The sequence below is a fragment of the Equus quagga genome, chromosome 8 (assembly GCF_021613505.1).
Source record: "Equus quagga isolate Etosha38 chromosome 8, UCLA_HA_Equagga_1.0, whole genome shotgun sequence".
Taxonomy (NCBI): domain Eukaryota; kingdom Metazoa; phylum Chordata; class Mammalia; order Perissodactyla; family Equidae; genus Equus; species Equus quagga.
Window position 1 is genome coordinate 102,640,775 of NC_060274.1, and position 72,089 is coordinate 102,712,863.

The 72,089-nt window shown below is 37.4% G+C and overlaps 1 long non-coding RNA gene across 3 annotated transcripts; it reads right to left on the reverse strand.

Annotated features, from left to right (window-relative positions):
• Nucleotides 1–5,076: 5,076 nt before the first annotated feature.
• Nucleotides 5,077–43,016, reverse strand: LOC124244122 (uncharacterized). 3 transcript variants are annotated; one of them, XR_006889888.1, is made up of 4 exons: nt 42,947–43,016; nt 35,985–36,103; nt 23,041–23,091; nt 22,876–22,938 (listed from the first exon to the last, which is right to left on the reverse strand). It is a non-coding gene; the product is annotated as an uncharacterized LOC124244122 (long non-coding RNA). The 3 variants fall into 3 exon arrangements; XR_006889889.1 differs by lacking the exon at nt 42,947–43,016 and adding an exon at nt 36,191–36,220; XR_006889890.1 differs by lacking the exons at nt 22,876–22,938; nt 23,041–23,091 and adding an exon at nt 5,077–5,159.
• Between the last annotated feature and the right edge of the window lie 29,073 nt (nt 43,017–72,089).

The window sequence follows — 72,089 nt, forward strand, 5'->3', positions numbered from 1 at the left end:
AACAAGGGGCAAGAAGCAGAGATCTCTTAATAACAGAGCTGCTCGTATCTCACCTCTCATTTTCTCTCATTTCTCTCTCAGTTCTGAGCATAGTCTCTGTTTTCAGGGACCTTGTTTGGAGATTCCGGTGGGGAAAATAGTTACCCCTTTACACCCTGTAGAAGAACTCTTTCCCTTTTAGCTCTCACAAAGATTCTCTTCAACTGAGCAAGAGCTTTAAGAGAAATGCGAGATGGAATAAAGGGCAGGTCAGCCAAATCAACTCTACTGAAACAAAAAACAGCACATCTGTCATTGTCAGATCACCCTTACATGATTTTTCTTAGGGCCATGAATACAGGATGGAGAAAGAATTGATAGTGCTGTTTCTCTCCTTTCTCTGGTAGGTCAAGGAAATGAAGTGAAATAACTTGCTCTTCTTCATTAGGGTAGAATGAAGGCCCAAAGTAGACACTAAGTGGAGAGGGAGTACAGATTATATGTAGAGACTTCCTCTCCCTCTGCCCCAGATCTTACTGCATTCACTGTTCTCTACCTTCCTCATTCAGTCATGCATTCAAGAACTGGGAAAACTCATTTATGATCAATGAATCCTAGATTTTCTCCTCTGCTCTAGGCAAGCATCAGCTCCCTGTTGGGCATTTTCCCTTATGTACCTGAGACTCCAGATGAGTCTCCACTTAGCCCCTCCATTCAAGGGTCCACCAGGAGTTGTCTACCCTACTTCCTAAGTATCCTCTCTACTTTTCTTGATTTATAGGCTCCAACTGCTACTGTTCTAGTTTAGGATATCTCTGTCTTTCTAGCTTTTTGTGTAAACGTATTTGACTAAATAACAAAATAATTTTACTTTTTAATACTGTGTTATTTATTTTGTTTGGGGGTGGCCATCAAGGGCTGAGGAGCATGCTGGGAACAAAGTGGGTCTAAGCCAGGGGGAGAGGACTGATGAAGAGGGTATTAGGAATATTGAAAAAATTGGAGGTGGCATTAAGAACCCCAGAGAGGAGATCAGTCATCAGAGATCAAGTACTGGAACTGTATTTCTTATTTATCACTATATCCTTCGTCCTTAGTATAGGACCTGTCATATGGTGGGTGGTCAATAAATATTTCTTGGTTGAGTTAATAAATTAATGAATAAATAGTCAAGAAATTAGGAAAGTCATTTCTAGGAGGCCCTTTAATAAAACTAAATTCCAACAGTCCAGGCTTGGTTATTGTACCAGTTATCAATTTATTGCCTCTGAGCTCCAAGTCCACCCTTCTTTGCCCTGCTTTGTGATACTGAAACTGAATCTTATCAACATTTCTTTGCCAGCAAGCACAGTATTAGTATTGTAAATACAGGGCATTGGAGGGACCCTGCAGGAAGAAGGAGACTTCTTGTCCTGGATACGGTGTTTTTTCCTTCTAGATTATTCACTGTGACCCTCCGGTGAATCTTGCCACCACCCCAACCAGAGGCTGTCCCAGTGAGTCAGGAAGGTACCCCAGTGATTGGCTTTTTAATGAGCTTCATGGGTACCCCAGAGGGTGGCTTCTTTGCAAATTTCATCATCACCCCAGTAAGTGGCTTCCCAGTGAGTTTTCAGTCTTCTTTGGCACCTCTGCTAACTTTCCAGTGAGTCTTATTAATGCTCCAGTGGCAGCTTCTTAGTGAGTCTTGCCAGCACCCCAGCTGCCAGGCCAACCCTGGGGCACCTCAACAAACTTCCCTGCCAGGTAGTGGGCCATATCTACGCACTCTCCAGTGAGACTTGAATCTCAGTGATGGCTAGGGTCCTCTTCCCAATTTGTTCCTTCCTGGGTGTTCTGCCTCCACCCTAGAGTGGTAGCTGCTCCCTATATCTGCTATTCCTGTAATATTTAGAGTTCTCCTTGTCCCTCTAGGAAGTTAATATCCTGTTACTAGTTCACAATTCTCTATATTAAAATTTTTCTATTCAGATGAATAGTCTAGTTTCTCTTTCCTGACTGGATGCCAATGGATATAGCTGTGGAGGGAGAATCTGTCATTGAGGAAGGCCACCTACACCCCACAGTCCTGGCTCTTGTGAACCCTGCAATGTATCTTCCATGTGGAGTCTCTTCCTATCATTGCAGTCACCATCATACCAGCCTCAAGGAGACAGAGATCCACCATTAAAGATTAATTTCAAATTTTGCTGATAGGAGGGGTAATTGTCATGGATATACTACCTGGCTGATCCTTCAATGATTGCATAAGAGAGGCAGAGTAACCTATAGATGAATAGCTGGAGCCCCACCCCCCCAAAACGGGGAGGGAGCTAGAATGGAGAGGCATCATCATCTTTCAAATAAAGTCATTTTCCCCATTGATAGACTACTTAAACACATAGAAAAGGAGCATGTCATTGCAGAAACAAAGTAACAGTGCAGTTTAAGGAAACAGAAAACAGTCACACTACCACAAATCTGGCTGCAGGGACTAAGTATAGTTTAGTTGATAACATCCATTTAATTTAGAAAGTGCTTACAGGAGACTAACTTTTAATACTAAAATAATACAAGTGGACCTTGCTATGCCCTCTGAATAATCTGAAATAATAATAAGGTCATGCTAATGAGCTAAAACTCAGGATGGTACCAAAGCAATCAGTAGGACAATGTACGCTCAATTAGTTTATTAATAGTCTAACAGAATTTGTTTCCCGTGCAGACAAAATTCAGAAGGACCATATTTTGTGTAACATTTTCTTGATGGCTTTCAAATTAAGCTTTATAGTGTGTCACAGCTGTCAGCATCCTCACCATTATCATTATCAGCAAACATTTAGTGCACGCCCGCTGTGTACACAGCACTGTGGGATTCATTAAGGGGAAAGAGCAATAATTTCCTGCCCTTGAGATAGTAGAGGGGTAATTATTTATTCTGAGTACTCTAGTTCATTTAGCAGTGAATGAGCAGGCGGTCTTGGAACTCAATGCCCTGACATTTTTATACAATTTCATCATCATTAGAGCAATAATATCCAAATTTCTGGATTTGGCCTTCTTTATTTTAGATTATAAAGTAATACATTGATAGATGGTACAAGAGTTAAATAAAACCAAAGTTACAGAGTAAGAACTAAAATTCTCACTTAATAATACTGATGAACATTTGCTTCGTGCTTACTAATTTATAGAGAGTTTATTATGTGTCAGGTCTGTTCTAAGCAATACTCACAGGCGTACACACACTTTACAGATGAGGGAACTGAAGGAACTAAAGAGGTCACACCGTTAGTGGCCAGGATTCAAACTTAGGAGGTCTATACCCTTAACCACCACTCTACATAGCTTCTCGAAGCCCTCACCCTTTCCATATACGCTTCCAGAGGTAATCACTACCAACAAGGGGTGTGTGTTCTTCTAGGTCCCACTCTATGCACTGAAATTCATATGTGTACGTACGTGCATATCTTTTAAAAATATAAATAGGATCACAATAAAATATTTAAAAATTGTTTCCATTAAAAAAGTTTGGATATTATCATATGTATGATCAAGAGTGTGTGTGTGTGAGTATATATATGTACATATATATACATATGTATGTACTTATATATTTAAATGGATTTTTAATATTCCACAATTTGGATGTGTCACTAGGAAATTCTAAAATTAATGGAAATTTTAGATATTTCCTTTTTTTCTCATATATCATACTGCAGTGTACATCCTTATGTATATATCTTTGTACATGTGTGGAATTTGGGAGGAAGGATTCCTGGTAGTGAACTTGTGGGCTCAAAATGTATGTATACCAATTTTTTTTTTTAAAGATTTTATTTTTTCCTTTTTCTCCCCAAAGCCCCCCGGTACATAGTTGTGTATTCTTCGTTGTGGGTTCTTCTAGTTGTGGCATGTGGGACGCTGCCTCAGCGTGGTCTGATGAGCAGTGCCATGTCCGCGCCCAGGATTCGAACTAACGAAACACTGGGCCGCCTGCAGCGGAGCGCGCGAACTTAACCACTCTGCCACGGGGCCAGCCCCTGTATGCCAATGTTTTTAACGCTTATTTCGACCCCCGTAAGTGCTGTATTCTGGTCACATACAAGATAAATATGACGCTATCAATAATATGTGTTGTTCATTGTTAACCTGAGATGCCGTTTCAGTCTCTCACTCATGTAACTGTGTCAGATTACAAATGAGAGAGAAGAGTGACTTTTTCTTTTTTTAACATATAGATCAGTGTATTGCAAGTTCAAGTTCTTAATAAAGTATTCTCGTTACCTATAATGACTTTTTACATAAGGCCACAGTCCTACCTGCCCTTAATTATTTTCCAGCGCCCTGAACAAGATCCCCACTGATACAGAATTTTAGTATTTTAGTCTACTTGGGTTGCTAATTACAAAATACCATGAACTGGGTGGCTTGTCAATAACGGAAATTTATTTCTCATAGTTCTGGAGGCTGGAAGTCCAAGATCGGGGTGCCAGCATGGGTGGGTGAGGGCCCTCTTCCAGGTAGCAGACTTCTCATTGTATTTTCACCTGAGGAAAGAGGGTAGGGGTTCTGTGTGTTCTCTTCTGTAAGGGCTCCACCTTATGACCTAACCACCACCTGAAGGCCCACCTCCTAATGCCATCACTTTGGGTGTTAGGATTACAACTCGTGAATTTCAGGGAGACAAACCTTCAGACCATAGCACTCAGTGCATATGTTGTAAGAAATCTGGATCTTTGACTTTTTTTTATCTAAACTTATTACCACACCTTGGGCATAAATTGATTGGTTTTGTGACATATACTTGTGTCTGCCATAGGTGAGGATTTTTTGCAGCTTGATTTCAGGCTAAATGAATGATTCTGAATTCAAATAAAACTTTTCATTTGTAGGACAAATGTTTCATAAGATCAGTGACAATAAATAGCGAAGTTATAATGGGTCTTTGTTGGGTTCCTAGTGAATGTTTAGGTCAGTTGCTCTCATTCCTTCTCTCATTATCTTCTCCTGCCATATAGTTCCCTATTCCCCCCACTTCCAGATGGCTTCCAGAATAAAAAGATTAAAAAAGGTGGAGTTTTGGTATTAAAGCATCATTACCACTAGATATTTGTATAGTTGGTTTGTGATCTTCAGCAGCTCTTGGGGACATCGAAGTCTTGGTACTCTTTTCTTCTGTAGCTTGTTAGATCTGTCACCTGAAATTTTAGAAATGAATTTTAAATCCCTGCTATAGCCAGCATCATGCTTCAAGTTCCTAAAATTCAATAATTCCTTTGAAGTAGTTAATAATGGTGAAGAAGGAAAATTAATAGGCTTTTTCTCTTATTAGAAAGAATAGGCTATGTCAAGAATCAAACAAATGACAAATGAACAGCATGGTTATTGCAGAGCTTCTATTTTGTTCTTTGTTAAATCATGATTTTTGTCATAGTTAGACATTTACATAGGTTAAAGGCTGCGTAACTTGCAAATTTTATAAGAAAAAACTGTAACAACAGAATACTCCCTGACCCAAACACACATTTCTCTCTTTCACTAATTTTGGTAATTATTTTGGTATTTACCTCCATGTCCGTAAATAACATGCTGGATTTGTCATTTCATGGCATTTCAGTTTTAGGCTGTGCTTGTTGATTTCTGTTTTGGAAAAATGTTTTAACTCTCTTTGCTTTCTTTATCCATACTTCCTAATGATATCCTTTTTATTCCTATTCCCCAATATAATTTCATTTAATTTTGGATAGACAAATATTTTGTGTTTATGTTAGGATAATTGTGCAAATATAACTTATGGTAAAGCAACGTAGTAAACTATGCTAATTTTTTCTTTCTACATAACTTTTGTTCCCTGGTATTTATTGTTTTGTTGTTGTTTTTTGCTGCTGCTGTCTTGGTGCTTGGTTTTCTGTGTACTTCTTACTAACCCAACCCCAGTCTCATTGGCGAGCGTCTCACTCTGCTCTAAATATGTCATGATGTATCAGGTTTTCCGTCAATTTTATCTTCCTGAAGAAGTCTCTTCAGGAATCTTCTGACGAGCTGCAAAGCAGACTGGTTGCCCCTGTGCTCAGCGCACATTTCTTGTCCTGACGCCCCGGTCACCTCTCGTGGGTTGGCCTTCATGTCCTCTGCGCTGCATTCCTTCCTCTGCATTGGTTTACTTTCCCATTTTAGGGGAGCATGTCTTTCAGTAGCTTCCAGAGAAAGAATGCATGGAAAGTAAATTTTTTGAAACTTGTTTTCCTGAAAACATCTTTATTCTGCCCTCACATTTGATTGATAGAAGGCCATGCTTTGGTGCCTTCTAGCTTCTGATGTTGATGCTGAGAAGTTTAATAATATTCTGATTCCCAGTCCTTTACATGTAATTATTTTCCACTTCAAAAGCTTAGCTCTTCTCTTTGTCTGAAGTTCTCTGAAATTTCCAAACTATGTGCCTTGGTGTGGGCCTGTTTTCATCCACATAGCTAGCTCTACCAGTGGGCCCTATCAGGCTGGAAAGTTACATATTCTGTATTTCTAGTAAAATTTTTGAATTATTTCGTTGATAATTTATTTCCTTTCAATCTCGTTCTTTCTTTTGGGTCCTCTTATTATTTGGATGTTTGATTTTCTGAATTGGTCCTTAGATTTTCTTATCTCTTCTCATGCATTTCCTATTTATGTTTTCTAGCACTATTCTCTAGGAGATTTTCTAAATTTTTATATCCCAACATTCTATTGAGTTTTTAGTTACTACAAAAGAAAATATATATATATATATATATTTAAAATGCCTCTTTATCTGAATATTACTTTTTAAAATAGTATTATTGTCTCATGATTAAAATATCTCCTGTTACCTACTGGTGGATAGGTAATAGACAGGTACTGGGAATTACTTTGTCTCCTTACGTCTGCAAGATCTTTATTTTCTCCTAATTGATTTTTTAACGTGTTTTAAAAATGTTTGTTTATTTTGTTTTCGAACTTTTATTTTAGCAGTTTTCCTCAGATGCCTGGTAATCCTCATCAGTTCTTTAAAATTTATTTATTTTATTAACCAGTGGGGTCCTACGGGGTTGATCGGAGACCCCGAGCTCATGGCGGGAGACTGTGGGTTTTAGTGAAGGTGATTGGCCGGGCCATGCAGTTGGGAAAACTCTGACATCAGTAACTCTAAGTCTTTCCTCCTGGGTCTATCATGATCCCGAGAAAAGAGTCTTTCCATCTCCTGCCTGGAAGGTGAAGGCTTGGCTGCAGTATTATGGAGTCTTAGAGAAGAGAGAGGGTTGGGTTGGGAAGGTGCAGTTGTCTCAACATCCAGTATGTTGACAGTCACCTCTTACTCCTCTTTTTGGTTCATCTGTTGGCATCAGTAATTGGGGGATAATTACGTATGTGCCTCAGAGGGCTAGGGTAAGGATGAAGTGAGTCATTAAATGTAAATGCTTAGAGAATACCTGGCACAAAGTACGCGCAAAGTGTAGCTTTTGTTATTTTCTCATGTTTGGCAGCCTAAAGAGCCCATATTTGAAAATAAAATTTAATTATTTATATTTGCTTGTTTATTTTGCGGGAGATGATGGATATGGAGACCTATTTATTACTCAAAATAGACTTTCAAGCAGTTTTCCACTTTCAGAGGATGGTGCCACCAATTCCTAACACTTTAGAGGATTTAAAGCTTGTTCCTGGCTTTCCCTACGGCCAGTTGAGACTTCATTTTTGGAGAGTATCCTAAATCTACTTATTCATTTTCTTTAGGGCTGCCACAATTTTATGGCTATTCTCTTTTCTCCTGTTCTTCACATTCTTGTGAATGTGTATCTTTTAAAGTCTCTTTATTATCGTTTTAATGGGATTGAGGAAGAAATAAAAGTAGATGCTTGTATTTAATCACTTTTTATCCAATATTCCCTTAATATTTCTCCTAATGAAAGAACTGACACCAATCTGAGTGGTTTGGGCCCAGCCATTCTCTTTCAGATATTTTCAGATTACAGAACCTGAGGATATACAGGTACTACGTACTATATATATGTGCGGTGTCCTATACTATGTACTATAAGATCTCTCTCTGTCTCTCTCTCTACTGTGAAGTAAACATAAATAAATAACACAAGTAAGTGTTAATTTTTGTTTGAGTTATCATTAAAAAAATGATCTATCTTAGATAGATAGAGATAGATATAAAATGAGGATATATAGCTGCTACTGCCATAAACAGCATCCTGCTGGGTACATTTGTAATAATCTTTTCCTTCTCTTCTCTTCAGTTCCTAAAGAATCATGAAATAAATTTGGGTCGAGCTTGTAGCATTGAGGAGGAGCAGTAGAAGAAATGAAGAAAACATATTCCATCATCTCTGAACTATTCCAACATTTTGTTTATATCACATTATGTTCTGATCACACTGTAGAGAAAATTATCTCTCACCACGTCTGTTTCTAGTTGAACAAGAGTTTCTCCAAGGCTGGAAACTTTCTCTTCCAATTTTGCATCTCCTGAACCTTGTGCACTTGGCAGAAGGTTGGAGCACATTGAACAACGCTGAATAAAAAAGCCTGAGTGTCTAGCAGCCCCACATTTATCACTTGCAGGGCTGGACAGCTGTAATTTTTTAAGTAGCTGTTTGTTGGCAATAGATTTTGGCAGTGCCAACATATGCTGAAGTACGCCAACTTCATTTTAGCCAATTCATTTGCTTCAAGTTATTTAAAAATTGATGTAACTCACCACACGGCTGATTCAGATGTGACAATCATGATTTATTTTATGAGTAGTAAAAAATGAATGGGTTAAATGATTCAGTTTGGACTCTAGGTAAAAGAGATTTATTTGAGGAAGTAGTGAATGGGGAAAAATTCTACAAATATGACCTTAAATGCCTGATCATATGATAATTTTCCTTTCAAAGAGAGGAGTGATTATTAGAAGAGAAAAGCTGGAAGAGGAACAATAGAGAGGGAAAAACTCAAATGATATGAAGTGAAAAACTTTAAAGAAATTCTAAGAATGTGTATGTACTTTCCGAGAAACAGAGGAACAGAATTATTGATGCAAAAAAAGTACAGACCTTCCTCCTCCTACTCTTTCCTTGTGTGCTCACAGAGGCTTGAAAATAGAACAAAATCTAAAACTTAGTATGACACCAACGGTTAACCAGGAGAAAACTCATGAGAAAGGACAGTTCCCCAGGTAGGTAGAGCAGATGCTGGTGTTTGAGCTGAGAGCGTAGTTCTCTCAGTGACTCAGCAAATGTGTTCCAGACATACGGAGGATTCTTGGAGAGGGGATAGATGGTAGTATGGATTCAATGTTAACTATTGGTTTTGTTCTAAAGAAATTTCTCATTTTCTAGTAAGATGAGAAAAACAATTGGAATATAAGTATAAGAATAAATGTAGTAAATTTGAGCCAGCATTAAGAAGGTTAAGATGGTTTAAGGACTTCCTCACACAATCTTTTCTGGATAGAAGAGCTCCTTAGGAAATTTTGGAGGGAAAACTTGGCTACCTATTTTTATGTTTCTTCACTTTTTTTTTTTCACTTTTAACAGACCTATGGAGGGATTTATATACCAAAGAGTTCACTCACTATAAATGTACAGTGTGAAGGGTTTTAGTAAGATTATATACTTGTATGACAATCATCACAATGCAGTTTTAGAATACTTCCATCACCACTTCAAAAAGCCTTTGTATTTGTTTACAATCAATTGCAGCTCCCATTCCCAAGCAAACACCAGTTGGTTTTCTTTCTGTAGTTTAGATCTGATTTTCTAAAAATTTCCTGTAAATGGAATCACGCAATATACAAACTTTTATGTCAGCCTTCTTTCACTTAACATGATTTTTGAGATTCATTCTTGTAGTTGTCTAGTCAATTTATTCTTTTCACTGGTATTATTTCATTGTATAATGGTCATACTGCAATGGTTATACTGCACTGTATTTATCCATTCACAAATTGATGGACATTTGAATTTTCCCCCTGGTTTTTGCTATTATGAATAATTCAGTTATGAACATTTGTGCACAAGACTTTGTGGGGACATATGCTATTGTTGCTCTTGGGTAGATACCTAGGAGTGGAATTGCTGGGTTGTAACCATTAAACTCCTTTTTCAAAATGGTTGTACCATTTTCTGTTCCTATTAGAAATGTATGAGGGTTCTAGTTTTTCCACATCTGTATTAGTTTCCTATTACTGCTGTAACAAAACTTAAAGACTGACAGCAATACAGCTATATTATCTTATAGTTCTGGAAGTCAGAAGTTGTAATGAGTCTTATGGGGCTAAAATCAAGTTGTCAGCAAAGCTACCTTCCTTCTACAGACTCTAGGGAAAAACGTGTTCCTTGCCTTTTGTAACTTCTAGAGGCTGCCGGCATTCCTTAGCAATTGGTCTCACCTCATTCCAACCTCTGCTTCTGTCATCACATCTTTTCTGACTCCTACCCTCCTGCCTCTCTCTTATAAAGCCCTTTTAACTATATTGGGCCCACCAGGAAAACCCAGGATAATCTTCCCATTTTAAGATCTTTAACTTAATCATATTTGCAAAGTCCCTTTTGCCGTGCAAGGTAACATACACACAGGTTCTGTGGATTTAGACATAGAAATCTCTGGGTGGGGGGAGGTCATTATTCTGCCTCCCACAACATCCTTACTAACATTTGCTATCATCAGTCTTTTTGAATAGCAGCAGAATCATTCTCTGACTTCATTGTCATTTCTCTAATGACTAATAATGTTGAACATGTTTTCATGTGCTTATTAACCACAGGTATATCTTTTTTGTAAAATGTCTATTCAAATATCTTGTCGATTTTTATTGATTGGTTTGTTATTATTAACTAATAATGAGTTCTTTATATATCTCAGATACAAATCCTTTATCAAATAGATGATTTTCAAATAATTTCTCCCAATCTCTGACTTGTCTTTTTATTTCCCTAATAGAGTCTTTAGAATAGCAAACATTTTTAATTTTAATGAAGTCTAATTCATCAATTTTGTCTTCCGTGGAACATGATTTTGGTGTCCTATCTAAAAAAGGTCTTTAACCTAAGGTCAAAAATTTTTCTCCAATGTTTCTTTCTAGATGTTTCATAGTTTTAACTCATGTCTATGATCCATTTTGAGTACATTTTTTGGTATGGTGCTTGAAAATGTATTAAGTTCACTTTTCAAAATGGATATCTAATAGTTCCAGCACCTTTTCTTGAAAAAATAATCCTTTCCCCATTAAATTTCCTTGGCACCTGTGTCAAAATTCAATTGACCATAAATATATGGGCTTGTTTCTAGATTCCCTATTCTGTTACTGTGATCTGTATGCCTATTCTGTAGCTTTATAGTAAGTTTTTAAATTAGGTAGTATAAGTTCGTTAGCTATGCTCTGCTTTTCAAAATCATTTTGTCTAATTTAGGTCCTTTGAGTGTTCACAAAAATTTTAATATTAGCTTATTGATTTATCAAAAACAATCGCATCAGACTTTGATAAAGGCTTAATTGAATCTTTACATCCCTTTGAAAAGAATTGCCATCTTACCATTATTGAGACTTCCAATCCATGAGTATAGTATATTTCTGCATTTATTTAGCTATTCTTTAAATTCACTCGACAATATTTTGTACTTTCAATATACGGGTCTTATAATTCTTTTGTTAAATTTGTTCATAACTATTTTATTACTTTTGATGCTATCATAAATGGAATTGTTTTCTTAATTTCATGTTTAGGTTATTTATTGATAATAAGTATATGTAATCGATTAATGCATATTGACCTTGTATCCTGTGACCTTGCTAAAACTCACATCTTGGTTCTAATAATTTTTCTTTGTAGATCTGTTAGGTTTTCTTTGGTTTTTTTTAGTGAGGAAGATGGCCCTGAGCTAACATCTTTTGCCAATCTTCGTCTTTTTCTTGAGGAAGATTGTCATTGAACTAACATCCATGCCAATCTTCCTCAATTTTGTATGTGGGATGCCGCCACAACAAAGTTTGATGAGCTGTGTGTAGGTCTGTCCTCGGCATCCACACCCATGAATCCCGGGCCACCAAAGCAGAACACAGGAACTTAACCACTGTGCCACTGGGCCAGTTCCTCCTTAAAATTTTTTTTAAAAGATCATGTCTTCTGTGAATAAAGACAATTTGAATTTTTTTCTTGCCTTAGTTCATTGACTAGAATCTCATGTACAATGTTGAATAAAAATGGTAAGAGCATATATCTTGTATTATTCCTGAAATAGTCAGTCTTTCACAATTAAGCATGAAGTTATTTACAGATCCCCTTTGTCAGGTTAAGGAAGTTCTATTCTTAATTTGTTGAGAGTTTTTATCGTTAATGGGTGTTGGATTTTGTCAAATGCTTTTTCTGTATCTATAGTGATGGCCATGTGTTTTTGTCCTTTATTCTCTTAATACTGTGTTTTATATTAATTGACTTTTGGATGTTAAATCAACTTTGAATATCTGGAAGAAATACCACTTGCTCATGGTATGTAATCCTTTTTTATGTTCCTGCATTCAGTTGGCTAATATTTTTTAAAGAATTTTAACATCTTTTCATGAAGGATGTCAGGCTGTAGTCTTTCTTCCTAAGATATCTTTGGTATCATGTTACTATTGGCCTCATTAAATGAGATGGTGGTGTTCCCTCCCCTCTGTTTCTGAAAGAGTCTTTATAGCATTAATAGTATTTCTTCCTTAACGGTAAAGTCTTCTGGCCTGTGCTACTTTTTGTTTCATTGGAAGATTTTAGATTACAGTTCTATGTCTTTACTTGACATATATTTATTCAGATTTTTTCCTATTTCTCTTTGAGAAATTTTTGTATATATAATCTGTGTCTTTCTAGGATTTTTTCCATTTTATCTAATTTTTTCAATTTGTGGCATACAGTTCATGATATTTCCTTAATATTTCTGCAAGGTCTATAGTGATGTTCCCTCTTTCATTCCAGATTTTGATCATTTGTGTCTTCGTGTTTTTCTTGATCAGTCTAACTAAAGGTTTATCAATTTTGTTGATGTTTTTTAAAAAAGAATCATCTTTTGGTTTTATTGACTTTTCTCCATTGTTTTTATCCTTAATATTTCATTGATTTCCACTCTGAACTTGATTATACAATTCCTTCCACTTACTTTGGATCTATTTACTCTTTTTTAAGCTTCTCATGGTGAAAGTTAAATTATTAATTTTTAATCTTTCTTTTCTAATATGAGATTTAAAGATAAATACTAATTATTCAAGTCAAAAAGCTAAATACTGCTTTTGTTGAATGCATATACTTTGATACATTGTATTTTCTTATTGTATAGTTCAATATATATATTTTTAATTTCTCTAGTGATTTGTTCTTTGATCAAGCAGTTATTTTGAAGTATGTTGCTTATTTTCCAAATATTTGGGAATTTTCTCAATTTCTCTCCCTTATTGATGTCTAATTTAAATCTGTTGTGCTTGGAATGCATACTTTGTAGGATTTCAACCATTTAAAATTTGTTAATAAATTATTTTAAATTTGTTGTAAACTTGTTGTTTTATGGCCTAACGTATAGTCTACCCTGGAAAGTGTTCCATGTGCACTGGAAAAGAATATATATTTTAATACTGGTGAACTGAGTGTTCTATAAGTTACATAGATTATATTTATTGATAGTGTTTGTCAATTCTTTTATATTCTTAGTGATTTTCTGCTTAACTATTTTATCAATTACTGAGGGAAAGTATTAAAGTATCCAAGTATAATTGCTGAATTTTCTCTTTCTCCTTTCAGTTCTATCAACCTTTGTTTTTTTACATTTTGGGCTTTGTGGTTAAGTGCACATATATTTATAATTTTTATATCTTTTAGATGCTGCTGACCCTTTTAAGAGATGTCCCTCTTTATCTCTAGTAATATTTCCTGTCTTAAACTCAATTTTGTCTGATAGTAATATAGATACATCAACTCCACTCTTATCGGTTTTTTTTGTGTAGAATGTCTCTTTCCATCCTTTTACTTTCAACTCATTTGTGGTGTTTTTTTTTTAAAGATTTTATTTTTCCTTTTTCTCCCCAAAGCCCCCTGGTACATAGTTGTATATTTTTAGTTGTGAGTCCTTCTAGTTGTGGCATGTGGGATGCTGCCTCAGCATGGCTTGATGAGCAGTACCATGTCCGTGCCCAGGATCCCAACCGGCAAAACCCTGGGCCGCTGAAGCAGAGCGTGTGAACCCAACCACTCAGCCACGGGGCTGGCCCCCAACTTATTTGTGTTTTTGAATATAACGTGTCTCTTGTAGACAACATATCTTTGGACCTTGCTTTGTATCCAGTCTAAAAACCTCTGCCTTTTCACTGAAGTATTTAGTCAATTCGCATTTAATGCAATTACTAGTATGTTTGGATTTACATCTGCTATCTTGCTATTTATTTTTCTATATCTCATGTATTTTTTTCTCTGTTCCTCTTTTAAGTCCTTCTTTTGTATAAGAATTTTAATTTACCATTTTAATTCCACGGTTGTTTTTTTTCACAGTTGATTTTTTCATCTGCCTGTCTGTTTTCCTATCCATCTACCTATCTATTTGTGATTGTTCTTGGCATTACAATGTACTTCTTTAATTTATCTCAATCTACATGAGTTTAGTGCTGACTTAACATTTGTAAAATATAGCAGATTTGCTTTAATATAATACCATTTTTTCCTCCATTCTTTGCTATAATTCTCACTCACTCAACACACATACTACCCATACCAATAATAGAGTTTTATAGTTATTGCTTTAAACAATCTTATATTTAAAAGAAAATAAGAGAAGAAAAAAATATGCATATATAGCCCTTTATATTTACCTACCCATTTACCATTTCTAGTGCTTCTTATTCCCTATTGTGGACTCAGGTTAACATCTGTTGTCATTTCCTTTCAACTAAAGAAATTAGTATTGTTGTAGGCCAGGTCTGCAGGCAACAGATTCTTTCAGTTTTTATCTGTGAATGTCCATATTTCACCTTCATTTTTGAAGAAAAGTTTAGCTAATTCTAGAGGTCTTGGGTGACAGGTTTGTCCTCGTTGAACACTTCATCTATGTTATTTTACTGCCTTCTGATTTCCATTGTTTCTGATGAGAAGTCAGCTGTTAATGATACTGTCATTCATTCTCTTGTACATGTTGAGTTATTTTATTCTTACTGCCTTCAAGATTTTCGTTTCATGTTCAGTTCTCAGTAGTTTGATTATGAGGTGTGGATCTCTTTGTATTTGTCTAACTTGGAGTTTGATGAATTTCTTGGATGTATACATTACTGTTTTTCATCAAATTAGGGATGTTTTCAGCCATTATTTCTCCAAATATTTATTGTGCTCTATTTTTATTCTTCTCTCTTCCTGGAGCTGCCATTACAGATATGTTTATGTGCTTCATGGAATCCAACAGGTTTCTGAGACTGTGTTCATTTTGTCTTCAATATTTTCTCACCGTTCTTTAAATTGGGTAATTTCTGTTGATCTACTCTCTAGTTCTCTGTTTTTATCTTCTCTCTCAAATCTGCTGTTGAGCCCATCTTGTGAATCTTTTATTTCAGATATTATACTTTTAAATCTAAATTTTGGTATCGTTTTTTCTTTCATACTTTTAATTTCTCTATTGAAATTCCTTATATATTGAGTCATTGTTATCATATTTTCATTTTTTGAATGCAATTTCCTCTAATTCTCTGAACATATTTAAAATGGCTCCTTTGAAATCTTGTGTTATTCTTACCTGAAGCTCTAGTAGTTCTTCAAGAATAACTGTGTCTCAATTTCCCTGCTTTTGGTTGATTTCAAGACTTCTGGTTATTTTTGCCAGTTTTTTTCCCATTTTATTCTTATTTTTTTCTGGACAGGATTTGCTGACCTCCTCATGCTACAATAACAGAATTTCTCATCTGTTTCTTCTTGATTAATGGAACCCATGACTTACCCCTTCTATAATCGATTTGATTTTTTTTCTGGTCCAGCTTGGCACTTCAGTTTACCTTATAAGCCTAAGTGGGGAAAAGAAATAATGTCCTTCCCTATGGTCCTGCTTTACCAAGCAGTCATTGACTAGGGAATGGTAAGCGCTAGCCATAAAATAGTCCTCTAATGTCTCTGTAACACTTACTAAGTCTTTTCCTTTGCACTTAAGGACCACATTTATATAATAAAGATTATTGTTTTTAATCATATACCTTAAAATCTGAAACCACCAACTGAGGAGATAAACTTTCTGGAAACATGAGAATGAGGGAAGAGAAACATAGTGAGGGTAACGATTAGCAGCAAGGCAGATTTAGGAACCCATCGCAAAGCTTTATTTCATTACTGGGCTATGGATCACTGTCCTCATAAAAACATTGATAGATACATTTAATAAATTCCTTGAAATAGGAGGATACTGAATCATCATCCATCATCTCCAGTGGGCCCTACTGAAGCCCTTGGACTATAACTATAACAAATTACTTCCCTCAAATAATGTAGAATCTTATCTTAAAATATGTATGCCTGTATCTCCTTTTTATATCACAAAATAATTTCCTCAAGGATAGGAGCCACTACTGTCAAATTTACTTTTTTAAAGCATCTAACAGTGCCATGTACAACTGAGTGCTTTATTCTTTTCTGATGATGATAAATTTAACAATACCTTTTAATAGAAACTCAAGCATATACAGAGATGAGGTACTTTATCAGCAACAGGGCCATTATGGAGCATGCAAAGAATTCTGGGAAAGAGAAAAATTAAACATTATTTCTACTTGGTAATCAAGGGGTTATTACTGGGATTCAGTTTAGGGGATGTTAAATCAAAGATTTGGGTAATAGCTTAGGAGTATAAATGTAGGAACAAAAGCTGAGATCTTTGAGTGAAGTATGAGGGTGAGATGGGGACACAGGCAAACAGAATGAAACTGGGATACAATCCATGAAAGAAAAGATGGGTGACACACAAGGCAAAACTGAGTCTAGGATTCAGTCTACTCATGTGAGTCAAGAGTGGAGCAGCAGCAAGAAAAAGGATCTAAGTGGAGACTGAGGCAGGGGGTGGTCTGGGGGATCTGAACACGTGCCAGAGTCACTGGGAACTGAGATTTAGGGCCAGAAAAATCAGTCACTGGGAATATTCTTCCACTAGGGGAACTGGAATTAGCCAGGGGCCTTATTAATTGAAGAATTGTGGAACAAGAGGAGTGAGGTTTGTGACAGGAGTAAGTTGATGCTGAGCTGAATATCACAGGAATACTTTTAAGTAGGTTCTGTCTAAGCAGCTGTGAAGACGGATGTTGGCCCAGTCAGCCAGACAGGTTATAATCACTATAATTCAACTTTTTCTACATTTCCTAAGTTTTGTCCAGTCCACAGTATCAAGTCGATCTTTCTAACTAGTATTATATATGTTGTATTTCAAAAGTATTTTTGGCACAACTCAATCTCATCATTTCAGGACCTCCCTAAAAAAGAGCTTAGATCATTTATCCCCATAAGTACCCCATATTTTTCTGTGTTAATGGTAATAGGATATCCAGTCATTTCATGAGGGGTAAAAGGGACCATGGGAAAATTTATTTGAGGCTAAATTTTGTTACCTAACAGTGCTATAAAAATTTTGAGTTGATTTGTCTTATTTAAATATAGCATTGCATTTCTTTAGAAAGTATTTTTCCACTCTTCCTTGTTTTGGCTTAAAAATTGATACATTTTTAAAGTCATCCTGTATCTTACTTCAAAATTTAAAAGACTGCAGTAAGATTATTTAAAATATTCTGTTTAATTTCCAGCTTCTAAGATGTTAGAATGTATTTTAAGGTTCTAGTTTAACTACTAGTTTAACATTTTGAGACAAATGAAAGAAAATTGGAACTAAAACTTCAATAATCATCATCTATTCTGGGTTACCTACTTTACCAATTTGTGTGCCAATGTTTGGGCTTTTCTTTATGCTTTAAGAAGTTGTTTGAGGCTTCTAAAGAACATGGCCCCTTCATCAAGCTCAATAAATGTGGCTTTTACCAGGGGATCAGTGGTTTACTTGGCACCATTAACAGGGTTAAGATTTACTCATTTAATCTGTTCACAGAATTGGTACAGATTTAGCAGAACTATAAACCCTTATGAAGAGGATCACAAAATGAATATGAGAATGGAACAGTTTCCTCACAAAGGCACAATAAAAAGACCACATTTTTCAACATGGGAAGGTAAAACTCAGGGGTCCTGTTACCAAGATTCTGGTTCTTGATTGAACTTCTTTCCCTGACTAAGAAAAATTATCGTCTACGGCTAGAGAGGAAAGGTCCCCCATCCCTCCTCCCCACCATCCTGTTAGACTCTCTAAGAATGAAGCATTCTTCTGGTGTCCTAATCAGGCCAGAAATTGTGGGCTTCTGGGAATAGTGAGAAAGGGATGGTTCCCAACTCCACAAGAAGAAAGATAAGAGTAGAACGAAGAGAGTTTTACCCAAATGAGGTTCTGTCTCAGAGGAGAAAAGGCCTCAGACCATTCTCAGCATCTCTTGGGGCCCTCAACAAGCTCTCCCTGGGCTTCCATTGCCCTTTTCTCTGCAGTAACAGAGTGGCTTTCCTCTGTCTTACATAGGACAGTTGCCAGTCTTGGACGGATTTCAGTTGCTCCTGGCAGCAGTCACCTCACCAGTTCGTGTTCTGCCCAGTGTTGCGTAACCTCTAAACAAGCCTCCTGACTTGAGCAGTTTCTGACCATTTTTCACCACCACCTACACCTTCCACCCACCCTGAGCGTCAGCTACGAAGTTTGGTAATGCCCAGCTAGTTCATACAGGATAAGAACAAGGTATACAAATTTATAAATAGTGTGGATTGTACTTTTATATTAAAACCCAGAACACAGGCATTCTCGAAGCCCAAAGGAAAAAACGCCCACAAGGATAACACCACCACTAACAATGATTCCATTACAAAGTAATCACTACTTTATACAATGGATAGTAAATAGATAAAGTTATGGTCAATAATTTGTCCAAGAGGAGATTTATATATACATTCAAGAAGAGTTTTTACTCAGTTTGTGGATAAAAGACATATAAATGACTAATAAAGGGAAATGAAAGATTTCAAAAATATCCCTGACATCTGAAAGTTGAATTCGTGAGGGGGACGTGCCATGATCTCTGTAAAGCTTCACTTAGCCTCGTGTGAAATGGAATGCTGACACAAATTCAACACTACTCTTGCCCACATGGAATGTTTCATGTCTCATGAGTTCATATATCAAACACTGCTGGGACTAACAACTTTGGCATCTGATAGAACAGATAGTCATACAGAACAGACACCCTTACCAGCATGGTATTGCTGAGGTCTAGGCCCTGGGTGTGTTCATGCCACAGGTTCCTAAGAGGAGTCATCGGAGACTAGGATAAAATGTCTGTTATTCATCTGGCCTCTTAAAACATGATAAGAGCTGGACACATTCATCTCTGTAAACAGGTGAATTGTCCCAATTATTTTGAGCCTTGGTTCAATTACTTTCCCTGAGAAGAATCAACAATGCCATTGTACAATGATAAGGCATTTGATTCAGCAGGAAATACAAGAAGAGAGAAAATAGAAAGTTTGAGTTCTGAGCTTTGAGTCGAGGTACCAGTCTCTGGATGACCTCAAAATCTTACGTGGTATATAGAGATATAATCTATACCATATATTATGTAAGAACATTAGAGAGAATGACAATTCTCATCATTATTACAACAATGGATAAATAGATTGTGATCCTCCTTTTAAACTACTAGCATAGGCATTTAAGAATAACATCAGTTTACTTTTTCCAAAGTTCACCATGTTCATATATATTGAATAGAAACCTTTTATTAAGAATATTAGAATATTTTTGTTTATTTGGATTACTTTTATTAAATGTAAACTATGTTGAGGAATTCACTTTTGACTTTATACAACTATGAATGTTAAAACAATTATGTGACTTTTATTATCAGCAAAACAGATTTCCATTTTGAAAGGAATAACCAGTATATTCCTAAAAACCAAATAAAGGAGATTTTGACATGTTTCTGTCAGGAAGCATGTCTAATCTAAATTAGACGGATGTGAGAAACAGAAGGACAAAATGTAACAGTCAAAATATCTCAGTTTGTGAGTGTCCAAATATGTCAAAAAGCTGTCTGCTCTTTCTGATGGTTGATTAATTTCTTTTCCTTATGACATCATGCCTGAGCTTGCAGAAGATAATGACTCGTGCAGAAATGACTCTGTTAGTCAAAATTGAAAAATCACTGGGTTGTGGCTCTAAGAGATGAGATGAAAAGATGACCATGGGCCTAAGTATAAATAACCATGCTTTTTTCACCAATCACAACTTTTGTAATTAAGTTGTAAAATTCAGGGTAACATGAGAAGGGAATGTCACATGGCTATATATACTTAAATCATTGAACATGTTTCTTAAGATTTAAAAGGATTTGAATTAAAAGGAAAATTAGATTGTGAAGGCTATGCAAGTTATTAAATTCCTTTTCAAAACATGCTTCTTTATACAAGGTACATGTGAAATATTTGCCTTCTTAGAATTTAAAAAATCAATTAATTCCTTTGGGATTAGTCAAATGGCTAATATAGAGGACTAATGATAATTTTTGATTGTATGTATAAATCTGTGTATTCATAAACATACATATCATTTTAGGGAAATTCAAAAGGAATTAAATTATCAACACAGTTTTAAATAGTACTTAAAACCCCAAATCAAATTCCAGAAAGTAGAGAAAAGAATCAATCAGAAGATGCCTTGGAGGCATCTTGGCTTTAAGAAATTTGTTTTGATGTTTTATAATGGCATCAAGATCAGGTTCCGGTAAGGAAGGACGTTTTTGACTTTGTTGTGTTGTGTTTTTGTATTTGTTTGCTTAACCCATGTCAGTGCTGTTGGCGGGGGGGAAAAAATGTAACGAGCTCTATGCATTTGAGGAAGGACACAAAATATAGCATTTCTTATTCAGTTGGGTGTGCTTAAGTGAGATTGCTCAGGTTTTTAAACATATGTCTGAAAAAATGCAGTGGAAGTAAAGTTTAATTCACCAATGTTAGTATTTTCTATGTTGATTATTTTTTCATATTCTTTCCCACGTATTAAGCTGCTTCACAAAATAGTGTTTACCAATAACTTTTCTGAGAATAATATTCACTCTTTTGGAAATTTTTTTCCTATAAATGGTATAAAACATTTAGTTTATAAGTTATAATACACGTGTACATCCTTATAACATCCATTAAAGGAAAAAAAAACTTTTTAAGTGGTATTAAAAAGCTTTAAGAAGAAACTGAGGGGCTGCCCTGGGGCCCAGTTGTTAAGTTTGTGTGCTCTGCTTCGGTGGCCCAGGGTTTCCTCAGTTCGAATCCTGGGCGTGGACGTGGCACTGCTCATCAAGCCACACTGAGGTGGCGTCCCACATGCCACAACCAGAAGGACCCATAACTAAAAATACACAACTATGTACCGGGGGGCTTTGGGAGAAAACGGAAAAATAAAATTTTTTTAAAAAAAAGAAGAAGAAGAAACTGAGTTTCGGTATTTAAAAACAATATTTGAACAAATATATTTTTAGTGATTCCAAACATTTTTGTGGATGTTACTTCAATTCTAAAATATTTTTGTAGATGCTATCGGTGGTTGGCTATTACTTTGTTCACATATTACCCAATAGAAAACAAGAACCCTCCATACTAAGGAGAACATACCCAAGTTGAGAAAGAGATGAACTTCCCAAAGAGTTTAATCAGAAACGCATAATTGGGAGCTTTCCTAACCACTTCTGGTTTGGCGCTGCCTGATTCAAATAGATTTTTGCTCAAATAAACTCTTAAAATTTTTAATATGCCTCAGTTAATCCTTTAACAGTTCTATCAGAAGAGAGAAACAAAGGCGACCCCCCCCCCCCCCCCACTCCCCCGCAGCCGCGAGGAGACTGAGCACCCAGGTACCTGATGAGCCCCTGGGCTGGCTGCTTTCTCAAAGCTGCCTCTGGAGCTGCTAAGTCCCTCCTCGGATCCTGGGTCCTAGTTCTGCAAGCTTTTGCATTACGAGCTTTCAGATTTTATTTGAGCCTTTTTTTTTTTTTTTTTTTTACTTACTGGGTCTAGCTTAAAAACTAGACTGGGTGTTGGGACGGACTGGGTTCCGAGATGGACGGGGTCTGACTTAAACTGGTCCACTGCGAAGCCGCCAGCGCGAAGCCTCAGGTGAATAAAATTTTGTTTGAAGCGTGAATGAGTAGGTTTAACTTTTGAAAGTGAATCTTGAATTACAGTGGCCAGAGTGAAGAACTTCTAACCTTCTTAGATAAACGTATCCATTTACGAAGTCCCCTGGAGAAAAAGGAGTCTCAGCTAGGGATGCACTATAAAGGGTAGAGGGAAAATTATTCCTCCTCTACAGTTTCTGGTGGCCAGGATGAGACCCACTGGGATGCCCACTCACTCCACAGAGCCTGCATACAGCATCCGGGGAAAGCTGGCAGAAACCAGCAAAGGGTCAGAATTTTACCAGTCAGCTCTCTATCTGTGGTATCTGGCAGACAGAGGAGGGTAAAATTTCACATTGTCCCTTCATTTCCAAATTCAGATTGGCAGAAAAAGCATTGGTTATGGATCCTTTCTCTCTCAGGGACAGCTATTGCCTTTTTGTTGGCTTCATTTTGTGTCCTGAGAACTTGGCTTGGCAATCGTCAGATTGGGGGCCCCCAAAATATGGCTGGACAGAAATGTAGGTTGCACTGCGTTTGCAGCTAGGATCCTACCAACATTTCCAGCTCTCGGGGGGCTTAGGTCTACGTCTTCTTTCTTTTGGTTATCTTTGGGAGTGGCTCTGGATCTTGGGAGGGTAGTATCTTTTGCACCCTCTTTGGGGACCCTTTTGTGTCCGTGATGTTGTTCACTACTGCCAGGAATATTTCCTGTTTGTTCCAGCTGAGACCTGACAAGACATTAAAAAGGATTTTTTTTCCAGTTTATTGAAATATAATTGACATACATCACTGTATAAGTTGAGGGTAAACAGCATAATGATTTGACTTACATGTATTGTGAAATGATTACCTCAATAAGTTCACTTAGCATCCATCATCTCCTATGGATACAATAAAAACAGAAAACAATGAAAGAAAAAAATTTTTTCCTTTGTGATGAGAGCTCTTAGAATTTACTCTCTTAACAATTTTCCTGTATATCATACAGCAGTGTTAACTATAGTCATCATGCTGTACGATACATCCCTAGTACTTATTTATTTTATAACTAGAAGTTTGTGCCTTTTGACCATCTTTCTCCATTTCCCCACTCCCCATCCCCCACCTCTTAGTATTATTCTCCTAATAGTTATCATTGTAGACTCCATGGTGTACCATGCTCTTTCAAAGGCTTAAATGGCCATCAGCAGTACATCAGATGGTCTCATTGCGCTTGGAAAAACAAACAAAATGAACAGCAAAACGAACACTTCCAGGGATCTGACATCATAACTTACGAGTTTCACAATGAAACAAGAGCCATTTAACTCTGATGTGACTTCAAGTGGAGCTATAACCAAATTTTTGGTCAGTCTCTCATGTGTGAAAGGATGACCAAAAGGGGGGAGTTGTTAATTAAACAAGGAGGCTGTTAACTGAGGTGGCTCTTGTGCCGTGGCAGCATCTGAGAGCAACCCAATATCTAAGCCTGTAAATGACTCAAGATTATGAAACTAAAACTCTAAGGATAACCAATCACAAACAGCTAACTAGACTTTACGCCATAACCAACCAATAATTGCCTTACTTTGCTTCCACCTTTTCTCTATAAAATTCTTTCCCCCAGCTCCCATTAATGGAGCGCTCCTAACCACTTCTGGTTTGGTGCTGCCTGATGGGAATTGACTTTTGCTCAAATAAACTCTTAAAATCTAAAATCAGCAACAATAGCAGAAACTCCTTATTACAACAATGTTTCCTATTGAACCGATAGAGATCCTAAACAAAATGTTTCGTGATAATGTAAGTACACAAATAAGTAAATTGACTGAAGAAAATGGCAGACAAAAGAAAAGACATATATCAGATACCTATTTCATATGGCCTCTGGCTGTTCAGAATTAGTGGTTGCAGAACTTTAAAACATTTGTTAAGAAAATTAGAAAGTTATTTGTTTTTATTGTTTTAATAAATATTGAGTGGATAGAAAAGGATGCTTATAAAATTTGTGTGAAGTATAAAGAATTATAAACAATGAACACCTGTGTCTCCACCATGGTTTAAGAAGAACATAATCATAACCTTTGAAGTCTCCTGCGAGCTCATTACTTCCCAGTTCTTCCTCTTTCAGAGCTAACAGCTATCTTGTATGTGATGTTTTTCTTTTCGTTTCTTTTTTTCTCCTATTCTCATGAATGCATACAATGCCTTGGTGTTTTAACACATTAACCCCAGAGGAGTTGCAATTTCTTGATGCTATTGACCTAGTTTTTCTAGCTCACAACTGTTTCCTGGGCTAGTGACTGATCTCTAGGGTAAAGCAGGGTTTAGAATGCTTTCTCATTTGTTCCATGTTTTTATTTTTTTCTCCTGACGTATGGCTAACTGAAAAAGTCAGCTATGAGATTATCTTATATTTTAGCACCAAGACCTCTCAGTTCTAGGTCTTAAAGGGCTAAGACCTTAATTACTGATAATTTCACAAATAATAGCAATTTATTGGTACAAAGTCCTTTTTGTCTTTCAGTAAAAATATTTGGAATTTTTATTATCAGTTAATATCACAAGTTTGAAATTAGTAGCACATATAAATTCAGCATCTTTTTATGTTCTGTGTGCCAGTTCAGTTCTAGGAACTTTCCATATATTCTCTTATTTCATCTCATAAAAATTCTTTGAGGCGGGGGCCGGCCCTGTGGCGCAGTGGTTAAATTTGGATGTTCCGCTTTTCGGTGGCCCCGGGTTTGCCGATTCTGATTCTGGGTGCGGACATGGCACTGCTTGGCAAGCCATGCTGTGGTAGGCGTCCCACGTATAAAGTAGAGGAAGATGGGCATGGATGTTAGCTCGGGGCCAGTCTTCCTCAGCAGAAAGAGGAGGATTGGCAGTAGTTAGCTCAGGGCTAATCTTCCTCAAAAAAAAAAGAAAGAAAGAAAGAAAAGAAAATTCTTTGAGGCAACTATTATTTCTACCATTTTTTGTCTTATGAGAAAAATGATGCCCAGAGAATTTACCTGATGTTCTAGAGTCAACAGTAACAGGCAGAGCTGTGATTTCAACACTAGTCTCCAGAAGCTAAATCTACTCTTTTTTTCCACTGTAGAAGTGATTTTCAGACCATCAACCTCAGCATCTCCTGGGAACATGCCATAAATGAGTTCTGAGGTCCTGCTCCAGATCTGGGGTGAGACTGGGGACAGCAATCTGTGTGTATCCTCCAGATAATGTAAGCTAAAGTCTGAGAACTGTTGCACAAACACACAAAAGTACACAATTTGGCCTAGCCAGGTGGATGACTGGGTGAGTTAAATGACTTTCATCACTGGAACATATGTAATACTCATAAAATTTTCAGTTGCATTTTTTTCTCAAAATATGAGCCTCTGTTTTGTCTATTTGTATAGTCCTATATTTGCATCAAATTCAGTTTTGGTCTTTTTTTTTTTTCCATAACCATATCTCCATCTCCAAGTGTCCAATATTATTTTCAATGTATTTTTGAAATTCATTATTGCTATGGCTTGACCTGTCTTTATTTGATACCTAATTATGTTAAATTTTTCTCTTTATTAGTTTATGATAAGTCTTCATGCTTTGGGATTAGGTTTTAACGATAGTAGCCCAGTTCGAAGTGCAACTAATTGTATTATTTTTGCCACCTCAGTAAACATAAATGAGTACATCAATTTATTCCTTTTCCCCAGGAATCCTGGGACTAAATCACCTTATTTTGTTAACTTAACAAGTATTTATAAAACAACCAGCATGAGCCAGGAACTGTTTTAAGTGTTTGTTATTGATACTAAGCTCCTGGTTATTTCTTTTAAAAGCGTAAATAGTATCTATAAATAATTTATGGCATAATAACCATTATCTTTGTGAATATCATATCATTTCTTAAAATTGCCCATATTTTTTGTTGTTCTATAGGAAACATTTAATTTTCAAAGGCTATTTACCTAGAATCCCAGACTCTTTTCTTCTTATCTCTTTAAAAGCGATACTAAGATTTATTAAGCACTTGCCATGTCTCAGGCCAGGATGCTTTTTGTTCTCTTACTTTTCCATTGGCACACTTTGTTTTTTCATGTGGATTCGAATTATTGCCTGGGGTCACTTGCTTTAAGTCGGAAGACTTTCTTTTATTATTCGTTGTAAGACAGGTCTGATATCAGCAAAGCCTCTTAGTGATTTTTTGTTCAATCTGTCAATGTTTTATCTTCCTTCTTTTATAAAGGTTGGTTTTGCTGGATATAAGATTCCTAGTTGACAGTTATTTACTTTCAGCGCTTTGAGTATATCATCCCACTGCCTTCTGTCTTTCATTGTTTCTGATGGAAAATCAACTGTTAATCTTATTTGTTTCCTTGAATGCACTTTCACAATTTGCTCCTTGTCTTTCAACATTTCAACATATGATGAGCTTCAATGTGGATCTCTGTGTAAAAGTTTGTTCCACTGTTTGGATATATGTATTAATGTTTTTCATCAAATTTGGGGAGTTTTCAGCCATTTTTTTAAAAATATTTTTTCTGTCCCTTTCTTTCTTTTCTGGGTACTCCGTTTATGTATACTGTGGTGCACTTAATGATTCTTCCATTTCTCTGAGGTTCTGTTCATTTTCTTCATTCTTGTTTCTCTCTATTCTTTAAATTGCACAATGCCTATATATCTTCTTGATCTATCTTCAAGTTCACTGATTATTTTTTCTGCCAGCTCAAGTCTACTATTGAGCTCCCTTTGGTGAATTTTTCATTTTGGTTATTGTTCTTTTCAACTCTGGAATTTCTATTTGGTTCTTTTAAATAATTTCCATGTCTTTATTGATGTTCTCTGTTAGATGAGATATTGTAGTCCACTTTAAATTCTTTAAGCTTGGTTTCTTTATGGTTCTTTGAATATATTTTTAATAGTTGATTTAAAGTTGTTGTTTACTAGACCCATCATCTGGGCTCCTTTAAAGGCAGTTTCGGTTTCCTGCTTTTTTCTCTGTATGTAGGTAACATTCCTGTTTATTTGCCTGTCCCATGATTTTCTTGTTGAAAACTGGACATTTTAGATAATATATTTTAGCAACTGTGAATACTGCTTCCCACCACCCCTGCCCCAGGGTTGTATTTGTTGTTGTTTGGTTGATTATTTGCTTAGTAACTTGGCTGAACTAATTCTGTGAAGTCTATTTCCCAGGCTGTGTGCAACATTTGATGTCCCTGCTCAGACTTATTTTTTCTTGTTTTTACCTTTTAGTCTGGTAAACTAGGGCCTCTGTACTGGCATAAGCCACTTATTTGTTAAATGTTGTATGTAAGCCCATTTAGTCAGTTATATTTTTACCCTTTAATGATGGATATATATGGTGGCTTGGAAACTGCTATCACGGTTCAAGGATCTTAAGTGTGATTGCCCCATGTTCTTCCAGGGTCTCATATCCTGGAGGTTCCCTTTCTGATCATTCCTTAGAAGCCACAGGCTTGGGTATGTAGACATTTTTCCAGAGTATTAGGACGACTATGATCTAATTTTTAAGCCTGACTTCCTAGAAGTTACTGCTGGGTCAGAGTGGTTTTTTTTTTAGTCAGTGTTTAGTACAAGGTTTTATTTAAGCCCTTAGTGCCAGTGAGGCTTCTGTCCTGAGTTGATGGGAACTGTGGAACTAGAATGACTTTTCAGAACTGTAGCAAATTGAAGCCTTTATATTGCACCATTAGCCAAACATTGGCTATGTATCATTCTGGTGCAATATTGGTGATTGACAGTGTTGAACCACCTGAATCTAAAGTTTATTGTCATCTCTGACTTTGTTCTTGTCCAAAATTTGATGTACCATTTCCATCTGATAATGAACTCCTGCTGGATCCCCCCAAATCTCATGACATGGTGGATCTGAAAGAACCTAGCTCTTTAACTTTGGTTTTGGTCTCTGAGTTTTCCTTACTAAATGCCAAGTCATTGATGGAATTAAGAACATATTTTAAAATATTTTATCCAGTGCTTTTATTTTTTAGCAGAAAAGGTCATTGTATGTCTAGTCTGTCACAGTAAAAGATAGGGGAATTTCAGGTATGGATTTAAGAGCTGGCACTGAAATGATAAGTACCATTTTAACACTATCATTAAGAGCTTTTTGCTACTCTTTCCCTCTGACAAAATAAGCACTGTCAAATCAAAGTTCTCCAGGAAGCAGACACTAAGACAGAATTAGAAGTGCCAGAGAATTATGAGGAAAATGCCTGGGCAGAAGGAGAAGAAGCAGGGGGAGGCAGGGAGAGTCTTCAGACACAATGCATGTCTGATACTTGTGAAAAGAGAGAGGGAAGGAAGGAAGATTTGGTAAGAAGTTCAGACTTCACTGCAGCTCTTAGAAAGTGTCAGCCAGGTCAAGGGGCAGGGGGCACATGGCTAGAGGAATGATTTTTCACTAGACAAGCGCTGCTTAGGGCAGCAGTGGCCACCATACTCTGTCATCGTCTAGGACCATCTGGAGAGAGCACAGTCTTAGAATTTGTGCTACAGCAGATCCTAATGGTACAGCAGCTGGACGCTGTCAGCTAACTACACTCCCCACAGGAGGTTCTCTCTTGAAGAGAGGGATGACTGGTGTACCTCAATGGCTGCAGTTACCCCACTCTATCCCATGGGGCTTATACTGCTGCTTCTCCAGCTCATTTTACTGGGTTAGTATAGGTGGTTTCTATTCCAAATACCTCATATTTAAGATTCACTGAATGGTCATCCCCTCTTGTCTTTTCTGGGTAACCTTACTCCTAAATGTCCACTGCGATTTATGGTGGTCAGCCATTTCAAACTGTAACACCATTCTTTTTAACATACAAAGGACTCTGTATTTAACCGAAATTCCTACTAAGAAAACAACAAGTGTGATATCTCCTATTTCTCATTAGTGTGGTGAAGAGTTAGAATGCCAGTGAATCTCTCTATGATTTTTCATTTTCCCCTACCCTTCCTGTTATAAACTACACAAATCTTTATTCTTGGCCTCATTGATTGTTCTTGCTGTCTCAGGTTACTTCCATTCCCAGGTCCATCTGATCTCTCTCTTATAAAAAGATGGAAAATGGGACTTTTGCTCTTATCTTGGAATTGAGCCCAAACTATAAAGCGTGATCAGACAACTATCCTCTCTACCCTCTTAATTAATATAAGAAGAGGGAAAGAGAGCAGTCTCAATGAGACTGTAGTTCCTTATTCCCTGTTTGAGGTCAGAGAGGGAGGCGAAAAGACCTGAGAGAGCAACAGCAGAAAGACAAGCTGACATTTTAGGATTAGCCAGGAGCGATATCCCCCTTTGCCTTATTTCATAATGGCTGCTGAGTAAGGACAGCCTTCAGCTCGCTGGTGTTGATTTTGTGTAAAAGAAAGTAGAGAGTGCTGATTCCGGCCTAGCTGGAGGATTCCTCCACACAGAGTTGACACTTTGTCCTCAGTTTGAAAGAGATTTTGCTTACAGCTACATTAGCATAACAAAACCCAGCCTATTCTCATTCTCCCTCTAGCGTTTTCCTTGTAGCATTTGTACAATACTGGAAACTCCACCGTTTACACATTAGACAGACCTGCTTAAAAATCTTCAGATAGTCATCAATCTATAGACAGCTGAGAGAAGGAATTTGAGAGTTTATCTTTTCTCTTTCTATGCCATGAAACAGATTCAGAAAAACTTACTGCTCTGTGTCATGGGTCAGACAACATAATAAGATTTCAATATCGGCTCTCTTCGAACTAGTCATTGGACAGTCAGAGCTGATCAGTTATACAGTAAATCGTTCTTGGCACCAAATCCATTATTTATTCTCTCTCCATTGACAAAAACACAAAGCCCAACTTCTTTATGTACTATAACCATTAGACACTTCTAATAATTTCCGGCTAAATTAGTTCAGAAGCCTAAATTCTATTTTAATCACAGAGTGATTTAAAATTCTTCGTTAGAGTTTTGGTTTCAAATGTCAAGCCAATTAAATGAGTCATTTTAGATAGTTATTTCTATTCATTATTAAATAATTGTCTTTAATCTATAACTCTTTGCAAAGTATTTTTCCTAATTACTTACCATACAGTAGCTGTCTTATAATCTAGCATTTTTTTCCAGTCAGCATCTTAATGTGTTAAAACTACCTACTACTTATGTTTAATTGTTAAAATAAAATATTTTTCCTCTTTCTCTTTTGCTTTCAAGGCTGCGGTTTGTATAGAAAATAATTTTGAGAAAGAAAAAGACCTTCATTATATTAACATGGTTTTCTTTTATTTTCTATTACATAGTTATTTTTCTATTTATTTTCTTTTATTTTCTGATGGTCACTAGAATCATTCAAGTATCAGTGTGATAGATTCATGTCCATTAAATGAATTTATCTCTCCTTTAAACTACTTCTAATTTTAAAAAAAAGAAAAAAAATTTACTCATGTGAAAATGAGTCTTCAGATATATTCTAAATGAAAAGATTTGACCAAATAATGAAAGATACATGTTTTCTAGGAAATATCCCAATTCCGTTTTCTCTCTATCTTCTTTATATGTAATGGGAGAATATTACATGGACATGTTTTTAATGGAATATGAACAAACTTTCTCAGATTAATTAATCATCCTCAAATTCCATGTGCCACAAAGTCTGTTTAGGGTCAAAGTCCATCATCTGGGTTTCAGGTAAAAATTGCTCTCCTCCTATTTCATAAATATGGAGAAGTGGGTAATACCAAGTGGTAGGGAGGGTGTGGGTAAAAAACTCTCTTACACTGCTGGTGGACAGTTGAACTGAGAGAGCAGTTTTAATAGGTTCTGTAAGGACCAATGATGATAATGCTCTATGGAATGAGGAGTATGATTACTCCAGCTCTCTGTACCTGAGTTCCAAAACGAACAAAATGATAACAAATATAGGAAGTTACTGACAGAGGTATAGAAGGAAGTTATTTCATGTTTCTCTTCCTTTTTCACTTGTTAGTAAGGTTGATATTCTAGGAGTGGTCAGAGACCGCCTAGTATTTTAGCTGGGCATGATGAGTGTCACCATGGCCAAAATTAATACATCTTGGCTTTGTAGTTCAAAAATAGAGCTTTTTCAATTTACAGAGGAGTTGTGGGTTTCTAGGAAATTAATTCATTTTGAAAAAAAAATTCCCAGAAAAAAATTATAAATAAGAGTATGAGCATACTTAATTATTAAATTTTTATTTATTATAATGTGTTAGAATATCTACGTGATATGAATTACAACTCATAGTTCGAAACACGTCTTCTCCTGTTGGCTCTCAACCATTTTTCCGTACTCTGAAGCCCATTTTTAGTGGCCTGGAGATTACAATGAGTAAAATCAGGTTAGTTAGAAGTTTACTTATTCTAATTTTTTCTCAAACTCTTAGAGTAGGTCACAAGAAGTGATGGAATTTTGTCTCTATAATCCTTATCTTCCAGCAGAGGGGAGTGTATACACATATGCCTTCACAAAAGGAAGAAGTGAGGCCTAATTCCTGATGTGAATCAAGGAATGGTGTGTCCACACCACTTCATGCTCAGATTATTTGCAGTGACTTCAGTGGAATTAAACCTGTGATTTAGCTGCTCTGAAATGAGTAATAGAGCCTCTCCCAGAATACAGGACTGACGGTAAATATCTTCATATACAATAAATATTTTTAGAAGTGCGTATCACTCAGGGGCCCAACATTTATCTTAAAATTGAAAGACGTTACCTTAGAATCTGTACAAAAATTCCAAATCTGTTCCTAATCATTGCTAACAATCTGTAAGCTAAATATCCAGTGTCATCGTTAAACAATATTTATCGTTACACCCACTATGTATACAGCAGAACAAAAACATTTCAACAGATTATTTACCTACTTCTTAGTATTATTCCATTGTGAAAATGGCTATAATTCAACAGAAACTTTAGTCAATAGGGAAAGTTAAGATCTTCTTACCATATACACTAATCCTATTACAGTCTTATTCCAAATTATTTTTTCAAAGGTACTCACAAAGATTTTGTTTCTCCATCTGTCATTAGGATTGCCTTGGCTTTCTCAATTCAGTAACTTTATGCCACCACGTAAATCAAGTGAAATGTGTGGTTGTCTTTAGGTAATAAGCTGTATTTTCATATCTACAAATATCTTTATTAAGCCTTTTAAAATAGTAAAAATTTTAAAGTTATTTATAAATTCAGACAAAGTTATCTATCAAGAAGTACTGTGTGTTTATCAGTACGTTAGCTTATGTGTAGAATGACGTACTCTATCTGAATGTTTCCTCCTCCAGGCTGATATTTTCTAAAAGTCATAGACTATGTTTTAAATATACTTTTATGTTCAACATCTAGCATAGTGCTGGGCACGTGGCAGATGTTCTAGATAGGCTTGTGAAATGAATGAATGAAATTTGTAATCTGGTTGAGAAGGCAACACTAAATATTAATACAACAACAAAGAGCTGAACTTAGAAAGGTAGGTTGGGGTCAACACATCTACAGACCTTGAATGTCAATCCAAAGAACTTGGCTTTTATTTTCTAGCAACTAGTGGTTTGGAGAAGAGGAGGGAAAAGGAAATTAACACTTATTGATCTTGTTATAGAGAGTACCTAGCATTTTTTCATGTAATTTTACTTACTCGTTTTAGTTAGCAAGGGCCCAAGCCAAGGTACAGTCTGATCTTCACCCTGCATAGGTAACTCTGACCACTGTTGTTTTTGCACATGTTATGTGGTAGGAATTCAACTTTATTTCTTTCAAATAGATAGGCAATTGTACATCACCATTTAATAAATAAACCACTTTTCCAAACTAAATTGAAGTACCAACTTTGTTGCATGCATATTAACTTCTCAGATACCCTGAGATTGATATCTGGATTTTCTGTATTGTTTCTCTGATTTGCTTATTTTTTTCCAATAACAGCTTTATGTGTATTTGATTTCAGTGTAAAGTCTTCACTCCTTTCTGTCAACTCAATTCAGTTGAGTAGTTGAGTGCCTCCCCTCCCTTCTTCCCTTCCTCAATTTTTGCATTTGTATAGATTTTCTTGGACGTTTATTCTTCCATATGAACTCTAAGATTATTGAAGGCCAATATTTTTTTAAAATCCGTGTTTGCAATCTAATTGTAATTGTATTAGATTTATGCAATACTTTTGGTACAACTCTTTTTTAGTGATTTACTTGATATATTGTACTTTATTTTTTCCATTTTTTTATGTTATTACTTATTTTACAGTGTTGCTTTCTGTTTTTCTTTCTTTGGGGGGGTTGATCAAGTTCTCTCTCATTTCTTCTTCCCCCTTGTTAAAGGGCATAAATTCCCCTTCCTTTTTCTGGATCTCAAAATCTAGCACTTAGTTCTGTGATGTAAGGAAATAAGCCTCCAACTACTTCTCCATCAAGATGTTCTACTTTCCCGCTGCCTTCATCCTCCCTCCGATAGGTGAGCAGTTTGAAACACTTTCATCTCCCTTAACTCTCCCCCTCCTGTCTACTCCAGCATTTTGCTGACATAGACCAGTATTTTTAGTTCTAGACTATTCTAAGAATTTCCCTTGCAGTATTCCAAAAATTATCTTCTATTTCAAAAGTCCTTGTTTAGCAGTTGTGTTGCATATTTTCAGCACTCTGTAAGCACTCGAGGGTTATTGCTCGCCGCTTATCATCTCCTATTTTAAGATGTTGTAGTGGACTGAATAGTGGCCCCCAAAAAGATATGTCCAAATCCTAATCCCCACTGCCTGTGAATGTGACCTTATTTGGAAATAAAATCTTTGTAGATGTGATGAAGAATCTTGAGATGAGATCACTTAGGATTTAAGGAAGGCCCTAAATCTGATGACTAGTGTCCTTGAAAGAGAAAAGGAGAGGGGAATTTGATTTGTAGGGAGGAAGATCATATGAAGACGCAGGTAGAGATTGGAGTTATGCTGCCACAAGCCAAGGAGTGTGAGGCGCCACCAGAAGCTGGAAGAGGTCCCTAGGCAGACATGACTGCTCCTGGACTATGGCTGCCGAGGCCTGGAGGCAGATGTCAGGGCCACTTCAATATCCACAGTTGGACTGAGGCCAGTGGGCCTACTTCTGGGTGCTCAGAAGGGTGTGTCTCCTGGTGGGTCCCTGAGTGGGGCTAGAACTAGTTACAAGGCCGTTTCAGGATCTGCAGTCAGACCTAGGTTGGAGGGCCTGCCTCAGGCCACAGATAGGCATGTCTCCCAGGTGTCCCTGGGTGGGAAGGACTAGCCACTGAGAGAGGCTGGATCCGGGTTACAGGCCACTTCAGGCTCCACAGCCAGGACTGAGGTTGACTGGCCTGTCACCCAGGGTAGGAGAGGACACTACTCCAGCTGAGTCCCTTGACAGATGGTAGTGGTGGCAGGACCAATGCCAAATAGGGCTCTAGCCAAGTCCACAAGGGGACCGGGCTGTTTCCTGGTCTGTCGCTGGGACAACAGTTGGCAAGTCTGCCACCCAGGCATGGGCCTGCCTTCTCAAAACAGCCCTCTTCAGTCTCGGGCTCCACTGAGGTTTCACAGTCTCTTACCTGGATCCCAAAGCTCCCACAAAGGTACTTTCATCCACTTATGGCTGCCAAATTATTGTTGCTGAGGAGAGATATGAGTAGGAGATCTCCTATTCTGCCCTCTTACTGATGTTGCTTCAAGGTTGCTTCCTTCTGAAAGCTGTGAGGGAGAATCTGCTCCATGCCTCTGTCCTGGCTTCTGGTGGTTTGCTGGAAATCTTTGATGTCCCTTAGCTGATCTCCGCCTTCATGTTCGTATGGTTGTTCTCCCTGTGTGTGTGTCTGTCTTCAAATTTTCTCTTTTATGAGGACACCAATCATATTGGAATGGGGGCCCATCCTACTCCAGCATGAAGTCATCTGAATCACTTACATCTGCAACAGCACTATTTACAGATAAGTCACATTCTGAAGTACTGAGGGTTATGCCCTCAACATATGCATTTTAGGGGGATGTAAAGCTTCCTGGGAAACAAATAGAGTTTCACGGTAATTTTCAGGGTAAAAATGTTATTTTGCTCTTCTCTTTAACTTCTTTGTGGCTACTACAATGATTCGGATCTTCTATATCGATAAGTCACACAGGAGGAAAAAAATGGACGTATTAATCACCACCAAAAAAGCCTTTCATAGTCTACAGGCTATAAGTTAGTCTGATTAATGTAGCAAATCCAAGTGAACATGCTCAGCCCCACACACTAATAGTAGGGGTCAGTCAACAAACTAATCAAACTCCTTTCCTAATTGCAATAGAAAGGGAAAGGAAAATGGAGAATAGGGCTTTTCTGATGGTGTGTGGTCAGATATTGACTGTTGATACTGAGGAATAGCAATGGGATTGGAAGACCAAGAGGCTGAGACAGCAGCAGAAAACTTGGACCGGAGGATAAATTAAGTGAGGGAGGACGGGATCCAAACAGTGACTGGACTTGTGCCTCTAAGAATCTGCCAAGACCACGTTCCTGAATGTGCTTTCTTCTAAGAATTCCTTAATTTAATCCAATAATTTATCTTTCTAATAGCACTGTTTTCTAATAAATGGCATCTACAGATCTCTGAGAAGACATTCTTATAACACACGGCTAAGAAAAGAAGGAAAATACATCTTCAGCTTTGCTGCATGTCTGAAACAGGAATATTTTAATTTCATATTTACACATATTTTAAATAGGAAAACTATATTTATTATTAATTTGCTAGGGTAAGCTAAGAACTATAGCAAAAAATCCCTAAATCTCAGTCCTTTAACATAATACATGTCTGTCACTTACATTATGTTTGATGTGGGTCAGCAAGGAGTTGTGCCATTCTTCAGGTACCTAGGATCCACCAGACCTGGTAGCGTCCCCGTTTCCTCAGGACTTGGAGTCCTCCACCAGATGCCCTTCAGCTGATGAGACAATAGAGTAAACAAAAAGTGTCACCCAGGATGTTCTTATAGGCCAGGCTGGAAGTGGTAAATGTCATCCCCACTCACATTCACGGACCAGAAGTCAGTAACATGATGCCGTGTCACTGAAAGGGAGGCCGGACTCTGAAGTCCACCTCTTGACCTAGGAGGACAAAGAAAAAGAAATTTAGCAGCCATATAGCAGTATCACTGCTACACGTTGGAATTACAGTAATTCTGATTTGTCATCATCACGATAGGTGGGAGATTAGATAGATAGATAGATAGGTAGATAGATAGATAGATAGATAGATAGATAAGATAGGTAGATATACAAACACACTAAAAGTATGTATGTTCATAGGGACTCAACACATGAGCAGCATAAGTAGAATTCCAAACAGAATGTTTGCTCCTTAAACTAGCAAACTTTCTCAGGTATTTCAAAAATATTTATGCACATACAAAAATGTAATAGAAAACTGAAAGCAAAGAGGCTTGCCATTGCTTAAATCCATGCTTTGATAAGCGTATTTACTTGAAAACAATACAGATTTTTCTTGGGAATGATTGATAACGCAGGCCCCTAGTTGTTTCAGACTTCTCCCCCAGTTCACCCAGTTCACAGTCATGAAGTTACGTTAGCCTGGGCTGTATTGAGACGATAAAAATCAAGGATGTGCTAATTCTAAGAGCAGTTATATTTGCAATAATAAATATCTCACCTTTGTTTTTTTTCTTTCACAACTCTTGTAACTAAATAACTTTTTTCTGAGAAACATCTTTGTTAATATTGCTGAGCTTGTGTCGGAATGTGGAAAATAATAGGAGCTTTATAACCTAACTGAATGCTATTTAAAGAAATGGAAAGATTGGAAATGCTGTCTGCATGCTAGGGCCTGTTATTATTTCTTGAAGGTCAACAGTAATGCTTGGCCCTTAGAAGAAAGGAGTCTTGCAGCATCTTGACTGATGGAAACATTTATATGCAGAGATATGTTGCCATGTGTACTCCAGGGATACAGGTTATATCCCACCTTGACCAGAGCCAATTATCAGTAGACAAATAATGTAATGGAAGTCTTAACCACTTTTCTTGGGAGGTGTCATGCCCCTGTGAGGCATTGCTGGAGATATTACAGTCCCATAATGAGACTCATAATTCATGTCAGCCCCGAGCCTTTTCATTCATTTATAAATGTTTTAGAGCCCTATGATTCATAATGCCATGAGCTGGTTTTCTTTCAGAACAGTCATGCTCCCATTAATACCAACCATTCGTGCTTTTTGCCAAGAGACAAGCCCTGCAGTAATCTATCATAAAGTTTAGTGCTCTCCTTGAACTGTTATAGTCAAAATTTTTCTAGGTAGTAAGTTAATGCAAAAGAAAAGTTTTCAGAAAAATATGGAACCTTGAGAAAGAAATTAAGAAAGCAAGGTAAGATCTCTTCATCTAAGGTATCATTTTGGAGTTATTTTCCATTATTGACATAACGCACATTTTCTTTGTTTGCCAGAAGTGTTATACCCTAGGAAAAGGTACACTTCAAAGCTTAATTGACATAAAATTAAGGTGAAACTGACACACACCGCCTAATCACAGTCTAGAATAGGAAGTCTTTTGAGCATCAATCAGATTTTTATTTTTGTATTTCCTTCCTAATAAATAGTTTACAATACATTTCCTTTTTTAACCTCACTCAGCAATTCATTTTTCTAGTTAATTAAAACAATTAGACATTATTCTATTAAGCAAAACAAAGCAGTTCTTAAAATCACTTGTAGTCACATAGCATAAAATACATGTGGTCATGCTGCAGGTAACCCTTGCATTTGTGAGGCATTATTTCTATGGCTGTTGTCCTTCACTGGCAATATCGTCTCCAGAGTCTGTTTGCTGTTCTGCTCAGCATGGCTAATTTGTTATCACCTGAATCACAATGTGGCACAGCAGGGCGGCACTGCAGAAATGATCTTTGATTCTATTCCATTCAACAAAATTCTTTGGATCCGCCTAATGTGTGAAGGCCCACTGAAGGCTCTATGTATCTGGTTCCAGCTCCTGAGCTCATTCAGATTCAGACAGGAAGTTATTGGCTGCTGCCAACGGCACATACACCCACGCTTAGAATTAGGTTCCTCTGCCAGATCTGGAATTCTGTTGTCCAAAGATGACTTCTGTAGGTCTTTGTTATTGATCTCCCTGCTACCTTATGTTGTTAACAGAAAGCCTGCTACCTCTTCCTGAGTTTCCACCATTACCTCACTCTGAATCTTGGCTCCATGTCTGACAGCTCTTCTGCTCCTGACCTTCCATGGTATGGGACTTTGTCTCAGACCCTGGTTCCAAAACTGGAGTTTTGCTGCTTATGGATGGATTTCCTAATGAACAGCATCTTTCTTGTGAGTCCAATATTAGTTGCTAACTGGACACTTGACCACCAAATTGAGGGGATGATGGCTAGGCTAATTTTCTCAGACACAAATGGGCTTGTTTTACGTCTTTGGTTTTCCAATTGCCCAGTTTTTGGCCATGGGACTAAACAAGAAGACATTATTTTGTGAACTTCATGTTTTTCTCCTGTACTGTATGTAAAATTATTTTACAATTATACCAAGTGTTTGAATACAGGAGAGAAGAGGGTGAAGCTGAAAAAATGATCTGGTTTCACTAGGGCCTCAAAAACAACAACATTTGGTAGAAGAATAGAGAATAGGAGAAGCATGGATTCCAAAGAAAAGAAAAAGGGGGCCAAATTAGAGGTTTGTTCCAATATCACTAAATGATTTCCAGTCACCTCTTTTTTCTCTTAAAAATAAATAATTAAGAATGTTTTAAAAACCTAACTCTAAGAGAAAATACACTAACAAGCAATTTGGGAGATAGATAGCACTTAAGATCAGAGTGCGGCCTTCTCTCTGATCTTAACTTTATTCTATTTATTTCATATGTTAGGCTGAGCAATAACTGCCTTCAATTCATCCCAAATCTGTCATCGTAGTCCATCATTTTAGTTTATTTCTGCAGATATCTGTTAGACAATAACTATAATAGGTTGATTGAATGATTGAGGGCTTATGATATTCTAGGAACTTTTCTATGCATTTTATATGTATTCAGGAATTCACTGCTCAATACTCTATATGATTATTGATATAATATATTAGCATCATTCCCATTTCACAGATAAGAAATCTGAAGTACAATGAGGTTGAGAGAGTTGCTCAAGTCTACACATGCGTTATGTGATAGAGGCAGGATTTGAATCCAGGCAGTCTGTCTGCAGAGGCCCCATTCAACATCATAGCCACGTGTTGTATAGGTATGTATAGAAATTGTCTCAGTGGTTCTAACACTAAAAGTTAACGATTAAAGAAACAGACTATAGGCGTTGTACACCATATGCAAATATCTGCTTATAAATACTCGAAGCACAGCTGCTTTGCTTGCAGAACTTTGGCAATTTTGGCAAATAAGGCAATTTTTACATTTCACGGTAATTTTCATTCATTTTACTCTCCAGCTCCCTTTCTTGTTTTAATAGGAAATGATAAATTTGTCATACTATTTAGCAGTGCTTTTTAAAAGCGTGTTCCATGGAACATCTGTCTCCAAATCAAGTATTCAGATTCTAGGTTCCTACCCCAAACCTTCTGCATCAGAATCTGGGGCAGCACCTAGGAATCTGCATTTTTATCAGCTCTCTGGTATGTTCAATGCTTCCAGAGTTTGATTTAGAAGCTAGAGAGCTTCAATTTATCACTTCTGCCTGCTCCAATTTAGACTAATTAGTTAGAATATATTAACTGTCCACTCTCTAGTCCTAATTACACATCTAGGAAATACAACTTCTGTTCAGTTGTTCGTACGGCCTTGACCTCTTCTCTCCAAATCACAAAGGAAAACAAAGAAAACTCGCAAGCTTGATCCAACCCATGATTATCCAGTCCCTAATAAGTGAAAATGCTTCCCTCACTGCCTCAGCAAACACATCATTTATAGTTTCCTCCTTCAAGCAGTTTTTTAAATGTTAATTTACCTTGAATCAATTCTTAGCTAAGCACTGGCTCTAAATACTTTATAGACTGCTTTCTGTGTTTGTCTTTAATGTAGATTTTTTTCCCCCTGGTGATTCTTCCAAGCAAAACTTTAAAAAGATTTCTGAAATGTTTAAAAGTATTTTGAGGAGACTACTTTCCCACCAAATCTGTATCCTCCCATTGCGTATTACAATGCCAAAGTCATTTGATTCTTGCTCAGCCATAGTTAAAGCTAACTCTGAAGCCAGAAGTTATTCTGACTAACTAGGTACTGAACCACAACCAGCTTAAGTTCCTCAAAGCAAGGCTTCCTATATACTGTCCCATTGATGTCCAATAAGTGATGAACACTGGGATCCCAGACAACTGCTGTGGGCTCAGCTGAAGCAGAGGTTATAACTAAAAACTTGAAAAGTAACATTGCAAGGACATACTGAGAGATGATGATAAATGGTGTAGATTATTTATAAACTGCTAAGAAAGATCAGAAAAAGGAACAGACCTCCTCAATAGTTTTCAGAGTTAAAATGGTTAATTTTGAAAAGGCCACTGGTCATAATCTGAGGCATGATTAAGTGAAAAATAGAGTGGGATAGGAACACAATTCCCACAGTCACTTGGGAAAGAACACAGTATCAGAATATATTTTGCAAACCATAAAGGCTTTATTATCATTTGTTTACAGTGAAAGAAAAAATAGTCAAATGTCAATCTTTTCAAATCTATGCTAAATTTGTATTTCAACATTGGTCATATTTCTAATTTCAAGGAATTGTTTTATGTTTTCAATTGCATTGAAATATCATGGTTACTAATATTGATTAAAATAAGGTGATCATTATTTGACACACTTGGAAATCTTTTAGTTGGAGATTTGGGCATGAGTTTTATTCATAGATACAGTGCTGCAAGAGACTTTTTCTTGGGTGAGGTGAGCATGTTTTTCTCGAAAGGCTTTAGCTTTTACATTAGCAGTAAATGTAAATGGTGTTACATCAACTTGAAAAAGATTTCTCCGTTATACCATTAACACTTTACATTCAAAGCCTAGGAGCTGTGAGAAAATCACTTCACAATTCCAATTCCATCTCCTGTACCTGAGTAAGTGAAGTATTTTTGGTTACACCTGGTAATCATATTGTTACATTAAATCAATGTGAAATATTATTGTTAATTAAGTAAATTATCTGAGTTCAGAGAGTATACAAAATAGGTATCTATTATAACCTATAATTTTGAAACTAATGGCTGTCATTAAAAAAAATTTTATTTCATAGTAAATTTTGCTTCTATCCTTCAGGATCCACTCTTACACTCAATTAACTATTCCCTAAGGGCCCAAATTTTAAAAAGTACAATTCTGACCTAGCTATTCAAAGCTCTCTTCCTTGTCAGAGGCTGCTTGCTCTCTTCTGATCTAACGCTTCTTTGAAGTCATCAAGCTCATTCTTAGCCCTCTCTGGGACTTGAGTTTAAGAACATTTTTGAGTTTCTAACTCTTTGGTTCCTCTTTTAGCAACCTCTCACCGCCACCAATTCCAGACCTACCATAGACATTATACACACCGAATGCTATTTTTTGGGGGGGTCAGAATTCCAACTGGAATGACACCTGCTCAAGTGTTTGGGTCCTTTATTTTGCATAGCTCAGTTTCTTGCTCTCCGCTTTCTTCATTTGACTGAACTGTGACAAACTTCTCCCTGGTAAGGATATCTAGAACTAATCATGGTTTACTTAGCCGAGAAGATACTATCTTCAATGGCCAGGAAATCTGAGGGTTATGCTTAAGATATGCCCTTAAGACATGTCCTAGTCTTTAAGTTTGTTTTACTGAATTAAATAGCAATTCAGTGAAGTAATCTATACTTATACTGCTGAGAAAATGAAGCAGCTCTGAATTTAGGTTTTTTAAATCACTAATTTCTTTTTTTTCCTTCCTTCCTTCCTCCTGTCTCCTTTTCTTCCTCCTTCCCCTTCTCCTTTTCTGCTTCACTGCCCCCTGCCTCCCCGTGAAGAGAAGGCACACCTTTGTATTTTGGTATCTGACTCTCTAAACAACTTTATTGAATGGAACAGAATATTTTCTCAAAATACTTAGCCATGAACCAAAAACAGTTCCAAATAAACCTTCCAAAATGGCCCAGAGGAAGGAATTTTTCCCTTACTTTATTTAAGGGGTAATGGTTTGATAATGAGATTCTATGAAAAATTAAAAGGCACTGTGCTTTTTTCTCTATGCTTTGTGTACATTGATTTTCGGTTGTGTAACACATTCTCTCTTAGTTCATGTTAAGAAAATGTTTAATGTCTCTAGAGTCTCTACCCTGCATGAGCCTGAAATAATTAGAAAGGCTTGACTCTCTTTGTTAATGCATAGAAAACATGTAGAGATTGGAAGATCAGTAGATGTGCAGGGCTTCACTCAGAAGGTAAGAGTTGACATGAGGAACAAAGGGTGCTTAGCATTTGGATGAATGGGTAGATGAGTGGAGGAGAAGATAAGAAACAGTTTTCAGGAAGTGGAACAGATATGCAAAGATGGCAACGAAATGTTGCCTATACTTCTATTTCAGAGTATTTGTGTTTGGGGGAATTTCCATAAATGTATTAATGGAATCTTGCACCAATTGTTGAGATATATCAGAAATCTTGCTAGATCAACTCTCAGTATGTTATTGTTTACCTACTCTTTAGACTGTTCACCTCATGGTTATGTGTAATTTGTTAGTTTTATGTTATGTTTAATCTGTTAACCCCAAATTTCAGAGATTTAACACAATATGAATTTATTTTTCACTCACATTCTAGGCCAATCCAGTGGTCCTGGTTGGCAAGCGGGTGGTTTTCCTTCATCTTGTGATTCAAGTGCTTGGATCCTTTCATCTGGCAGCTGCACCGTTCATTCCCTTAGAGTCTCTTAACAGGTGGAAGAAGAGAAGGCACACTCACTTTGTTAAGATTTTTGCAAGAAATTGATCACTTCTGTTCATATTCCATTGGGAAGAACTGGTCACATAGCCCTATTTAGATGCAAGGGAAGCTTGGAAATGTAATTATTGTCTGAGCAACTGTTTCCCCACAACAACCCAAAACTATGGGAAGCAGAAATTTTGATGGACAGTGAGCTGTCTCTGTCACACTTACCAAAGTGTTAGCTTTCTGTAGATATACTTGAACTCCACTTTGGTTACTACTTCAGTTCTAACTCTTGGGTTGAACAGAAGTGTATGTTAAAGTACTTTAGAAAATTTAGAAGAGAATATTCAAGAATCCTTAGAGTTTAACCATGTCTTACAAAAGGCACTTCAATGAGTAAATAGTCTTTGAAAGTACCTTATATTTCTACTTTTTGGTCCTATATTCTTGGGTTTTTGTATAAAAGTTTACAAACCAAACTGATTCGCAATGTTAATTATTCTCATATGATGCTCATCTCAGCTAGAATATGAGATGATTTCTCAATTCTTTAACATTTGCTGATTTTAAGGCATTTCCCTTGAAACTTCCACAGTAGATGAGGTCTCCACTGCTTCCAATGTAGTTGCCTGTGGATACCTCATGGAATGGTCACAGGGAAAAATATATAGAATCTGAATGACTCTGCAAAGAGGGCCTAATTAGGTTCTCCCCATTCATAGAAATAGATCTTTCATCAGTGGTAATACAGTGCAATTAGGGAAGATCTCTTGTAACTTGCCATGGGTGCAGTCAGCTGATACTAATGTTTCTTTGGGAAGCACTTGAATAAGTAATGTCACATCATTTTTATGTGAGAATTCCATCTCATGAGAGTTACCATCCAATTCAATATTTGTGACTAAACTATTTTGGTCCCAATGGCTTTGCATTTAATTCTAATTTTCTTTCTTTCTCTTTTTAATGTAAACTTTGCTTGGTGGCTTCCTTAAGCATATTCCATATACTTATTAAACCCCTTCTAACAGGCCTCTTATTTATCTAACACTGTAAAGGATGTGTTGTTCTACATAGAAATAACATATTAACAACAATAAGACTGGCATTGCATTTAGAGTTTACAGAATAGCTTTCCATCTTATTCAGTTAATATCTATAACAACTTTATGAGACTCAGAAAATGACTTGTCAAAGGAAACACAGCTAGTCAGTAGCAAAACTTATTTTAAGTTCAAGTCAGTGGATTTTCTACTACATTATATTGTCCATTTAAGTTTCTTATGATGCATGAACTTTAAATAATTTGAGAGTCATGATACTCTGTGTTATTGATAATAAGTGCATAGAAAGATATCAGTAACTATGTAAATCTTCATTCAAAAATATGACTTGATATAAAGGGTGGAGAGGATGGATGGATAGATGAGTTGGGTGGATGGAGAAGATAAGAAAGAGCTATTCAGAAAGAGGAACTGAATTCCTGCATGAAATCAGGACTGAGAGGGTTGTGTACAGAGACTGTGAGGAAACTGAAATATATGCTGGGAGGGAGCAAAAGGGAAGAAAGCCGTAAGAAAAGAAGCTAGCTACATCAGCTAAAGAAGGCCTAAGTCTGGAGAGCTTTGAAAATTTGGCAGAGAAATGTAGACTTGCTAACAAGGTAGGGGTGAACCAATTGAGTTCTTGAGATATGAGTATTAGGGGAAAGCGCTCTAAAGAAAGAGGTACTTGGCAGTGGATTATGTGATAGCTTGAAAATAGAAGGGCTGAAGTCAGCCAGTCTGTTGCTGCCAGATCAAAATGTGAAAAGGATTTGGACTCAGTATCAACGGAGCATGAAGCAAAACAGGCAGGGCTCAGGACTGTACGAACATAAGAAGTAACTGAAAGTAAGTTGTTAAAGGTAGAGCTCCAAGGTTTTAACCAAGAGAACTGGAAGAATGTGAGATTTAAGGGATGACTTGTTTTCAAAAGTAATTTTGAAATAATCTAAGTCTAATTGTCAAATAACAACTCAGTGAGGTCAAAATAAATACCTTAATTCTAATATAAGTGCCTTTGTGTTGATCAACCTATTTCTAATAGATGCAACTTTGATTTTTCCCCAACATTACAAATTTCTAGGAGACTGTTTATTAGATAAGTATTCAACTATAGAGCCACTTTATTTCTTAAGAATAGGATTCTTTTCCTGTCCTAGCACAAGTGGCTACTGTGTTAAAAACAAGTAAAATACTAAATGTCTTCATGAAATAAGCCTGAATGTTGCTCATCTTGTGAAACTATTAATTCTGACCTTTAGAGAAGCTCACCAATTTATGCACAAAGCAGCATTTGGCTATTAGATTTTGAAGTAAACACACTTAAGACATTGTTCCTCAAAGCAGTTGGGTGATTAGAGTTGCATAGAATGACAAAGAATTTTAGAGATCTTATTTCAGCCTCCCCTTTTATAGACAGTAAAATTGAGAAAATTTATTCAAAACATGGATCCAATTGCTTAGCAGAAATGGGACTGGAATTCAGGTTTCTGACTCTAAATTCAGTATTCTAGAATCTTCTGCAAGGTACATGGTTAGCAGTAGATGCAAGACCTTGGATGTCAGGAATAGTTCAAAGTGATTGTGCATCTATTACCTCATAAATACTCCAGGAATCTAATGAATTAGGCACTATTGTGGCACCTCCCTTTTACGGGAGAGAAAATGAGACACGTACAGTTGGAGTAACTCATCATCTAGATAAAGTTTGAATAACTCACTCAAAGTCCCATACTAGTGAGGAATGAAGCTGGAATTTGAAGTCAGGTAATCTGGTTCCAGAGGCTTTGCCCCTGCTGCCTGTCAAGTCTCAGCCCCAAGTCTACCATTTCTAAATACACTATGTGCCACCTTTAAAACAGAGAATGGTAAGTACTATAAGGAAAGGAAATAATAGAACTCCCAATTATTTCCTGCCTCTTCAACCAAAGTTAACCTTTAGTTTTTGGCAAGAGGCCCTTTGATCATTAAAAGCTTGAGACAATCAGCATTACAGGCTCCAGTGATTGTTGGGGTGGTGGGGCATCCAACCAGGAAACATAACTGAAAAAAAATCTCTCTTATTCTGCTGTTCCTAAGACCCAAGGGAGAGTGAATTCTGAGAAGGAGAGCCTGAACATCAGGACACTAAGAGCCAGGACTCTAGTAGTTGGTAAAGTGAAAACAAAGAGGCTGTGTTTCAGTCATGAAAGGGGTGGACAGAAGCACCAAACACTGCAGTGAATTCAAATAAGAGGAGGATTGAAAAGTGGTTATTGGATTTGGGAATTAGGAGGCCATTAGTTAGTTTTAAGAGAGCAATTTCACTGGAACCTAGACCGCAGAGTGCCAAGGAATGAACATGAAGATGTGAGTGTATGATGCGCCTCTTCAGCTTATAAATGTCTAACAAAATTAGACTACCTTTCAGGAAATTCAGTTTTGCAATATTGTGGCAGACTGGGAATATTCATCTCAGTTTAAAAAATTGTTTTATTTAATAAACTGTTACTGTTTATAAGCACGGAACAAAAGTATAAAAAAGCAAGTGGTGAAAAGTCCTCTTCCCTTCCTGGCTCGCTGTCTCCTCTGTTTCCATCTTTTCCGATGGGTAACCACTCTTACCACTGTAGTTTCTTCTTTATCTTTTTTTTAATAAGGAAAACATACACACACATTTCTACATGATGGTAATGTGCTGTACTGTTATGGACTAACTTTTCTTCCCCATTAAATGCATTTTGAAGACCTTTCCATGTCAGTACATGAGAGTTTCCTTATTATTTTTAAACATTTGAGTAGTATTCCATTAGGGATACAATATAACTTATTTAACTGGTTCCGTGTAGAGGAAAATTAGATTTCTTAAAACGGTTTGCTGTCACAAACGGAGCTGCACTGTGTCACATATCTTCACAAAGATATACATATCTTTGTACATATTTCCCTTAATAAATGCAAGTAAACCACTCAGGTAAATTCCTGGAAGTGGAACTGCTGGAATTGATGGATTCAAACCATTGAAATACTGTTATAGACTCCCAAATTGCCACTCAAAGATATTGTACCAATTTGTCATCCCATGATCAATGTAGGAGAGCACCTTGTTTTCTGCATCCTCACCAACACTATCAAATTTTGAAATTTTACTTTGCAAGTCTTATAGGTAAAATATACATCTCAATATAGTTTTAGTTATATTTTTTCTTATGAGTGAAGAATATCTTTTTGTATGTTCAAGAGTCATTTGTAGGCAGGGATTTTTTGTTTTTGATATTAAGATCTAGTGTTAGCACACAGAGATTGAATAATTGCTAGTTGGAAATTATTGCTGGCATTTGAGAAGAGGGCATAATCTCTATTTTCAAGATACAAGGTTTCATATTTATCTATTAATTGTTTTATTTATATATATACATGTGTATATACACACACACACTAGTTTTTTGTCCAATTGATCCGTGATGGAAAAATAGTAGCAAATTTATTACTACCATGTTTCTGTTTGTCCCTGATATTCCTTCAGTTTGGGTTTGACAAATGATGATGCCCTGTTGTTTGGTTGGTAGATATTCATCGCTACTTTGTTTTTGTTTTGAACTGCATGTTCCAGCATTATAATGTGTCTTTTCATTTTGAGCTGCAAGCTTTAACATTGGAACACATCTTTCTTCACTTTAATGCTTTTTGCTCTCAATTCAACCTGGTCTGACATTAAGACCATGGCCACTGCTTTTTTGGTTGCATTTGTGTAATATACCTTTGCCCATTCTTTTATTTTCAACTTTTGTTTTAAGTGTGTTCCTTGTATATGGTGTCACATACTCCATTTACATTTATAATGGTTGTGTACTATGTGATCTTGGATTTCATTCACATAGACTACTGGCATCTTTAGTCTTTCAGTGCTTAACTCTTATTTGAACCCTGTTCAGAATCGAACTGGATTTTGCTTGTGATCTAATCTGAAATTACTTTTCTTTTAATGGGTGTTTTAGTTGTCCAAAGCACAGATATGTTTAGTCTTACATCTATTATATTCTTTGAGTTATATTTCTCATAATCATAATTATCATTATCATCATTTTATCTTTCAATATGTGGTTTTCTTTCACGTGTGTGTTTTCTTGTGTGTGTGTGTGTAGTTCATTAGGTTCCTAGTAAGACAAAAATAATAAACTTAGCATCTTCTTTTCTTCGTGTTCACCTTCTCTCTCCCCTACACAACCTTATATTACTCAGTAATATTATTGTGTGTTGTTTACCTTCATGCTGTTAGACATGCCTATCATTCTATCACTTTGTCAATTTTGAATATCTTTTAACTTCCAGTGATTAGAGATGAGATTATCGGTATATTTAATTATTTAATGTCTTCTTCCTTCTTTCCTCTTCCAATTTTTGTCAGTGATATTTCTAATTTATAGGACACGTAATATTTACATTCCAATGTGTCACTGTAAACCCTTAGTTCTATTGTTAGGTGTGTTCAATGTGCATCATCTCATGATGGCGAAATTTACTCTCTTGTAGTTTCCCCAAGAAGGGTTCACAGGAATAATCATCTCTGGTTTCTTGCATGCTGACAACTATTTGCCTGTGGTATTTATACCTGGAAGTCACTTTGGCCAGAAGAAAAAAATCCTTGACTCACATTTTTTTATTCAGAGGATTGTTTAGATCATTGTCTTCTGGTAATATACATTGCTGTGGAGGTTGAGGAAACCTAAACTCTGCCATCTTTTCAAGCGACAGGATTGCTTTGCCTGCCTATGCAGGAAGGTCTTTATTTTTGTAGTCTGGCATATTTCCTAAGCAGTATTGGCTTTTTTAGATTACTTTTCCCTGGCACGTGGTATGTACTTTCAACATATGTAGTCATCTTTTTTTTTAACTTCAAGAAAATTTTCTTGAATTTTACAGTATCTCTAAATATTTGTTTTGTAATTTTATCTTGGTTTTCTTCTTCAGGAACTTCAAATAAGTCTATTTGTCTTTTTTTTTCTATTTAACTTTTTCTTTAGTTCTATCTCATTTTCTTATTTCTATTCTCTGTTTCTTACAACGTTTTCCACAGTGTCTATTTGCTTTTGTATTCCTTATCATATCCTTTTTCTTTCTTTGTTGATTTTATTTTTTTCTTTTTCCTTAGGTTCAGTGAGCACAATCTCATCTCTCCCTGCTCTTTTGGCATCTTTTTCCTGAGTTCTGCATTTTGTGATCACTCATCATAGAAACAATTGATTCACTACGTTTCGTTGTTGTTTGCTTGCTTTGTTTTAATTCAGGGCAAAATTTTGGTCCATACTTTTCATTTGTTCTATGTCAATATTTTTTTTTCTGGAGTATCTATCTGTTTTTAAATTCAATAATATTTTCCTCTTAGCGTTTTTATATGGATATTTTGCTAATTATTTTTATATTTGCCATTAAATGGTTTGCACTAGTTCTCTGCAAATTATTATTACTTATCTTTTGAATGACTTGGACAGTGATCTGCAAGAGGTTCTTAGCTGCTGAGGCAGAGTAGAATTACAGTTTACTTGTCTTTCAGAACCGAAATACTTTCTTCTAAGCTGCCACAAAGACAAACATCATCTTGCAAATGTAGTTTTCACATAGGAGATCTCCCCTCCTCCGTAAATGTACCTTGATCCCGAGGGACTTCTGGCATCAAGCTCCTCACCCATTTCTCCCACCTGCTGTTCCAGTAAAGGGCACGGTTTCCCTACATTAGCGTATGTCCATTGCCTTCAGGAAATGCATTCTTGAAGGGGTTTTCTGAAATCTTCAGCTGCCGAGTTCTCTCCTCAGCTTCTCTCCACATTCTCCTGTTTGGCTCATATGTTCAATTGGAAGCTTTAGAAGCTCTTTAAAAAATCTTGCGGTTTGTCTCCTAATTTCACTGAGAATGGAATTATTACTTTTGTCATAAATTCTCTTGGTTATCTTTGGAGGAATGGAAAGAAAGCTTAGTTTATGTAGCTACATTTGTCTTGTAAGTCTTTATGTCACTCATCTATCCCAAATGATAAAGGACAGTAGAGCATTACAACTTGCCTGTCTTTCTCTGAGTCTTGTGATTTTTCAGAACTATGGAGAGCAATACAAAAATGACCCAAAAAAGAGTCTACTTCTAGTTTCACGTCACCATTTTTTGATAATGGCAACAGTTCTCTTCTCTTTTATGGTTCATGCTACATCTGCATCTAGGGCACAAAAGCAAATCCCACTTTCATTTCCTTTCTGTATTACTTTCTTTCCAAGTGCTTGGGTCTTTCCACCTTTAAGGGGCCCAGGGCCATAAAGACTCTTTGGGGACCTGGTTATTTCTAGCCACTGCCAAGAGAAACATGTTGCATCTGCTCTCATAGTTGATACTAGCCATTGGCTCATCTCAGTATAACTCATGCTTCTGATTTTGTTATATAAAAGTCGGTAGGTTCTGATTCTTGGCTCCTTTAGAAACTGACTTCCGTTCCTCTATTTCATTCACACAGCACGAACAGCTGGGGCCCCTCTGTTGACAGTCTCCAGGTTTGAATGGCACAGTAATGGCAGCCAAGTCATCCTTAGGTGTCTAGAACACATTTTCTCCCAGAGTTTCTGACACAACCTGAATACTGTTGGCATTTGGGGCACAGTGCCAGACTCATCCAAGCACATCACCATTTCCCCAGGAAACCGTCTAATACAGGTCTTTTTAACACTGCTATTTTATTGCAGTTGGATACCACTAAATACTGGTCTATGAATCAGGAAAAGAAAACATTTCAAGCGAGCAAATAGAAAATCCTCCCCAAAACGGCTATGTCTGTAGGGGGCATTTAAATATAACAGGTAGCAAAAACAGTAAGTAAGAAATGATACAACGTGGTGTTACCTCATGAGTTTCCCTTTTAACTTTAACAGGCTTGTTATCTTTGTGCCCCGATCGTATTTTAATAAAATGTAAAATTACAGTTATTATCCAATGTTCATCCAAACCCAGAACTGTGCTGTATATGAGAGCATCTTTTATTCTTTTTCTTAGGGCATTTTGATGAGTGAGAAAGAGAAGATGCTATTTTGCTGCACTTATTCGCATACACCGTGCATCGCCAGCTTCCAGCACTGGAAAACTGTAGGCTCTTCCTCAAACCCACTACAGCATAATCCCCTGATAGGCGTGGAACAGAGCTAAAAATTTGTCAATCTGAAAGGTATATTTTTAAAAAATCATGTACATTCAATGAAATTAAAATTTCCTATATAGAAAGAGATTTGGTCTTTATTTTATTTTTTTTCAAAATATAAATAAAATTCCGTTGGGTCCGAGTTCCTGCCTCATCATCCTTATTTGTCATTCCCTTTCCCTCCAGCTACATCAATCTGCTTTTCATATGCGTCCCTGAACTTGCTTGTCTTAGTTTCCCATCTCCAACATGCCAGTCTTCCTTCACTATTGACAATGTAGACCAAAATACCTCTTCAGGGGAACATTATTTAACTTATACCCATAAAATTTATATCATTGTTCTATCCTGGGAAATGTATCGATCAGCTATTAGGGGTCTAATGTTTGGTAACTTTTTAAATATTAACTTAAGATACGTTACTATATAACACAAGCTGATTTAGGCTGATTAAGCAGAAGTTTATTCAAAAGATATTGGATAGCTCCTAGAATCATTGAAAGACCTGGAGAATAAGACCTGAGATTAGGCTTCTAGGCAGAATGGCCAAGACTGTGCCACAGAATTGGCTTAGTGAAAAAACTGCCACCAATAGTACTGGTCCAGAGACTGTCTCACAAAACTGCTACTGATGCTGCTGCCCACCTGTGCAATTTTTGCACAAGAAAATTGACCTCGCAAGCACTAGGAAGTCGTCATCACTTCTACCATTGCCACCACAGGCGCCACTCCCACCAAAGGATGCCGCAAATTGAGTTTTCTCTAAGATAGAGTTTAACATGCAGGGTTTTTAAAAAGGACTGTCCTTGAGATAAACATCTATGTGAGAGACAGGAAAGAAGTAGGGCTGGGCAAAGGCAGAAGTCAAGCTGTGATGTAGGTGCAAAGGAGACCTCGGCTGACACCATTGCAAACTTTGGAGCTAATGTCTAGCCCTAGTTTGGCCAAGGTGGCAAGATTTTTTATCCCCCCAAATCAAACAGTCATTGAATGTGAGCTACACAGAGAAGAGGCATGACCTCAGGAAAGGTGGCTCTCTATAGCTGAGGCAAACCCCTGAAGGGTCAGACAGGTGAAGCTGGTTTGCCAAGAGCATCCTCAGCATCTAGGGAAACGAGCCCAGTCCATTCCTTGCACTGCTTAGATGACATGCATGGTGTAGCTTTCTGACCTCAGTTTCCTGATTTAGAACATGGGAATAATAGGATCTACTTCATTAGAATCCCTGTAAGGGATGCCACATTTGTATGTGTTATTTTATCAAGACTTACAGGGGTTCTGAAGAGATAGATAATATTATTCCCATGTTCTAAATCAGGAAATTGAGGTCACAGAGCTATTGCATGTCTGAAGAGGGATTTCAAACGTTTTGCTACACTATTCTGGAGTGAGGTGCTAACTACATTAAGCACAATATTTTTCTGAGTAAACAGAAACAAAAATTTCACTTCAACAAAGACTGTGAATATGTAGTACACACAATGAGATGTTACACTGGGTATACACATATGTATTTTCTGTGTAAAACACACACACAGGCACACCTGATGCTGTCCACGATCTAGCGCCGCCATACCTCTCCAATTTCATCTCCTACCCTCCCACCTCCACCCCACTGCCCCTATACTTCATGACTTTGATCACTTTATATCCTCTGTCTGGACTTTCATCCCAGTAACCTTAGCCCAAAAGTCTACTGCCTGCTGTAACTTCCCTCGTGGCCATCCCCAGCTCCATCTAAGTTTCTTGGTACTCCCTGTGCATTTTTATTTTACTCCTCTTTTAGTACTTACCTCTTTTAATGTGCTAGTCATGTGCCTATCATTAGAGGTAATCATGTACATTCCTTATCTCTCCAGTAGACTATGAGGCCTTAAAGAGTAAGATTAGATTTATCCATTTTTCCTAGCACTTAGCATAATACCTTGCTCATAGTAGGCTCCGTATAAGTGCTTGTTCAACTGAGCTGCCAACTTTCCCGAGATTTTTTCTCTAAATGATTAAGTGTCTATATATGCAGATCACGTATTTTACAAGTAGTTCAAGTGGGCAAGTTGTACTGATCTGTCGGTGCTACTCCAATCCACTAGAGATGAAGTTTGCTGGAAGAGAGGGCCTTCAGTGGGTCAGCTGCACTCCCTATCTCATTTCTGGAGCAAATGATGCTGCTCAAGGAGCATTCTTAATGTTCTGATATCAAATTCAGTTCACTGGGCATATTTAACTCTTTTTAAGAAAAATTATTGCTTCTCGTGGTGTTTTTCAGTGACAGGCAGTAGAACATGGTTAAAAGCATGAACTCTAGAGCCAGACTCTCTGGGTTTGAATCCTGGCTCTGCCATGTGCTAGTCATGTGACCTTAGGAAACTTACTTATCTGTGCCTCAGTTTCTCCATTTGTAAAATAGACTGAATGGGTGAATATAGGCAAACTACATAAAACATTTCCTTGCACATAGTGAAGCGTATATAAGTGCTGGCTGTTATTAATGTTCAGCATACTTTCCTAAGTTTTCCCTCCTTTGAATGGTAGGTTCTTTTGAAATATCAGCCGGCCATAGAACATTCTTCTACTTTCAAAAAGTCTTAGAATAGCATGGAAGAATATAACTATGCTTTTAAATGTCTGAACTATGGAGAAACAAACTATTTCAAATAAAGTGTTAGACTATGTAAGTCCTGTAAATATAAAAAGCTTAGAGACATGTAGATAAAAGGGGCATCTACTGTTTCATAACTGTTGTTACACTCTAGTGCAGTCAACACTTTTCTGCTATTTGTTATATTTTAAACTTTATAAGATCCAGCTCACACAAAACGAAATCTCTTGTGTGTTTATGTGCCTGTGTATCTAGTTATCATACTGATCTTATAATATCTAACTAGCATAAAACCAAACTGAAATGTCAGATTAGGTAAAAATAAATATTTTCTCCCTTAATAAACCAGAAAGACAATGCCGGTTAACAAATTTAAATTTCCCTGAGTAATTAGCAATTTTATTGTCTCATAATTTGCCATTTTTAAGTCATGGTTCTGAATTTATTGTTCAATTATTTTACTTCATTTACCTATACAATGCTACAGTTTCTAGAGTGAAATAGTTGCCTTGTAGAATTTACCAGCAATTACATACAGTATCTTCTGAACAGAATTCAATGTGTGTCATGCAATTGAAGTGATAAGGGAAGGTGGGCAAGCAGAATGTAATTATCAAAGTTGGCATGTGCCCAGCATCCTGTAGATGGCAGCCAGATGCTCTTATCAGTGATGGGGTGGCTAGATCTGTTTATAGATGGATTGCATGCCATTGGCCTTGCCAAGTCATAAAATCATTTTCTCTTATTCACTGTTGAAACTTGTAAAGATTACTCAGGCTTTTTGAAATGAAATTAGAGCATCTAGCAGTAGGTCATATCAAGGATGTTAGAGCAATCTGACAGTGACATCTGTCACTCCATTATATGCCAGGTTTGATTCGAGGGATTTGGCTAGCTACAAGATGTCCAGTGATTCCCTCACTGGTTTTTATTTGTCATTTTGCCATAGGCATTGGTTGCATCTTCAGATGTCACCCAATTCAAAGAGGGTGACACTCTCAGAAGACGGTAAATATGTAGTACACACATTGAGCTATTACACTCTAGTCCATACTGTAGTCCAAGCAATAGAGTTAGCTGAACGTTCCTGCTAGAGACTCAAAACAAGTCTACAAGTTTTATACTGAAATGCCAATTTAAGTTCTATTTTTAGTTTGTAAAACATTAAATATATTTTTAAATGTAGTGAAATTGTTCAGTTGGAGGTAAGTAGATTCAATGAATCTGCTTGTTGATGAGTCTTTAATGTATTCTGTTCTGGGAAAGTATTAATAATTTGGTCATTCATTCAACAAATATTTAGTAATCTCATTCCATGCAGAGAGAACATTATTTGAAAAGGCCTGAGGACGAAAGGGAAAGGGCAGTTTCAAGAGGGAAAAGAGGTCATTATGACCAGACCAGGTGGGGACGAAGAACAATAAGAAGAAGTGTAAGGGTTTTAAACAAGGAATTGAAGATCATACTGCATTTTTTGATAGATTATTTTGGCTACACATTGTAGAAGGCATATTGGAGGGGAAGGAAAAGAGAAAGTGTAAGGAGAACCACAAGGAGGCTATTGTAGAAATCTAGGCGAGAGGTGATGCCCTGATGTAAGACGGTGGAAATGAAAACAAGTGGATGGATTTAAGAGACATTTAGGAGAAGAATAAGACTTTTGAGGAAGTGGATATGGGAGGTGGCAAGATTGGGGGAGAAGACGCAGGAAATGTCCAGGCTTCTGATAAAGGTAGCTGAGAGAAAGGTAGTCCTATTTATTGAGACTGGAAACCCAGAAGGGAGAGCAGGGGAGCTGACGAGCTCAATTCAGACATTCAGAATTCAAGGAATTTGTGAGATATCTAATAGAAATATCCAGTAGGCAGTTGTAAATATAAATAGAAGATCAGGAAGAAAGACTGCAGAAATCATTTGAGCCTAAGATATGTTCACCACAGCTATTTTTGCAAAGGGAAGTATGCAAGTGCTTAGGCAAGTACTCATCTCAGAAAAGAAAGTGATGAGGTAAGTTTAGATAACAGACAATGAGGTAACTATTGTAGGGAAGGAATAGTTCTTTGCATAATATATTGTCTATTTTCAATCCATCCCTTGGCTAAGCGTTCATGAGTTTTACATTAAAAAGTCTGCATTAAAAATGTAGTAGCTACAAAGAGTGGTTTTAACAGAAGTCCCATGGTGCCTTGAGATCAGGGTGTCAGCAGCATTGGTGCCAGTTGCGTAGGCAGTACTGACAAATGGCAGTCTTCATGAGACCTAGCATAAATCCTTGAAACATCAGGCATTAGCAGGTCTTGCTCACATATCCATAGGCATTGCCACCAGAGGGGTGTCTTTACAGAGAGCATCAGGGATGGCAGAACCCAGGCAGACATGAGTAGCCTTGACTGGAACTACCACCAAGAAAACAGCAAGTGCCATAGACGAACAAGATGGCTGGTTGGTGCAGAAAAAGTGAAATTGGATAAGTAGAATTAATTTCCAGAGAGAGACAGTGTGCCCTGGATGTGGTGGTGGTAGAGCTGGAGACATTCTCTTTTGTTACTGTTTTGGGGACCTTATTTGTAACACCGTGCTGGCGCAACCTAAGGGGGCAATCTACTTCTTGCATATATGTAGTACATATTGGAAAATCATGTTTTTGAATTTGTTTTTAAAGATGAATTTTCTCTATTTCTATTTTAAAAACCTAAATACAATTCCTTCTTAAACACTGTGGATCCTAGTTCATTATTCCCCTGGATTAGTGGTTTTAAATGGAAAAAAGTGTTTCTCTTCTTCTCTTTAGAATCAAATGGAAGGAATTTTGCTAATTATAGTTATGTGATTATTTTTTATATCAGGGATAATACTCGGCTAAAGCAAGTCTCCCCACCAAGAGTGAAAAGTGAAAGATGTGCTTCCTTAATTTAGATTTTAATTTCACCTGATCATTAATTCATTTTCACGCATAAACTGTGTTTTGTCAAATTAATTATTTAGGGCAATTGCTTCTGGTCTCATGTGCCGAACATTATATGAGGTTGGAGAAGTACTATCAAATTATGTTTTTAATTTGATAAGAAGCAATATCTGATGATAAAACTTGCAAAGAGAAATAAGAAACTGCTAACTTTGAATTAAAACACTCAAAACTTCAAATTGCATTGGGCTATCATTAAACTTTACAGCCAGGCTTTGAATCTAGGCTCTGCTACTTTGCAATTAAGTTACTTTAACCTCTTTGAGCTTTAGCTCTCTCTTGGGTAAAATGAATATAATACTAAGAAAAAATATTAAATCAATGTGTTTTTATTCCTTTCTATAAATCGAGTTCCCTTGATACCACCTCCACAAGGAAGAGGACATGCCATTGGGGGAAGTCCCTGACAGACAATAATGGGAAAGAAAAGAAAGCTTTTCTGGCCCTGGAGAAACAGAAGAGAAAGGCAGCAGGTTGTGAGAGAAACGGTCAGGCAGTTAACTAAATTCCAAACCGCTGTCCCCTCACGCACTCCCAAGACTCAGTCCTCAAGTACGTATGAGAGAGCAATGATTAGTTTTAAAATGGAAGATAGAGGGTGATAAAGAGAAAAGCTTCAATCCAACTTCCTTGTTCAGACTCTAGAAGGAGACTGCCTCATGGGAAACCAAAATGGGCAGTCACATCAGAATGAAAATGGTGGCTAGATGATGAGATGCCTGAAATGAATGCACTGGGTGAGAAGTTCATCCAAGCCAGAGGGAGATCCTCCACAGCACAGTGAAGCCAAGGTTGGGCTGAGGCAGCAGGGGAGATGGCCAAACAACCTGGGAGCTTTGCCAGTATTTCACCGCCGTGGACTTCAGCATCAGAGCCTGTGATGGCTTAAAGTTCATCATAAATGCCTGCTCGCTAATGTGAGGTCCCATCCCCATCACAAGAAGCCACATAAAATTTAATATCCTTCTTTATCCAGAGGCCATCTTAAAAGGGAAGAGATGGGAGAAACTATCAAATGTAAAATATTTAAATTCTCTGCAAAGAGGGATGGTAGTATACTAGAAGAGACTGAGTTTCTTTTATTTAGTGAGCTATCTCTATTCCCCCACCCCATCCCTACTACAGATTGAGGCCCATGAGGAAGTTGAAATCAGTTAAGGAACATTTTAAAAACTATGTACATTTTGGCACTGAATTAAATGTATAAATTTCCAACCATCATTACTTAAAAACAAAAGCACAAGCAGAGCCCAGCCAGTATTTCAAATTTCAAATATTTGTGAAATGCCTAATAAAAAGATTTTTCAATCAAATTTTTACCAGTTTTCTTGAGATACAGTTCACATATAACACTGTACAAGTTTAAGATGTACAACACAATGATTTGATACCTGTATATATCGTAAAATGATCGCCACAATAAATTTAGTTAACACTTTTCACCTCACATAGTTACAATTTTTTTCTTGTGATGAGAACCTTTAAGATCTACTCTTAGCAACTCTCAAATATACAATACCGTATTACTAACTATAGTCACCCTGCTGTACATTACTTCACCAGAACTTATTTATCTAATAACTGGAAGTTTGTAGTTTTTGACCACCTTCACCTATTTTCCCCACCCTCCCATCCCACTCACATTTAACAAATATTTGTTGAGTTATTGAGTGTAATACGGCAAGCCCTCTACTAGACACTAGAGACACACGGGTGAGCAGGCACAATAACATGGTCGCTGCCTTCAATTGTTTGTAATATTGTAGCAAAGAAGAGTTAATTCAAGTTGACCATCACAGTGAAAATTAATGCCTCTGGTCCTACTGGCAAGCCTAAGGTATACAGTGGAGAAAAGACTATTTGAAAAGACAGAAGGTGAAAAGAGGCAAAAGTAGATGTGGTGGCACGTCATCAATTATTATCTCAACACTCATTCAAGGACATTTTGTACCTCACACCGCCTGTGTTCATGCTTGACCTCATTCTGAAGGGGAGTTTAATGGGACAAAACTATGAATGGCAACAACGTGGGTCATCGCCTTTTCATGAGTTGACTCAATGTGCCCCAAATATATTGGCTTTGCCAGTGAAACCACATCTTTTGAGAACTAAGCAAATTCAAGGCTTTTGCTGCTTGTAATCCTGGTTACTAAGCAGGTCTTAGTTTTTATTTTTATTTTTTAAATTAAATATGATTCCATAATCTTATAGTTCAAAAGTTTTGTACTTTACAGCAATATTCTCAGACATCCAATTATTTAAGGACAAGAGGAGAGAGGATGTTTCTTTCTCTGCAGTGTGACAAAACTCATTCATAAGGGCTGTTATTAGTGCCTTGGGGTATTTCACATACCTAATTGCAAACTGTATAATATTAGAATGAAATTCTTAGAGATGACGTAACCAGGGATCATAATTAATTCAATGGTATTAAGTTTAAATATTGCAAAAAAAAAGCAAAGATCAAACAAGGATCCTAGTTGCAAAATTATCTGTAATGGAATTTTATTGAGTTCACTTAAAATTTTTGAAGAAAATGTTGAAGTTTGATCCAGAAGAATACTGGGAAGGTGGTGTGGAAATTTTCATAGTTTGAGTTAAGGAATTGGTCAAGAGAGAACTTGCAAACAAAGGTATATTCTTGTTCTAACACAAGACTTTGGGTATATGGAGATGGTCCCTTAATCTGGATGTAGTCTAAGTACTTGAAAAGCATTATTTATCTATTGAGTCATTAAGGGCTTCTCCTAAGAGGCTCAGAGCACATCTCAGGAAACCTCAGGAAAATGATTTCATGGCCAAAGTCCATATAAACTATAGCACAGGGTAACAGTAATAATTCAATGCTAGTGGTCACCTAAATATTGTTATAAATTTCTAATCCTAGGAAACAATGTGCCATTCTCTGAATTTGCCAGGCTTCTTATTTAAACGTGCTGATCCCTCTGCTTGAAATTCCTCTTCCTTCTGTCTGAAATGGCTTCCCCTCCTTCTGCCTCATGTAAAGCTTTTTCTCATCCTTCCATTTCATCTCATGTGTTTCCTTTGCAAAGTGCTCCTCGGGGATTTTCTTTTTCTATTTTTCATCAGCATCTTCTAACAAAATCCACTAGAGTACTCTTAATGCTGTATTTCATTTGTTAGATGGCATGTCAGTTCTAGGCTATGTGCAACTTGAAGACAGAGACAGACCATGCTTTCAATCCTCATAATTCCAGTGCCTAGCAGAGTGACTGGCACGTAGGAGGGGCTCAATGCATATTTATTGGATTGATTTTTAAATATCAAAAGTCAGTAGGTATCAACTATAAAAGTAATTTTATATGTATGTTCTTCCTGTTGCATTCTACTCTGGTTAACTGTATAACCACCATGTCATTCCCCTAGAAGATTTCACACAGCAGGCAACACTCCAGCTGGTGTGGATAATGGGGAGGAGTTCATCAGCAGGACAAGCAGGGAAGAGCAGCCTGGTGAAGAGCCCATCACATACAGAGGTAGCAGTGGATCATGGAGCAGGAACTATGCCTTGAATTTCATTGAAGGAATTTAGATTTGATTGTGGGCACTGAAGGGACATTGAAGAGTTGAGTGGATTTTCATTTATTTGAAAAACAAAACAGAGATTTGAGAGAGAGAGAGCATGTTGAGCAGTAAAGAGGATGTTTGCTTTTAAAAAAGTGTTCATCCTGAATAAATTACAGGAAGACTAAACCAGAGGTAATACATTGGTGATCAGTGGCTGCTTCCAGCCTGTAAATGTGTTTTACTTCACCCACCTAATGTTTAAAATAAAATAAGGCAAATTTAAAATTCAGAGGATTTCACATAAAAATCCAGATTTCTTAAAGCTTTTTAAAAATTTAGAAATTTGGTGATGCTTTGTCCACATGGCAACACTCTTGAGGAAGCAGAAGTGGAGCGGTAAAGACTGTGGACAGTAGGGCCCAACAACTAACGTTTACCGTATGAGTCCTTAAACTTAGTACAAGTCTTGGTAAAAGAAATGTGAAGATTGTTAAATGTGTACTTTAATCCCTATCTCAAAAAGCAAATAGAAATCCTAGTCTTCTTGTCTCCTTGCCCTAATTGGTGTTTGAGCATCTTCCTCTCCAACTACCATACACCAAAAATTCTACTAAAGACACACTTCTCCCTTCTCCTTACCAAATCATTCCAAATGTAGCTATGAAAGAAAGAGTTCTCTTTGGAAGAAAAGGGGTGAATTACTTCACATAATATCTTCTTGTCTGTAAGTTGGAAAGTCATCCCCTATGTGAACAAATGTCATCCTAAAACTTGAGTAATTAACCAGAAAATAAGTCCTAGGCTTGATTCTCAATCGTGACCTCTAACCACACATCCAAAAACTAAAAAAGAGTAGGCATGAATAAAAGTCTTTCAACACCTTCTAGAGAGGTTTGTTGTAAATACAAGGTACTATTCAGAGGTACCACACCTTAAATAACTTTCTCCTTTCAATAGAAAAGAAAATGAAATAGGTCCCAACCCCAAAAAACCTGCTGATCAACTTGACTACCAGTTGACACTGATTATAGACTTAAGAAGGTTAACACAGCTATTTGGAACCATTAGGATGTTTGATCATTCAGTGAATAGAGTTTAAACAAGATTTAACCCTGAATTAAACTTATATCTATTTAAAATACAATTTTTGAGACTCTTCACTTACTTCGAAAATAATAATATCTGTGCCAAACCCCCAAGGGAGGGGTAAGAGCACACCCCACCCCACACCTACTGGGAAGTAAGTCCTTTATACTCCAGTTCTTTTCTGACCTCCAGATATATCCTCATGCAACTAAGAGTCAACTCAGGCCTGGTCAGTTGAGCATTCCTTTTAATGCAAGACACACACCTGTCAGGATAGCAAAAGTAAATGAGCACACACTGGAGTCCAGCTGTCCATGTTCATTACCAATGCCATCACTCAGGAGCTGTCCAAACTTGGCCAAATTACTGAACTTTTTTGTGATGCAGTTTACTCATTTGCCAAAGGAGGAGGATAACATTACCTACCGCTTAGGACTGTGAGGAGTAATTGGGTGATCTTTGTTAAAGCTCTTAGCACATACACATGCTGAGTGCATGTGTGCTTGCATGAAATCCCTCCAGTAGAACGCAAACACCTTGCAGACTGGGACCAGTGCCCAGCCCATAGTGGGTGTTTGCTAAATATTTGTTAAATGAATATCTAGTATTTTTCAGCGGTCTCTATAGATTTAGAAAGACATATTTAGTGTTTATTACATGCTAAACAGTGTTCTAAATGCTGTACAAATAATCTCTCATTTAATCCTTAAAAGATCCCTAAGAGGAAGGCACTAATATTATCCCATTTTTCAGAGGAGGAAACTGAGGCACAGTGTAGATAATTTGCCTGAGGTCACTCTGCTCTTAACAGGGATTCAAACCCAGACAATTTAGCAGCTGAGTCCTTGCTGCACTATGCAGAACTTCTCAAACTCCAGTGTGCATACGAGTCTCCTGAAGAACTTGTTAAAAATACACATTCCAGAGCCCAGCCTCAATATTCAAGCACAGGAGGTAGAAGGTGGGATCCCAGAATTACCATTTCTGCCAGCACCCTGCAGATTCTGGTGCGGGGTATCCTCAGCCCACATTTTGAAAAACACTGGACCACCGTGATGATAAAACCCTAATCTGATTAACTGATCACTACATACAATAAATGGCAGGAATGAGAATAAGCCAAAGTTTAGGTCAACATGATACTTAAATAATAACACTGAGCCCCAAATATTTCTTTTGTTCCATTCTGGGATTCTGCCTGGGCTTTGACACACCTCTGAATGAAATGAGAGATTAAAGGAAATGCACCACAGTCAAATGATGGACTGGCAGCAAAATATCAATACCGAAGTGCTCAGCCAAGAGGCAGTGCAGCCTGCACATGTGCAGACAGAAAACCAGCAAACTTTGACAAGAGCCATTTGCAGTACTGCCATTTCTTCATCGTAGAGAAATCAAGCCTTTCCTTTAGTCATACTAAGAAGCCAGCTGAAATTCTCTAATAGAAAAATGTAGAATATACTTGTGTAGCAAGAACCACAAAATCAAGCTTGATTTCTGACAAAGTGAGAAAATACATGGTATTTCTTTGATTTCAAAATTCTCATTTATATGCTTTTAATGTTCCGACACTGGGGTATGTCCTACAATGAGTGCATTCATTAAATGGGATAGTATTTTTCCCTCTCCATCCAAAATAGGATCTTAGAACTGAAGACATATAGTAATTTACTTTTGAATCAGTTTTTAGATGGCACAGATTACTATGTACACACACACACACACACACATGTATGTACATGTATATATACACTTTATGCAATAAGATTATACTTTATGCATACATATGCAATAATTTTTATTATAAGAAACGGTAAGTTATTATTAAAAACATAAGGCATAATTTTGTTATTATAAAAAAATGGTTTGCATCTACTATTTTTGTTTTAAAAGCCAAACAAATCTGATGATATTTTTAAACATGTAGAGCAAGAGTCAGATTTCAAAATATAGGGTAACTAGCCGAAAAAAATGAGTTCATTCAACACATTTAAATTTTTTTAGTGGTGGACGTTTACAAACTACAAATGATCTCTTTCTCATATACTCTCTCTCCACCGTCTACACCTCTCCTCAAAGCTATATGGTGGATTCTCTTAGAATATGTTTTACCAGAAAAAATAAGTAGTGAAATTAATAGATACAATTTTTTTTCTCTTTCTTAGACTTTTTGATGTATTGGAAGAGTCCCAGTATGGAGTAACTTGAAATAAAGAATAATGGGAAAAAAAGAAGGGGACTCTGGGAAGAAGACGTTCTCTAAATACAGTTCTGAAAAGTCACCACTGAATCCTTGGGCTACTTAAGAGCTTTATTAAACAGTTGGTGAATGAATACTTAAAAGTTACATTTATGAAAAAGAAAGTTAAGACCCCCCCAAATTTAAGACCACAATTATATGTAATGATATTTGCAGAGCAGCAACATTCTAAAAACTTATAAGGAAATTACTGGTGCCAAAAACATGGACTGCAAGACTGCAGTTTGTGAAATGTGAAGGGGTGAGAAGAAACTCTTAGCCCTATCCACTAAAAAAATAGGATTAATGAAGTGCTCATTTATTCATTCATCCTTTTATTTCATTCAGCAAGTATTTCTGGAGGAAGGAGTCTACAGACGATTTCAGTCCTATGTGATCAGTGATAGCACTGTGGTTGGTAGAGTCTTGTAAGGGTCGAAAGACAGGTAACATTTAACGAGTCGGAGAGGACATAGCATGATGAGGAACTAACATCGTAGGTGAAGGGAACAGGCGCATGGACTAGAAGAGGAGAAAAAGCACGGCACATTCATGAGGCTGCAAGTGTTGAGCAAAGCTTGAACGCAGAAAGGGAGCAGGGGTGAGGAATGAAGGAAGGTGAGGCTGGAAAGTCAAGCAGGAAAGTGATTTTGATTTGGAACCACCTAGTAGCAACTGAAGCCTTTAAAGCAAAGACAGCAACGATAAGACATGCATTTAAAAACATCCCACTGGCTTAATTTGAATTACAGAGAAAGCCAGCACTGTTACTTTCTCTAGATCATGTTAATTTTTATAACATTTCAATATTTGTTATTAACGTGTAACTCCAGGTAACCCTGGCTAGCTCTTTGTTATTAAAAAATGACTTTTATCTTGGGCAAGTGTTATCTTGATAAAGAAGAAAGAGCATACTAAAACAAACAAAAGACGGTACAAAAACAAAAACAATAAAAAATGATTTCTTCCTTTTTTATTACAGTTTTTTCTTGAAACAAAGTAAAGCAAAGCAGAACATGGTATTATAATGCATCTGAAAACACAGTAAAGTTTTCAAGTACGCTGAAAGCTCTAAAGAGGATATCACATTTCAAACAGTAAGCAAATAATCAGTGGAATAAAACTCCTTTAACAGAGGTTTTTTTAAATGCACACATGATCTTCAAAAGTAGGTTACTTAAAGCTCTGGGATTTAACAAAACTATTTACCCTTCTTTTCTAATTAATTTTCAAAGCTCTTTCCACTATACTTTCTCCCCCTTTCATCTGCTGTCATGATGTCTCTCCTTCATTAACTAGGGTTGCTGTTTTATCTGCTCCTGTTGAGAGAGAACAAAGCGGGGAGCTTAGTGCTGGAGTGCAGAGGAAGACGGGAGAGGGGAGAAGCATTTCTTCATGCAGGACAGGACTCAGGAAACATTTTCTGTGCTTTTAGGTTCCCCAGATCCTCGCCCAGGACTTACTGGTTATTTCGTACTCAGTTGTTGGGTGTGATTCCTCCCCTCTGACAGCAAGGAAACCCACCTGGAATGGCAGCTGTGGACTGAGTGCATTGGCTCCAAGCCTTTGATGGTGCTGCCAGGTTATCTTGGTTATCTGAAGACACCCTGCCTTTCTTTCACCATTTATTAAAAAGCTCTTTGTAGAACTAGTATGAGCAGCATTCACTCACTTATTAATTCAACAGATACTTATTGATGCCTACAAGTCTCTATTTTTACTCCATTCTTCTAAAATTTCACTTCCAATATCATAAGATATTTGTGCTTTTCTCTTGTGCTGATTAGAAGAATAATCACTATTAGTGGTACATGGAGCAACAAGAGGTGCCCACAATAACTCATTCTGTCACAAATAAAGTTGCCATGCGAGTTGAATCTTAAAATCGACTAACGGCTCAAAACAGATATGCAAAGTCACTGGGCTCCAAGACCCATCAGACTTTATTTTAACCAGTGAAGATGCTCTCATTTCTAAAGAAGTGATGAGTTTTGTACAAAGAAGGTGTCTTAGCCAAGAAAGCATAAAAAATATTTCCAGAGACATAGGTGGTCAGTTTTCATCCAAGCTCCATAGGGATGGGATGTGAAGTTACTTGTTGGAGCAACATGAGGAAATTGTCCCATTGGTGGGTATATAGTGGAGACCCATCAGCCTGGCAGATTCCTTGTTCAACTGGACCCTTGATCATCTGCTTTCTCCAGTGGCTTGCCCATAGGGAGAGGAAACACTGATCAAATTAATGTTAGTACAAGGTCCTCTTGGCAGGTGGATTTTTCATTGTAAATTAAACATTTCTGGTCTATGTATCAGTCACTTGGTTGCTTAATTAGCATACGTGGGTGTCCCTAAATCCAATCAATCCCAGAACACCATCAAACTCAGATTCTGAGCCTCTTAGGCTAAGAGCCAGTCTCTGGTCTTCAGTGAGTTCAACACGGTAAATATTACCTGGTGAGATAACAGCAGTGGCCACCGCTGTGATGTCTTAGTTTTGTCGCTTACCATTCTTTTTTTTTTTTTAAAGATTTTATTTTTTTTCCTTTTTCTCCCCAAAGCCCCCCGCTGTTACATAGTTGTATGTTCTTCGTTGTGGGTCCACCTAGTTGTGGCATGTGGGATGGTGCCTCAGCGTGGTTTGATGAGCAGTGCCATGTCCACGCCCAGGATTCGAACCAACGAAACACTGGGCCGCCCGCAGCGGAGCGCGCGAACCTAACCACTCGACCACGGGGCCAGCCCCCCGCTTACCATTCTTTTTAAACATCAGCATCAAACTTAAAGAGAGACGTGTTAAGGCGATACATGTTTCTCTTCCCCATTTGGCAGGATAGTGTACAAATAGCTGATTAACTGACTGAGGGTGGCAGGGCAGGCTGCTAAACGACATAAAAGAGCTGACTTGGTAGGATCAATTCTATTTTTAAAATAAAAAAGCTTTCTATTTCTGTCTCTTCTTCCATGCACATATTCAAAGTTACTATTATTTATTCTTTTGTGTGAGTAAAAATTTGAGAGCGAGTTTTAATAACTCAGAGGAAAGTGAGCCCTGGATGGAACAAGGAAGCTAGATGTTAAATGGATCTGAACGTACTTTAAAATATTTCAACATTGTGATGTATGTCTATACAAGTTATGTACACCTTGGGGATGGGGGGGGGATAAGTTAGCAAACATTTTAAGTACTCTAGTTAGATATAAATACTTCAAGGATGGTTTGTTAATATCTGAAAAGCTCTAACCACATTCCAGAGATGCAGCTTCTAAAACTTTTGACACTCCATAGCCAAGTCTTCACCAGAGAAGTTCTTAATTGGATAAAGGATATCAGGAATAGTTTGAATTGGTAAAATGAGAGGTATCTAAGATTTGTGAAATGGCTAGAAATATTGTACAAGCGCCTGCCTTACAAAGACGATACGAACCCCTGGGATTAAGGATTTCAATTTAGTGCTGGATCTCATCACTTAAGGATACTGCAGTTCTCACCCAAGGATCCTGGACCTGAATTCGGACTAAAAGGCTAGCTGAATCCTGCTTCTAGAATAGTATCGCATCTGTCCCGAATGAACGTTTCATACAAAATGCTTGAGTGTGTGTAGAAGGACTGAGAACGAGCCCTCCCCTGGAGTGGGAAGAACAGCATAGTTAATGTTTGGGGGTCTGCTTGCTTATAAATGTTTGCATTGTGGCATATTTGTTCTGGCACTTGCTTTGATTTAACGTTCCTCCTGGCATGTAACAGGAGACCTAGAGACTTTCCCACCTCTAGGGTTAGGCTCTTCTGAAATCTCACAGTTGTGAATCGCCAAATTGGCTCAGGTCAGTTCACAACACCAGGACCCCAAATAAGAATATGCCCATTTTACAATTTTAATTGCACAGCCAGAATCTGTTCTAATTAATCACTGAAAAGACATGGATTAGTGAGCAATCCAGGCATTATTATAATTTTATTTTGGTTGTTAAGACAGAGGAGTTGAATAACCTGTTAGTCACCACTAAGTTCTTCCTCCTCTCATTTCTTATTGCTCAGACTCTTCAAAAGTCACCATTTTCGAGGAATGAAAACAAAAAGTCCAAATTACACTGGCTTTGTGGTGCGAGGAAACTAATTCCAAAGATTCCTTTGCCGGTGTTTCCATCTCAGGCCTCAGGACTGGGTGTCTCAGCTTTCCCCTCCCTCAGAGATTCCCCTCTCACTTCCGAGTAGCAGCTTTGTGAGGAGGACGAGTGTTTCAGGGTGGGAGGTTTATGTGTTGTTCCAGGAGGTTCCACGTTTCCTTCATTGACGTGGTTCAAATCTCCTTCCTGAGAAGAACAAGCTGGGCACAGACGCCCCTGTGACTCAACTCCCTTTCTGTTCAATGCGTCCACGCTCGGAACTAGGTGCTTCCTCAGGGAAAGACACTAACTCTCTAGTATATTCATCAGCTAACTTTGAGAAACAATACGGGACTCAGCTTCGTAGTTGAAGTTCCAGGCTATCCCTTGAGTCTCGGGACTTTGTTTACACTTCAGGGGAAAAGCCGGTTCCGAAGGTGAGCAGGGTTCCAGGACAGCTTTCTAGGAAGTTGTTGGCCATCTTTCAGCGAGCAAGACTTTTTAACTAGCTTTCTCACTTCAGTACTCTATTAGAGATACTGGAAAGAAAGAAAAAGTTTTGCCAAGGTTACTGGTCAAGAGGGAAGAGAGAGAAGAGGAGAGATGGAAAAAAGGAGCCGGGGGAAGATGGGAAGAGAAGGGCGTCTTGAGGAACACAGAAACTGAGCAATGTCCCATCTCCATTCCCCTCAAAGGCCTGGAAAGAATCTCATCTATTGAGCTCCTTTAACTATCCTAGAAGCTATCATTTGTACCTTCTCCAAAGAGATTCCAGTCTTGATTAAACTCATTTGTCAACTTCAAGCTACAGGTCAAAGTCTTTATTTTTTACATTTATCAGTACCCTGTCTGTATTTTCTTTACACCATTCTCTCTGAGTGACAAGCAAATTCTCCATTTTTAATTGATTAGCCCTTGTATTAATTTTCTAGGGCTGCTTTAACAAAACACCACGAACTTGGTGGCTTAAAGCAACAGAAATTTATTCTCCCACACTTCTGGAGGCCGGAAGTCTGAAATCAAGTTGTTGGCGGAGCTGTGCTCCCTCTGACTCCTCTAGGGGAAGATCTCTCCTTGTCTCTTCTATCTCCTGGTAGCTGCTACATTCCTCTGCTTGCAGCAGCATAACTCCCATCGTCACACAGCATTCCCCTGTGTGTTTTTGTCTGTGTCTCCTCTCCTCTTCTCATAACGACAGTAGTCATATTGGACTAGGGCCCACTCTAATGACCTCACCTTCACTTGATTATAGCTGCCAAGATCCTATTTCCAAATAAAGTCACATTCACAAGTATTGGGGGTTAGGACTTGCACATATCTTTTGCAGGCACACATTCCACATAATGAGAGTCTTCCAGATATGGAAATTTAAAAAGCACAAAGTGAGACAAGGACAACAGTTGCCTAGGGCAGTTAATTTGTCTGACATCAAATTGCCAGCCTATAATAATAATTGTAATATGTACTACCTATGATAACTTTATGGCCATTATTATTATTTTATTTTGTTCTTTTCAAGAAACTTCTGCATCAGTTATTTCATTTGGTCCTTACAACAAACCTATGAACTCTTTCATGTGTGAGGGAGGACGGTATGATCGTGTCTTTTATTTTCTAATTAACAACGTAAGATCCCGTCCACCTTACTATCAGCCATCTCAGTTCTCAAGGTTATGTTTTCCTCATGAATTATCAAATACCACGTAGCTGATGTAGTTGAAAGGAAGGGATCGATCCAACTTTTACGTTAGAGAGAATACTGGAGACTTCAGTCAAGGCTGCTTTTCCTCTCACTGCCACATGGTGTCACTATTGAGAACCCGTACTATATGGGGATGCCGATTCTTCCCAGGACATTGTGGATGGAGGATCTCATTCTCTGAGACGGAGTTAGCCTAGAGGACCTCCCAAGTTTGCAGCAGTTAGCTCTCACTTTCAGGCCCTACACAGTCACTCTCAGGTTACCATCTAGCCTCCAGAGGCTGTTGAGCCTAACAGTTCATCCGCCTATAAGCTCTGACTCCCTTTCCCTCCATGAGGATTCACGTGCCTAGAGGTGTTTTGAAACACACCATATGCCTTGTTCAGTCTTCACAGGTCATCTCGTCTCGAAGGTTGAGGTTACTTGGACTTGTCTCCTGCTACAAATACAAGGAAGCGTTTGGTGAGTATGTCATGAGGGAGCCTAGATATCTAGGCTTGGAAGCAAAGATGGAGACCCGGTCCTCAACCACAGTCCTCCTTTCAGGCTGATGTTTACAGGGCCTCCTTGCCTTCAGTTCCCTCTCAAAGCCACAGCCCAAGGCTCCTGCTGCCCCTGAAAACACTATGTCAAAAGTGGCTCAGCAGTTCTCCATTTTTAGGACTTTGATTGTCATTTCTGTTTCTCCAAGGAATCTCTCTTTCTCAGATCTGCTGGTTTTTCCATTTTCAATCTTGGAGAACCACCACCCCCCTTTTCATTCTGGATAAAGTTATTTTCTGTAATTGCCAAGTACAAAAGGTCACATTACAAGTCCCTGTTGTAGACAAAAGAGCCATTTGCCCTATTCCTGCCCTTCCAAACCCAACTATCTTCAGTGACACAAGATGCTCTTCTCCTTCACGTTCAACCATGGTGGAGAGTGACAGCTTCTCTCAGCAAATCCAAGATGGCTTCCTCATACCTTCCTTTAGAAGATGAGAAAAAAAAAATTTAATCTTTAGCAGGATAGTTAGCTGTAAAGATAATAATGATATCTTATGTGGTAAACTGTCTGAAGCCATTTTGGCCATTCACAACTGTTACGTTTAAGAAATTAGAAGTGAATGTAGCTGTGTGTCTCTTCCACCACAACCTCACTACTAGACAAGGAAAAGCAAGTCTTACACCATTTCTTGCCCCTCATGCAAATATTTGTTAGCAAACAGACACACGAAAGAGTAGTACAGCCTGTTCTGTAAGCTTGCTAAAGTCCCAGTTCTTGTCCTTTTGGAGAATTTGATAAAAGCTGGCAAGAAAATATCCCTTCAATGAAAAAATGCAGCACTGTTCTGACTGCTTTATCAGCTAAACTTCTTGTTGGACCGAGCTGAGCTCTGTTAAGTAAAGAACACGATTGGACGGTGTTCTAAGCATAAAGCTCAGCTCTGAGGTGTTAGACTGCTGGACTGCTGAATTCGTTGTGTGTACTTTGTACCTGTGGTCTTTTTAGACTTTTGTTAAACTGCACTCATTTTCAAAATAAATACTGGGTTTATAACACCAGCGTTCACAAAGTCTCTAATGTATAATTACATAGCAGTTTTTGAGTGGCTTCCCATAGTCACTTTGTGGTGCGGACTCATAGTAAAGGTCTTTCAGATGCTAACCGCACACAGAGTGTGTATTCTGACTGAGGTACTTCAAATGAAAATAAATTTCCTTAGTGTGTAGATAAGGTTAACCTGCACACATATTCTCACATGGTTTAAATCAAAATAGTTTGAAGAAAATTAAAGGTAATGGAGCACCTTGTATCTACATTACACCTTTTTGCATTATTTTTTATAAAACATTTTCATATATATAATTTCATTTAAACTTCACATAAATTAAATAGATGGGAATTATCGTCTCCCTCTTTCAGATGTGAAAGCTGAGGTTGGAAGATAACAACCTCCCCGACAGCTACTCCACTAGTAGATGGCAGAGTGCGCTCCAATCCTGTCATTTGACCTTCCCCTTCAGAATCCTTTTTCCAAGGCTTGCCACTCAAAGTGAGACCATGAACCAGAAGCACAGCATCATCTGGGAGTCTATCAGAAATGCAGCATCTCAGGGCTCACCCCACAAGTGCTGAATCAAAATCTTCATGAGTTGATTGCTCAGTAAAGTTTGAGGAGCATTGGTTTAGAGCAGGGGGTACTGCTTGTCTTTGTAAATAAAGTTTTATTGGAACACAACTATGTCTGTTTGCTTATATTTTGTCTATGGCTGCTTTTACCCTTCAATAGATGAGTTATTAGTTGCAACTGAGACTGTATAGCCCACAAATCCTAAAATATTCAGTAACTGGACCTTTATTAAAAAAACATGGTGACCCGTGGTCTAGGACAGCGTCTCTCAAACTATTTGTGTCAAAGGGCCAGTTTTTTCTTTGCTTGTTTGTTTTTAATTTCCAATACATAGTGAGCCAATACTTTTATTTAAATACAATAAAAATGAGTTATAATAAAATAAAACAAAAAGACAAAAAATATAAGGCTTGGGGCTGGCCTAGTGGCATAGTGTTTAAGTTCACGTGCTCCACTTCAGTGGCCTGGGGTTCACAGGTTCAGATCCCCAGTGCTGA